The 72,089-nt window shown below is 36.6% G+C and overlaps 1 protein-coding gene across 1 annotated transcript; it reads left to right on the top strand.

The window, feature by feature from the left end:
* The first annotated feature begins 36,288 nt into the window (after window positions 1-36,288).
* LOC131069568 (uncharacterized) lies at window positions 36,289-48,044 on the top strand. The gene is made up of 2 exons (XM_058005069.2): window positions 36,289-36,352; window positions 47,110-48,044. The coding sequence occupies exons 1-2, from the start codon at window positions 36,289-36,291 to the stop codon at window positions 48,042-48,044; spliced, it is 999 nt and encodes a 332-aa protein (XP_057861052.2).
* The last annotated feature ends 24,045 nt before the right edge of the window (window positions 48,045-72,089 follow it).

The following is a 72,089-nucleotide window of genomic DNA, read 5'->3' as shown; positions in this document are numbered from 1 at the left end:
CACCTTGAGAAGTTGCAATTGCCAAAATCTTTGTCGAGGAACCAACATGAACTGCTGGTGTAGACTCAATTCCCTTTACCTTATCTTCTTTAGCATCGGTGGCTTCACCGCTTGGTGCAGTGTCAATTACTGTCGGTGGAGTATTATCCACAATATTCATAATATCTTGTGCATTGCCTTGCTCAAAAGTATTTTGTGCCAGTATAGACTATACACTTTCCTTTTCTGACAGTTGTGTCTATATATCTATAGTTACTACAGGTTTAGTCAAAATTGGAGTTGAACTTCCCAAAATACCTTTCCCTTTTGATTTATCTAGAATGGTGGAAGTTGTTGCCTTAACAAATTCTTCATGAGATGTAAGAAAATTTGGATTCATTTGGAAGAATTTGGTCCAACCCTTACTGGTCTCATTTATCACTTCATTAACTATGCCCATCATTAGGCTTATTTGTCGGGGTTTACTACTGAATATTGTTTTGTTTGCAACATCTATGCATCTTTTCATTTCCTCATTGTTTATAGCACCACACATTTCCAAAAGTTCTACTTCCTTAATTTCTCTATCCCTCTTGATTGCATCAAGTCTTCTAGCACCTAATTTATTGTACAATGATAGAGGATTTTCCTTCAAAATTTCTACTAAGGCTTTCTTATATATATACATGTATAACAAAATTGCCTCTTCAATATCATTTTGCTCATCATCCTCTAAATTTTCATAGTAAGTGGATACATTTTTCAATATTCCATCCTTTGTAATTTTATCAATTAATTCAACACAAGTCTTTGTGGTCTTACCAGATTCAGTATCATCACTTGTCTTCTTTTTTCTTGTTGTTGTCAGAGTAGATGTAACCGGTTTTCTCTTTTGTATTAGCTTCCTTGCTGAAGGTGGTAGTGCAGTAGGTTTAGTTTCCTTTCTAACAAGTCTCCTCCTATGCTCCACCTTCTTTTGCTCTACCGGTGGCTTATCTACTTTCTTCCTTTGTGCCCTTCTGAAAGCTATAGGTTCATTGTCCTTAGGGTTAGAATTGGAAGTGATGTTAGAAATGTAAGCTTCAGGCTTCTTTACTTCTATAGTACTAGCCACTGTCGGTTCTGCTACCGGTTTGGATACAGAACCCAGTTGAGTGTCTATCTTATGAATTACATCCTTTACATATGTAGGCATCTTTTCTATGTTCTTCTCTCTTCTCTTCCTATTGAAGCCAGTTTTGACTTCAAGGGCCTTCTCTTTTGTCATGCCAAAATGCTCTATTTTGTCATCCAATCGGGCATCTAGCAGTATTTTTGCATAGAGGTGCAGAATGTTATCATCCACCTCATATCCAAACTCTGTAACCCATATGGTCCTTGGTTCAACTGGTACCCTAATAATTTCATTAGTTTTCACCATAAAACATATATTAGTGGAGTACTTTTCCACAATGTTCTTTGATATTCTCTCCCTCTGCCTCATGTTTTCTTGGAATGTTTTGAAATAACCCCAAATTTTCTCCTCTATCAGTACCAAGACTGGTGATTGCTTCCTTGATCTGCATACCTACTGGTATGCCATGATCCCAACACTTCTTCCCTAGACCAGGTAGCTCATTTCGAAAGTAAATCAATAAATAAACAATCAAGTTTTCATATCTGAAAGTTCCTTTCTTAACTCCCTTGATCTTTCCAAGGTTCAACATCAATTCAATCCTCAACCATTCACATAAATCATATTTTGCATTATTCCTCAGCATCTAATATGCAACATGAATGCAAGAACTAGCAACATAATTCAATCGATTAGATTGAGTTACCTTATAACCTATTATCATGCTTACAAATTTTATATCAGTATCGTGATTGTGTTGATCCTCATTGATCTGCTATCAGGAGTTGCATCGGTGAGTTTCTCAACCTCAGTGTTGGAAATTTCTTACCAAGTTCTTGTCTGACTTTGGGTAAGTTGGTGACTGCTTGAATAGCCTCCTTGGTGATCATGTAAGACTGATCTAGCCAAATGAACTCGTTGTGAACCCTACTCAGAATGTATCTGATGACCTCATCTTTGAATTCTAATATGTATAGATTACCAATTAACCCTAGATCTTCAATTGCTAGATCCTCTATATAATGGATTGATACATGCTTTTGATTTCCTCTGTGCCTAGATCCTCCAAGGGAATAATCAATATTTGCAATGAATTTGCCAACCCCTAAGGCCTATGCTTCAATTACCGGTGGAATTTCATATTGGTGCAAGAATGCTCTGTTATACCAGTGGAGTTACTGGTGTAGATCCATCTCCACTTGGATCTTCAAACTTTCTAACCCATCTCTTGGTGTGATCTTGTTGTATTTCATCTACCTTCTTCTTTCCTTTCTCATTATCTTTATCATTGCTAATCGGTTGAGTCTTGCTTCTACAATACTTAGCAATATGACCTATTATGTTGCATGTATAACATGTAACATTGTTCTTTTGAATTTCTTTGACATATCCGATGTCATTCCTTGACCTACAATGATTAGCAAAATGTGCAAAATTTCCACATGCATGACATTTAACATTCATTCAGCAATCTTCAGATCTATGACCATATTTCTTACAATTTGTGCATTGACCGAGAACATAATTATAGTTTTGATTTGCTTTATTTCTACATTGTTTAGCCATATGCCCAAATTTATTGCAAACAAAACATCTACCATTTAATTTATAAGCATTAGATTGCCTTACCAGTTTCCTCTATTCTAATGAGTTCAGCATGCTGGTTGTCTGATCTTCATTTGCAGTACCAGAGCTTTCACCTTGTACAAACCCAAGTCCTCTAGAATCATCAATCTGCCTTTGTCTTTTCAATAAGTCATTCAACTACGCAACACTAATTCTAAATTTTTCTTTATACTCACTTACAGTAGTTAGATCATCTCTCAGAGTAGTTATTTATCTTTCAAGTTCTTGTTCATTGTTCCGAGAGTGTACCAAATCAGTTCTCAACAGATTATTCTCATGAGTCAATCTACCACATTCATTAAATTTGTTCTTCAGAGATATAACAAGATTATCTTCCTTCTTCTTTCTATCCTCAATATCTTTTGATAACCTCATAGTCAGGTCTTACATTTCATTCTTCATGAGAATATTTGCTTGACTTAGTTTCTGACATTGTTCCTTAAGTTTATTCTTCTCCTCATCATCCGGGTTTTGCAAAAGTTCCTTTCTCTTGGCTTGAGCTGATGATAACCTTTCTTGCAAGATAAGAATGAATTCATTTGCAAAATTTAATACATCTTGCAATTTTAAATTCCTCATCCTTTCAGCATCATAATCCTCAAGAGGCATCTCAAGTTGCTTTTCCATAGCCATGTTCAAAGATTCTGGTTTTAGTATCTTCCTCAAGCTATTAAACTTCTTCTAGCATACCAAGCTCTGATACCAATTGTTGGGATCCAAGAACACTGAGAGGGGGGGGGGTGAATCGGTGTTTTGCTAGTAAGATAAGATTTTATCCTTTTATACCATACACATATAAACCGGTAAACAAATAAACATATAACTTGAAGAAAATAAACCATCCAAATAAATGAACACCACAACATAAAAAATTTATACGTAGAAAAAATCAAAGAGGAAAAACCATGGTGGGATTTGTGACCCACAATATCAGTTCATTGGCCATATGAAAGGATAAATTACATATAATGGGGGCCTGCACATGCAGGAAGGCACACTGCCTAGAGCATACTGCTCATTACTAAAGAGTCTCACTGACTACAAGCTTCTGTTGAGTTAAAACACTGAAAATGAACTCACAAAATGCATCTGCTATGCCAAATAGAGTTCTGGTTCTAGCTCTACTCTATACTGGTTCATAAACCCTAAACACTACTACCAATATCTCTTCTCCTCCAAGAATTCTTTCCAAACTATCTACAGATCATTGCATGATATAACATTCCCATACAAATGATCTACATACACATACTTCACATTATATAGTTCGGCTATATACTCCTATGTCACACCTTTTTACACATTGCAAAATGGCCTAGCAAATTGACCTATATACCCATTACAAATAATATGCCTTATGTTGGCTTGCAATGCATTACAAAATATATTCAATGTCAGCCTCGATAATAATTACAAACTAATTTTCTAAATAAAACTTCCTTTATGTCGGCTTCCTTGAAGTACTGATGTCGGTGTCAGTGCCGATATAATCCTAGATACTCTTACGTCGATGTCTACTGGTATATGCCTCCTAATATCAGTATATGACTTCCATCTGATCTTGTTGCCATCAATGAAAACAAAATGAATTCAATGAGTGTCAATTTCCAGCAATAGAGAGATCACAGGATATATAACAAAATGATGTACTGAAAGAGCTTCGAGAACTTTTGAGCAAATGCAATTAATAAATTATAGAACCAAACTTGACGAAATTTTAGCGTCTTCCTTGCTCATGCACAATGAAAGTCTTGGGACAGGTTATGAATGTCCATAAAAAGGGGAAAACACATGAATTTTGTTTTATATCGAAGAAGCATTCTTAAGAAAGATTGGAATAGCTATTTACACTTGATTTATGTGATTCTTTCAAATTGTAATATCAAAAATCGCAACTTATGAAATTCAACATGACAAATGGTGCTTTCCTCTACATCATCAGAGGTCAGGTACCGCCATCTTTGTCCTCTTGTCCATTGAGACCGCCTTGTCAGATTCAAACTGGAATTTTACTGACTCTGTTGGCATGTCACCTTTGGGACTACAGCATGGCGCGGAGACGTTCGTGTGGCGTGCTAGCATCCCATGAATCTGATAGTCTATGGGTGGTCATTTGAGCATTACACCTACACCCGGAAGGAATCGTAATGCTCATGCATGCGACCACCGACATTGGGTTTCCTTTCAGAGCCTTTATGTATCATGTTTGAAGGCATTTGAAGGGATTCTTTTGGGCAAGTTGATTTTTTTGATCAGTTGAAGCTCTTGTCAATCTCTTTGAACAACATTCATGATTTCTCTTGTGAAGACTACCATTGTTGCAGCTCTACGAATAGCTCATGATACCATTTTCATAGGTAACTTGAAAAGGGGAGTTTACTCATCCTTTTCTCCTTCTATTTTACATATTATCATGAACCTTATCTTGCATCATTTTCCAATTCTCTTTATCATTTATTTTTCCCATGGATTTTATCTGGGTTGTCTGTGGTAGTGGAAACACCAAAACGGGGGTCTGACTCAGGTAGGCTCCAAAAAAACAACCCCCAACATTTTCCTTTGCTTGTGTGTAGGTTGTCAATCGTGGGAAATAAATCACTTTATAGGAAACTTCAATCGTGGACTGACCGTGAGTTTTTTTATTTTTTTCCTTTCTATTTCGTCATAGTCATTTTTGTATTTTGCAACTATTAGCTTAGTTTATTGGTTTTATATGTTTCATCATATCGTCCATGCATTAGGAGTTTTCTACGTGGATTTTGTAGCTTGTTCTTACAGGATGATGACATGTCATGTTGGTGTCCCAGACTTGCGCGCTCGTCCTCAGGACATAGGAGTCATCTGATAGCCCCGGATTGCGAGAAGTTCCTCTAGTATGTCATTTTATCCCCTAGCTCATCTTAGCACCAGTTCGAGTGAGGTATTAGAGGGTGGATTTATTCTCTTGGATTTATCATCCTTGAGGTAGCAATTTTCCTTCATTACATTTTGATGAAGCCGATGTGAATCAACATTTCTTTTTGCATTGTGTGTTCATCATTCAAATCATTGTATACATCTCATCTACAAAAAAAAAAAAAAAAGAAACATAATTTGCATCTTTGATTGAACGTTTGCATAACCCTCTTCATCTTTCTGAGTATTATACTTTACCAAAATGCAAAGCACTTCATTTTCCTGTAGTGTAGTCTCAATGTTGGAAGACTTGTCTATGAGCTTTACGAACCAAACCGCCATAGGAGTTGTAGTCAGGAGGTCATCCAAATAGAGTTTTCCTCTTCACCATTATAGTCCTCCTTTGCTCAACATGATGTTTAATGATCACCATCTTGACCCAAATGATTTCTTAGCTTCTCATCTCTTTAAGTCCATTTTGATAGGGGGCACCTCTCCAACTAGTTCGCAATCCAAATCTCAGAGTAATTATCTGAGAAATTTGACTCCATCTTCCCCTCTTGTTTTTTATCATGTCTCTACTCTCACTGTTGATTTTGAGCAAATTAACATGCTTGAGTAGAATCTGAGAGACTGTGGGCTTCCTAAATTAGGAGAATGTCCTCTTCTAGGGTGGAAATATTGTGAACACTCTGAGAGACATGTTGATCTCAGACAGGAGAGGCCTTGAGATGTTGAGGGTATTATTTATGATTGTCAGGAATCATGTACCTTTAGCTGGTGCCTCTCCTCGAGATGGCTAGTCTAATGTTTGTTGCTCTTAGCTTGGTGTGGCCATGCCTAGTTCGATAGTACACATGGTTTATTTCAGGCTTGCTATCCCTAGTATCACTGCTTCATCTACCCCCTTGGGCTATACGGGTATGTCTAGTGGCTCAAACTTTTCCACCATTGCAACTTAGATGTCTACGATTAGCACTATCACTACATCTGTTGTTGGCACTGGTCCTTCCAGAGGTTTCGGTGGAGGTGGTCACATATCTGGTCCACCTCCATCTCCTACGCCTAGCAATCTAGTCTTGAACACCATCTTACAAAACATGGGGTAGTTGTAGTTGTAGTTGTAACTCACGAACCTAGCTTCACCTCTAGTTAGTCATCCATGCCTACATATTATAGGAAAGGTACCCTCGCCATTACCATCCTGAACACTATCCTACCTACTGCAGTTAATTCATTAAAATTAATTAGGTTTATTGGTGATGGGTACCGTAATGTGCACACTAATTATTTCTTGACCATGTGCAATGACTATCATAGCCTAGACCTTTTGTTGCTTAAACTATTCTCATGGTCCCTTAAGGGTACCAAATTAAAATGATATAGCTCTTTTCCAGATCATTCTATTTGCACCTTTGATCATCTTATGGAACTTTTCCTTAGACGGTTTGAGGATAACATTAGCAGCAGGGTCACTATTGTTGACCTTGTTCATTGTAAATAAATGCCAAATAAAGGGTCATAGATTTTATCTCAACATATTAATCAATTTCCACCAAAATCCCCTTTGCTCTATTAGATAGGAATCTGCAACCAACATTGAGGGAGAAGCTATCTTTCAATCGATATCAAAACTTGGCTAAGATGTGTTTTATGCTTACAGACTACTAGCACACCATGTCACAGTTCAGAGATTCTACTTCGAACCCTCACGGTGGGTCCTTTGCAGCCACGTCCATGGAAAGGTCTAGGAAGAATAAGGTAGAAGCTAATGTCATGGGTGTCCCTCTAATAGCTATTGGACACAGCTTGCAAAAAAATAGGGTCTTCATGAAATTGAATGACTCTTATTTGAGCATAATGCAGTGATTGTTGAAAGACAATCTAATCACCCTTCCTAAGATTAGACTGTTGTGTGATAGCAGACCCTATCCGCTTTGGTTCGATGGATCCAAATTTTGCCATTACCATCATATGCCTAGTCATGACATTGAGCGATGTTATCATCTTTGACACATTGTCCAAGTCCATATTGACAGTGGTTGAATCAAAGTTTATGCACGAAAACATAAGTCAAACAAGTTTGTTGACAAAACCAATAATGACTTGCAAATTTGTACCAATCTCTTTCCCTCGCATTCAACAAATTTCATCTTTGCATCTTGAATCCTTCTTTGGATGATGGTACATTCGTGAAAGTGGTCACCATCACTCCCATTTGCTTGCCTCCTAGCCAGAAGGGTAAGGTGTCTGACATATCTTTATCATTCACCCCTCTGGCTACTCTGTATTGTGGAGAGCCTACTCCTATATACATCCCTGCCAAGTTGAATGGTCAAACTATCACAAGTGTGATGGTTGACCCATAATACAGAGTTGATGTCATTACAAAGGAGATTATATTCATAAACGGTTGGCATGGGCCTGCGTACAATGAGTGCCAAGTGACCCTGAGGACACATGATGGATTCTTTATTTCTCCTTTGGGTAGCATCACCTTGAAGGCCCTCATAGGACCCAAGGTGCTATCTTCTACATTAGTGATCATTCATGAGTCAGACCTATACCGCACTAAGCTAGGCATTCCCTGGCTGATTTCCATAGAGGTGGTCCCTTCAGTAATTCACAAATGTCTCAAGTTTCCCCATCAGGATTTGGTGCATGTCATCCAGGACACTAGATAACGACCCCTAGTAGCCAATGGGGATTTTTTGTTAGATAATTTCTAGCCTACTTTGGCTAGGCCCATGCTTTCCTATGGTGATTTAATGTACCATGCATACTATCAATATAAGACAAGGGAATCGACCCTTAAATTAGGTAATCCTAGCTATTCATTGCCTCTTCTTGCATTGACCTTTAATACATCTATTCCAGTCTTGGAGTGGGTGGTTCTTCATGTCTCCTTATCATCAGGGGCTAAGGCTAACCTAGCTCCCTAGAATAGACTTTCACGTTTTCCTAGGACAACATAGCTTCCTATGGTATCTTCTACTCCTATGACTACATGTAGTGTTAACAAGGGAAAGGCACCTATGTTGTCAAAGTCTATGACCTGACCTCCCTTCGAACTCCCGGTCATGGATTATATCCCTCGACCCTCTCGTTGTGATAAAGGGAAGAATTCCTTCCAAGTTCATTTGTCACTACTTGCTTCCACTTCCCAGCCCATATCGGCACCCTCTATTCCTCTAATCGCTGCTTGAGAAAAGTGAGGTAGGGCGACCATTGTTGGGAATGTGGTGCCTATCCTAGATGCACCTCTTGTTTCATCAGTTGGGCCTTCTCCTATCGCTAACATAGTTTTAGAGACCTCTCTTTTGGAGCATGATGATCCTGAATCCTCTAGATCCTTAGTTGGTGGTGCTCACCTCCATCATAATCAACATCCATGTGAGTGTAAATTATTTCGATGGGCCATGGATCGATAGTGTGATTCCACTCTGTAGCTCACTAGTGCCTCTTCGACACTCGGTCTTGTTGTCTCAAAACCTATTTATTTGAATATGTCTATTTCTACAACCTCTTCGGTTTTTAATCCTGCCGCTTCAAGACCCATTGATAAACCTACTCCTAAACAGTTGTGTTGGAATTGTGTTGTCATTGATGTCACTAGTATGGAATGACTACCAGTATGAGTGATGTATGTACAACACTGTCAAGGAGGAGTACAGGTTGAGATATCTTTGATATCATCTTATATTGTAGGACACTAGTAAGGTAAGGATGAATGACCACTGGAGTCACTGGTACACAAGTTAGTGCCTAACTTGTGTGGATGGAATGGTAAGGTGACTAGTGTACAAGCTAGATGGCCAAGGTGTTTCAGCTGTTGTTTTTCATGAAGAGGTAGAATGATACCTATATCACATCAACACTAGAAGAGAAAAATGAATAGGTCACTGGTATGTGGTAAGGTTGCAGAATAGCAAGACTCCCACTAGATAAAGATGCAGTCATCAAGAAAAGGCAAGACTAAGAAATGCAAATAGAGGAATGTGGTCTAACTAAAGATGGAGTCTAATAAAGGTTGATGACATAGTATCATCAAGAGTGTTTACCAATATGTAAGTCCACTGGTAATATGGACAAAGTGCAGATGCAAAAGACTCTCCATTTGATGAAGATGTGCATAAGGTAGGTTAGCAAGAGTGTTGACTTACTGAGAAGTCCACCTGAAGAGAAGAAGAGTGCAAGGTTGATGACAGACCGATTTGAGGGTTTAACTGGCAGGGTTAGTAAACTAGCAGAAAAGAGGAACCAGTAGAGTGTTTGGTCAGTGATCCTATCTGGACCAACATGGAGAACTAGACCGGTAGTTGGTCAAAATTAATACCACATGGAGTCAAGGTGGTGAACTTGTATATAGCGGTAGATGGAGTGTGCACCGACAAGGTAGTTGCAGAGTTGGTCGACATTAATGGTAGATCTCGTAAATCATGGGATGTGTTGTAGAGCCGTTGTAGAGGTTTGTGGTTCAAGGTCTGGAGGAAAACTAAGAGATAGATTAGAATGATTAAGGAGATCGAGGCAGATGAAGGAAACCACAAGACCAATCTTGGTGTTTGACCAAGAAATCAACTGACAAGCTAAAAAGCAGATTGCCAAAGATAGAAGGCATGATCAAGAAGGCAAGACAATGGTGGTGATGAGGAAACAACTATCTAGGTGATCAGATCAAGCAAGATCTGATTAGATTTGGTTTGCTTTGAGGTAAGTGTGGAAACCCTAACTACTCAAAGTTTGAATTCATTTTTCCCAGGAAAACCAGTCTATAAATATGCAAACCAAAAACAGAGATGGTTGTTGCTAGATGAGAGAGTAGAGATGTTGCATAGAAGAAGAGACTATTACTTATTCATGTGAGAGAAAATAGGTCAAGTACTTGACAAATATCTAAGAAGAGACTGAGTGTGAGAGAGAACTAGGTTGAAGTGTTCAACCGATAGCAGTACAGAACTAGTAGTGGTTATACCGGTAGAGCAAAAGTGAAGAGGGTTGCAAAAAAGGCAAATAGTGGACCGACAGAGTGTAGTACCAGAGAAGAGCAGAGTAGTGAGGAGGAGATCCAACAGAGCAGAAGGAGAGTAGAGGTAAACTGGTAGAGTTTACCAACAACGAAGAAGCAGATGATAGCAGGAGGAGAAGTATACTAGTGTAGTAGAGAAGGTATCTCATTGGCAGAGTAAGGTATATGAAATGGTTACAAGATTCACTTGTAACAAGACAACTACTTTTGTAATTGATGTTTTCATTGTGATCACTAAGTTGTAGCTTGGTGCAGGGGTTGTAGCCCATAAACAAGTTAGGGGTTGGTGCCCTAAATCAGGGGTTGTAGCTCCTTGGGTTGGTGCCCTAAACATTGTAACGGAGTTTTGATTGTGAGGCTAGATTGGAGTAGTAGACTCTAGCAGCATTGCTAACCAAGGTTTTTCCCATCTTGGGTTTTCCTCATATATGTTGGTGTCATGTGATGTCCCCTTGTGTGATTTCATTTGTGATTGGTATCCCCCCTAACTGATAAGTCTGTTTAGAGTTAAATCCCATAACCAGTATACACACATAAGATAGATAAAGGGAAAAGTTTGAGAACCACTAATTCACCCCTCTCTCAGTGGTGCATTGTGTCTAACAATTGGTATCAAAGCGTAGGTTCCTAGTCATACGAGTTTTCTCTAGCTTGGGTAGATTCTGGCTTAAGGACACAATGGTTTGTTTAGTATCAATCCTTGCTCCTGTGTTTTATGGTTCAAACTATTCTACTTGGAGCTATAGAATGGAAATATTCCCATCCTCTCTAGGATTTGATGTATGGATGTCAGTTGTCAATGGTCTTCCTAGGAATGTAAGTCCTCCCACCAGATCTAAAGAAGAAAGAAGATGCTTGTGCAATGAAGACGCCATGAAGGCCATATTCAGTGGGCTCACCGGTGATGTCTCCTCATAGGTGGACAAATTCAAAATAGTTAAAAGTCTATGGGATAGACTAAAGAAGCTTTACGGAAATGAATCATGCACCACTGAATCAGCTTGTGAGAGTGAGAAGAACAATGTTGAAGATACATGTGAAGATGACATAGGTAGTTCAGATTGTTGCTAGAGCATTGGTGATGTGGAGCTTCATCTCTTCATGGTCCATGAGATTGGCATTGAGAGTCTCACATCAAAAGGGGATAATGTCGATAGATCCCACTGATATGATGTGTTTGACAACAACACTAAAAAGGAAGGAGAAGGAGAAGAAAAGGTAAATAGATCTAGCCAACAACATTTATTTGAAAATGATGATGAGGAAGAAGAAGATACAGAAGTAGATCTTGAGTGTGAATTGGTAAATTCTCTAGAAGATCTTCAAAATGTTAGAAATGACTTTAAAATCTACAAAAGATCTGTTCATGAGGATTACAGCCAGTTGAGAACCTACCTTGAAGTATCAGACCAAAACGTTGGTTTATTGACCACTCAACTAGAAGAGACAAAAAGATTGACTGATGATTTGAAGTCAGTCTTGGACTCCAAGGAAAGTGAAATGGAGAATCTAAGAAATTAATACAACCTATTCAATAATGCCACTATAGTAGAGTAGAACCGGCTAACAAAATGCCTTGAGGAATCTGAGAAATGCATCTCAGAGTTGAAGTCTCAGGCAAAGAACACCAAGGTGTGCCAGTGTGAAGATCTAGCATCTAGGCTAGAAGTTAAAGATAAAGAATATCGGAAGCTGCTTGGAGGAATGGAGTTTCTCCAAAATGACCTTGAGAAGTGTCAGGATGAGCTCAAGGTAAGAATCTAGTTTGATGGCAGCAGTGTTGCCTTGGATAAAATGCTGAAGAATCAAAAGCATGCCAAGGATATAGAAGGATTAGGAAGTGGTGTCGGTGAATGCTCCACCAGTAAGAATGTCCCCCACAATGACATTTAGTTTGTCTCCTCAAATGAAGAAAATGGGGAATAGACCTTCACAGTCAGAAATGCTCCCCGAAATAAGGTTGACCTAAGAACAACTGGTGAAGACTTGCCAACAAGAATGAAGATCGGTGCTGCAAGAAGGAGGAACAATGCAGATCCCAAAGGTAAAGGGAAGATGGGAGAAGATAGCTTCACCGAAAGTAGGAAAATGAGGAAACAACAAAGAAGACCTCCTACCAGCAGAGGACAAAGTAATTTTCTACCACTCACAGGGTTAATCAAGTGTGGGAAAATAAGAGAGTAGATGGAAGAGTTACACAGAATGGACAACCAAGGATCCATTCTCAAAGAAGAAGAAATGGGGATGCTAAACCAGTAAGATCTCCTCATGCATGGGAAAATAAATTTGTAAGTCATATGCCATCCTTTACCATTTACTAATTTGCATGTAATGCTTATGGCAATAGGGCAGAGGAATGTAGAAAGAGATCTAGAAAGAATAATATAGGATCTCATGGACATCATGCATATGAGAAAAATGTATCCAAGAGTAGATACTGTAAAGCGGAAAATCGCGATCGAACCCTAGTTGCTCTCCCGTCTTCCAACTCCGAGGAGAGAGAAGGGAGGTTCACTCTAGGGTTGATGGTTTTCACTTAGGGGAGAGACTTTACATTCAAAAGAGGGGTTGAAACCCACAAGATCCAATCCCACGCAATGCAAGATTGGATGCTACATGAGTTTCAAGGGTTATGACAGCAAGGCTACCCTCTTTTGTAAAGAATGTGCATAGAAGAATTAAGCTAGGAATGCATAGAAAGTGACAAAGATTCGATAATAAACTGAGATAGGGATATAGGATGAAGCTGCGGACCTGGAATTAGCAGTAAAATGTCGATACGGCGCTGTCCTGCAAATTTGAGCAAAAGTTGTCAGGACGATGGCGCCTGAGCGCCACGGTCCTCCGAAAAATCCGCGAAACAAAGGGGGATCTGTTCGTCTCTGCACAAGGATTCCAGATCTTCAATTTCAGCTGCATACCTGCAACCTACACACAGAAAAGCGAAGATGATTGGGCGGTTAGGGATTACGGGTTTGCCTTTAGGTCAAACCCTGGTTTTGGAATTAACCAATAAATGAGCAATGCTGTAAATGTAAATGTCTATAATGTAAAACAAGTACTAATACCTTGTTATAAGGATGTTTGTATCCTTATGTGCGAAGGTATAGATGTTGTATGTTGTATGTTGTAGTAGTATGTTGTAAGTGATCTCCTCTTCAATGGTTGAATCCTTGTCTTGAATGCAACACTTAGCCTTGAATGGAGACTTGAAATGATCAATTGCTTGAAGGAATGCGTGAATGCTTGAATGCTTGAGTATAGTTTCCACGCTTGTACACTTATGTCCTTCTCTCTTTTAAATGGGAGAGGAAAATGTAGTTTATATACTTGTCAATTAGGGCTGATAGACTGATTTTCCCGACCTTAGGCCGACCAGGAAAGATAATTTTCCAATTTGCAAACATAAAGACCCGAAGTCCAAAAGAGACCGGGCCCAAAATAGGACCCAGGGACCAGGGCGTTGGGCGCTCTGGTCCCACCTCCCGGGACAGCAGGGTGCAAAGGAGGTTCAGGCCAGGGTGCAAGAAAATGCAGTTTTCAGTGTCATAATCAGGTTTTGGGGTCTCCATTCAGGTTGTGTGTTGCGTCGCCATCGTGAAGACCGAAATGCAGTCGAAATTGCAAGTGTCACAATTTTAGGACGCTACATTTAGCCCCCACTTTAGTGCGAGTATAAGCGTACGCTGATACTTCCAGTAAAGTACAAGGAAACAACATTGAAAAACTTTCACCACGTCAAGGAGGCGAGATACACCAAGCCCCCAGTGGACTAAGGATCTTACGACTTCGATTGACAAAGTAAAAGGGAAAATCACGAGGGAGAACCATGACTGTCAGTAGTAAGGTTCCCTCACTATGAGTCATGCAAGAGAAATACCGAAAATTTTCAAGGCAAAGCTAAGTTCTCCAAGAAATTTTCATGTATCCTGAAGGGATAGACAGGGTGTATGCCCCCCTACATTAAAGCGATCGCACACGCCTCAACGGGGGTGATTGCTTTAAGGTAGTGATACATATAAGAAATGAGAAAGGAAAGGAGCACGTTATCGCAAGGATTTAGCCCCCAACTGTGAGATAAACCCAAGGATAATAGACACAAAACACAAAGCACGAGGTTACTTCGCTTTCGTCGGGGTCATTATGCTGTATGATAATTCATGTATATCATATGTATGTATGCATAATTGTTCTTCATTCCCCAATCAAGGAAGGTCACCTAAAAGAAGGGAACACATGTGTCTTTTGACTCAACATGAGAGAGACCAAAAGAGATCTCAATGCTTTGCATCGTCCTCAAGTAGACAACACCAAGGACAACAAATAGAAGAATGAGAATAACACATAGAAGAAGTGACAAAAGAGAGGAGGAGAGAATCTGCTATGCTAATGTAACTAGTCTAGCATGTCATCTACCCCCCGATCTTGCTGATCAATGTTTCGAGAAGGCAGGGAACACGCTAGAGGAGGAACATCCAACACAGCAGATGGAGCTATCACAAGATCCAAACAAGGGCTATGTTCATGTTCCAAGCCATGTTGTTTTTGTCTAGGAGCTAGGATAAGTGCTTTAGAAAATTCATTAGATAAATGGTTATCAATATCAACAAGTTCATATTCACTATTAGAATGAACAAGAGTAACATTTGCATCATGAATAACATTTTCATCTATATCATCATCAAGATTTATAAAGATAGGGTCTTTAACTCGCACAGGATCAAGACCATCATGCATCTTATGTTTTGGAGATTTTGGAGAAAATGGAATAATGCTTGTTGAAGGTGTTTTTGGAGATTGCAAAGCTTGAGAAGCAGCTGCTTGAGCTCTAAGACGACGCTTTCGTCGACGTTCGCGTGTAGAACAATTTCGTCTAGTCTTAGTAGGAAGTTGAGAAGATTGAGGAGGAGGAATGTTCTCATCCTTATCACTTGGGTGTTTAGGTTGTGGTCTCTTAGGCTGGACAATAGGAGAAGAGGAAGGTCTCTTCTCTCCATAAGAGGAAGGAGGAGGAACTACTCCATATAAGGGAGGAATATTTGGTTTAGGAAGGAGACCAAGTCCATCATGATGAGGAGGAATAGGTCTACTTTTAGGAAGTTTATTAATCATAGGCATAGTCACATCCATAGGGATGGGTTGGGAATCTTCTTGAGGAAAGACATTAGTTTTATCTTTCAAAGGAAGAACTTCCTTCTCAAGAATGATAGGGATATCAAGTTTAGGTGTTCTAGGTTCACTTAGAGATAGGATCATATCTGTTTTCCACTTTTGATAAGATTTGAAAAGATGATCACTTCGCGGAGGAAGAGATTGGAATTGTTTAGGCCAAAAGTAATCAATAGGAACGCTAGAAGTTCTTTCAGCTGGTTTAAAGAGACTATGATTGATAGTAACAACTTCACCATTATGGGGAAATTTCAAACACTTGTGAATAGAAGAAGCAATAGCTTTCATGGAAGACAGCCAAGGATAGCCAAGCTTCACACGAAATTGTTCGGAAGATGGAATAATAGCAAAGTTCACATCAAGGGATTTGTTATGGACCTCAATAGGCAATGTAATAGAACCAATTGCAGGAGAAGAAAATGCATCAAATAGTTTCACAATCACATCTATTTTGTCATATATCACTTGATTCAATTGCAAAGTAAAAAGAAATTCTTCAGTAATAACATTAACCATGCATGAAGGATCAATAAGCACTCCACGGCAAGGTGTATTCTTGACTTTTGCAACTATGTATAAAGGACCATCAGGTGCCCTAATGGTTTCATTGGAATCAAATGTGATGGAAGGTTCTTTAGGGTTTTCTTGCTGCTCTACAAAGTTAATCACATTTGGAGTCATAGACACAAGACCATCAGATGAAAGAGAGGAATCATTAGTCTCAATCGCATTAGAGGTATGAGAAGGTAATGGATCAGTGAAAATCTGAAGATTTTGATTAGGAGGAGCTACAGATGTATTGCGTTTATCATTCACTCCAGAAACAGAAATAGTATTATTATCAATCAAATCTTGAATTTTACCCTTTAAAGAAAAACATTTTTCAGTATCATGCCTAGGCTGACGATGAAATTGACAAAAAGCTTTGTTATCAAAATAAGGTGAAGTAATCTTTGCAGGATCAATTTGCCTTATAGGAGGAAGAGTAAACACATTTTGTTCCAATAACTTATTCATAATACTATGGAATGATTCATTCAAAGGAGTATACTTTCTTTCTTTCTTGAAAAATTTAGAAATAGGAGGCACACCTGATGCTGCATTCACATTATTGTTGATGATGTTTTCATTGAATTTGATGGAATCTCTGTTCAGTTTAAACTTCCCAAATGGTTGTTGACTGCTATCACCCTTATCACTTGGAGCCATAGGATGTGATTGTTCCATTTGACTCACAGTCAGTTGATAATTGTGAAGAGTTGCACACAACTGTTGGAAAGAAGTAAACTCAGAAAACAGAAGTTTGTCTCGAATATCTTTTTGTAAATTAGAAATAAAGATTCTTTGAATATCATTGTCAGGCACTGGAAAAGAAATTTGAGCATACAAATGCTTATATCTACCCATGAAATCAGTCACTTTTTCTTTAACACCTTGTTTACAATGCATTAAATCAATCAAAGTAACTTTAGGGCTTATATTGTTTTGAAATTGTTGAATGAAAGCATTTGCAAGTTGTTCGAAAGAAGTAATAGAATAGGAAGGCAATGAGCAATACCATTGTAGGGCTTTGTCTCTTAATGTTCTAGTAAACAGTTTTGCAAGCAACCTTTGGTCATAAGCAAAATCGGTACATATTGTTTGAAAGGTCTTAACATGTGTTAGAGGATCACCCTTACCATTATAAAGCTCCAAATGTGGGATTTCAACATGTTTAGGGGGGATAGCTCGAACAATGTCAAGAGAAAGTGGGCTCGCAACATCAAATGTGGGCACACTAAACTTAGATTGATTCATAGAGGCAATTTGTTGCTGTAAAGAAGAGACAGTTTGTGCAAGATTGTTAATGGTCGCTTCAGTCGAAGAGTTCATATTAGATGTATTAGATTGAGATGGAGGTGTTATGTTATTGAAAGAAGGTAAAGAGTAAGGTGGTGGGACCCTATGATAATTAGTCATAGGAGATGATTGGACAGGAGGAACACTACAAGGAGGAATGGAATGATTGAATGAATTGCCCCCTTGCGTCATGTTCATTTGTGGAGATATAATAGGGACACTCATTGAAGGAATGAATGAAGAAGTTGGATTAGATGAAGGAAGAGGGTTAATTGAAGAGGAAGGATTGCCCCCATGACTGGTGATCATAGGAGGAATGTCTTGTGTAGAAGTAGCCATTATGTTTGATGTAAAGGTAGGTATGCTAGCAATAGAAGTCATCAAAGGAATAGAATGATTGACTTGAGTAGAAGGTTGTGTATAACCCAAATTTTCAGCACAACTCTTCATAGGCATCACATTCGAATCCACAATGTGTGCAATACCACGCAAAATATCAATTCCATTCTTATCACTTTGAAGCATACGTTTTAGACCCTCAATTAAAGGAAGAGCTTGACTATCGGGGTATTCTTGAGACATCCATTGTCGAAAATCGTCAAATTGGTTATCCAATTTTGAAAGTTGTTCTTCAGAAACCTCATGGAGAGCTTCTTCATCATTAGGAGGATTAGAGGAATTACCCATGTCCTCGTTAAAAAGGCTATTCAAATTAGGTTCCATCTCCTTAGTAGTTAAACCTCGGAAAGACTTAATTCTACGGCTTCGTCTAACGGGAATAGTGTAAGTAGGGCTTATTGTTGTAAAACTCATGCACTAGAGAGAGAGAGAAAGTTTTGAATTTAAAGGTAGCAATTTTCAGTAAAATCAGCCAATCTTCCAGATTTAAGCTGTTAAATACAATCTAGACAATCTTCCGAAATTTTAGAAAAAATGTCAGGGACCGTGGCGCTCCGGAGTGCACACGGTCTCGACAACTTTTTTCGAAATTTGCAGGGATGAAAGTTATGATGATGATTTTTACGATCTGTAGATAGGCCAAATTAAAGTTGCAATCTCGAAATTGAACCCTACCAAGATTGTCGAAAAATGCAAAAATTTGAATTTTGAAAAAGAGAGGGAAACTGAAATTTTGAATTTTATGATTTTAGAGGGAATGCCAAGAGCAATGCAAATTTTGAAATTTGAAAATTGACTCAATTTCACGCAAAATTCAAGTTTGAAAGCGGAAATTAAAGTTGTTGTAATTAAGCACTTAATTTCAAAAGTCACAAATTGTAAGAATTTGAATAAAGCACTGAAATTTCGAATGAATGCAAACACACTTTTCAGATTTAGGACAGTAAGAACACAATTTTGACACAAAATTTCAATTTCGATGATTTTTGAATGATTAGAAGCGTTAATCCAAGCAATCCCTAGACCAACTTTGACTTTAATTTTGAAAGTGGTAGATTTGATAAAATCAGCCAAAATTTTGGATTTTAGCAAGAAAATACAGTAAGATCTAGCTCCCGAAATTTCGGAAAAAATGTCGGGGACGATGGCGCTCGGAGTGCACACGGTCCTCGCAACTTTTTTCCAAATTTTCAGGGATGAAAGATATTGTGATTTTATTGCGGAATCCAAAGTTACAGTTGATTTGGAAATGTTTTGATTAGTGAAATTGTCGGACAAAGGTTGAATCAAGAGGGTTTTAAAAATTAGGGTTTTGACACTTAACCACTTAATTTTCAAAATTAAAGCATAGATATGAATTGATAATTTGTAATAGAAGGATAGATCTGAAAAAAGCATTAACATTTAGACATTTCACAAGCTTAATTACTAAAAAGAAAATTTAGGGTTTTTATGCAATTAACCTCTAAAATTTTGCAAAAGATCAAACATGGAAATGTAATCAAGGAATCCAATTTTCAGATCTAACTATGAATAATCAGAAAGGATGTTCACATCGGGTTCACCAAAATGTAAAGCAGAAAATCGTGATCGAACCCTAGTTGCTCTCCCCTCTTCCAACTCCGAGGAGAGAGAAGGGAGGTTCACTCTAGGGTTGATGGTTTTCACTTAGGGGAGAGACTTTACATTCAAAAGAGGGGTTGAAACCCACAAGATCCAATCCCACGCAATGCAAGATTGGATGCTACATGAGTTTCAAGGGTTATGACAGCAAGGCTACCCTCTTTTGTAAAGAATGTGCATAGAAGAATTAAGCTAGGAATGCATAGAAAGTGAGAAAGATTCGCTTATAAACTGAGATAGGGATATAGGATGAAGCTGCGGACCTGGAATTAGTAGTAAAATGTCGATACGGCACTGTCCTGCAAATTTGAGCAAAAGTTGTCGGGACGATGGCGCCCGAGCGCCACGGTGCTCCGAAAAATCCGCGAAACAAAGGGGGATCTGTTCGTCTCTGCACAAGGATTCTAGATCTTCAATTTCAGTTGCGTACCTACAACCTACACACAGAAAAGCAAAGATGATTGGGGGGTTAGGGATTACGGGTTTGCCTTTAGGTCAAACCCCGGTTTTGGAATTAACCAAGAAATGAGCAATGCTGTAAATGTAAATGTCTATAATGTAAAACAAGTACTAATACCTTGTTATAAGGATGTTTGTATCCTTATGTGTGAAGGTATAGATGTTGTATGTTGTATGTTGTAGTAGTATGTTGTAAGTGATCTCCTCTTCAATGGTTGAATCCTTGTCTTGAATGCAACACTTAGCCTTGAATGGAGACTTGAAATGATCAATTGCTTGAAGGAATGCTTGAATGCTTGAGTATAGTTTCCACGCTTGTACACCTATGTCCTTCTCTCTTTTAAATGGGAGAGGAAAATGTAGTTTATATACTTATCAATTAGGGCTGATAGACTGATTTTCCCGACCTTAGGCCGACTAGGAAAGATAATTTTCCAATTTGCAAACATAAAGACCCGAAGTCCAAAAGAGACCGGGCCCAAAATAGGACCCAGGGACCAGGGCGCTGGGCGCCATGGTCCTGGGGACTAGGGCACTGGGCGCCCTCGTCCTGAAGGACCAGGGCGCTGGACGCTCTGGTCCCACCTCCCGGGACAGCAGGGTGCAAAGGAGGTTCAGGCCAGGGTGCAAGAAAATGCAGTTTTTAGTGTCATAATCAAGTTTCGGGGTCTCCATTCAGGTTGCGTGTTGCGTCGCCATCGTGAAGACCGAAATGCAGTCAAAATTGCAAGTGTCACAATTTTAGGATGCTACAGATACATGCATGTCCCCTCTCCCGGTTATGCAAATGTTGTTTTTCATAACTACAATGGTTTTGGCCATAGAGAGTTTGAGTGCAGGAAGAGGAACTTGTAGTCATATGGTGGCTGATATAACTATACTCTGTGGAAAGGTGAATTCAGAGCATATGGAAGTCAGAGACCTGCATGGAACATAAGGAGAATTATCTCTATAGGAGCAAGAGGTCCACTAGTTCCAGTTGCTAAACACAACAACATGACTAGGAGAAGATGGTCAAACCGATATGTTAAGAGATTCCCCAATCATGAAGTTGGGATGGATGTTGTGTGCTACTATAGCACTACTTTTGGATGTGATGGAGAATTAAGAAATGGAAGGACTCATCAGCAAAAGAAGGAAAGATCTCTCCCAAGCCTGAAAATGGGAAGATGAATGAGACCAGGCAGGTATGGAGGAAGAAGACCATGGACCGGCACTATGCATCTATGCACAGGTGATATCTCATAAGGCCTAAAGGAGATGCAGGATCTTAGGGGGAGTAATACACTGAACTTATCATTCACCTCCTCGGTGATGAAGGCAACATGTAAGAACATGTTTCTATTGGTATGAAGGAAGAAAGTGAGAAGATAAATGTGTGTAGAGACTGACTTGACTACACACCCACAAATCAGAAGTCGAATCACTACTATTGTATCAATGTATGACAAGATGACAATTGGAATCAGATACACAGTGACACAGAATGCCAGGAGTCACAGGAAGGTGCTCTGGTAGTGATAGTGGATCAATACAGGAAATTGATATGTGCAAGATGTTACTAACATAAATACTAACAAGTACTTGTAGGTTATGTAAGACAATGAAGTTGGAGATCATTACAATAGCCCCAGTAGCATGGAATGTGGAGTTTGTGTCTCAGGTGGTATTAGAAAAGACTTGAATGACATATGTTGGCCTAGTTGTTGACCATGCAGGAATGTATATTTATGGGCTAACTAGTTAGATTTATGGCATGGTGATGTCATTGTATGGCATTTTGTGGTTTCAGGATCATGTCATAAGTTGTGGTGGATTTAATGGAACTAAAAGATCATCAAATGATCACATAGATACAACTGAACTGGCATATGGAGAAGATTGGAGCTCCTGGTATTAGACCTGATTGGAGTTGAGAACCTGAGATGTATGAATCAGGGGGATTTCAAGTGCTCATGATGCAGAGTTGGCATGCTTGAACTTGAAAGTGAAAGTGCACTGATTGACCAAAACAATAGATGATAGAAGTTATAGTAGGAATACGCTAGAGAATTTCATTGTAAGGGGTATCTAAATGTCATTTGGTTGGTTGTATTCATAGTACAATCACATTCGATTCCTACTTGTCAGTTGGTAGGTTGTATTGGTAGTACAATTAGATTTGATTCCTAAAGAAATTTGGGATCAAATAGGAAGAGATGCAGGTTGTCCAACAGGTGAGTAGTGTTCACTGGCACATCCCTCTGCAATTGAGTCTTTTAACAAATGGTATAGAATTTTCATGCTCAATTGGTGTCAGTTGATGGTTGAGTCCTCCATCTCAAGTGTTGTGACTTGAGAAAATGTAACAAAATACAACAATTGGTAATCAGAGAAAGAGAGACATCAGGTAAAGACAAAGGGAGAGAAATAGTTATGTCAGTGCCTGCCAAATACAAGGAGGAATGATATCCTGATATCCTGATAGTGCCCTTTTCCATTGTTGTCAAAGGGGGAGAAGGATTCTATAGTATACAACATATTACATGTGTTGAGAATCCATGGATTAGAGAAAGGGGGAGAAGGAGTATGTAGTATTCTGGATACTACATGATTTGACATCAATGCCAAAGGGGGAGATTATTGCCATTGTATTGTCATTGGTTTCACCGGTATGGAATAATTACCGATATGAGTGATGTATATGAAACACTGTCAAGGAGGAGTACAGGTTGAGATATCTTTGATATCATCTTGTGTTGTGGGACATCGGTAAGGTAAGAATGAATGACCACTAGAGTCACCGATACACAAGTTAGTGCCTGACTTGTGTGGATGGAATGGTAAGGTGATCGGTGTACAAGTTGGATGGCCAAGGTTCTTTAGCTGTTGTTTCTGATGAAGAGGCAGAATGTTACCTAAATCACATCAATACCAGAAGAGAAGAATGAACAAGTCACCGATATGCGGTAAGGTTGTAGAACAATAGGACTCCCACCGGATGAAGATGCAAACTTCAAGAGAAGGCAAGCCTGAGCAGATGCAAACAGAGCAATGTGGTCTAATTGAAGATGGATTCTAATAAAGGTTGATGATATAGTGTCATCAAGAGTGTTTACCAGTATGTAAGTCCACCGATAATATGGACAAGGTGCAAATGTAGAAGACTCCCCATTTGATGAAGATGTGCATAAGGCAGGTTAGCAAGAGTGATGACTGATTGAGTAGTCCACTTGAAGACAAGCAGAGTGCAAAGTTGATGACAAACCAGTTTGAGGGTTTAATCAACAGGGTTAGTAAACTGGTAGAAAAGAGGAATAGGTAGAGTGTTTGGTCAGTGATCCTATTTGGACCGACATGGAGAACCAAGTTGGCAGTTGGTTGATATGAATACCACATGGAGTCAAGGTGGTGAATTTGTATGTAGCGGTAGATGGAGTGTGCACCGATGAGGTAGTTACAGAGTTGGTCGACATTAATGGTAGATCCTATAAATCATGGGATGTGTTGTAGAGCCATTGTAGAGGTTTGCAGCTCGAGGTCTAGATGACAACTAAGAGAAAACTTAGAATGATTGAGGAGATCAAGGCAGATGAAGGAAACCGCAAGATCAATCTTGGTGTTTGAGAAAGAAATCAGCTGACAATGTAAAAAATAGATTTCCAAAGATAGAAGGTGTGATCAAGAAGGTAAGATGATGGTGGTGATGAGGAAACAACTGTTTGGGCGATCAGATCGGGCAAGATCTAATTCAATTTGGTTTTCCTCAAGGTAAGTGAGAAAACCCTAACTACTCAAATTTTGAATTGTTTTTTGGTGGGAAAACTAGTCTATAAATATGCAAGCCAAAAATAGAGATGGTTGTCATTGGATGAAAGAGAAGAGTTGCTACATAGAACAAGAGAGTGTTACTTCTGCATGTGAGAGAAAATTAGTCAAGTACTCAATGAATATCTAAGAAGAGAATGAGTGTGAGAGAGAACTAGGTTGAAGTGTTCAACCGATAGCAGTGCAGAACCGGTAGTGGTTATACTGGCAGAGCAGAAGTGAAGAGAACTAGGTTGAAGTGTTCAACCGGTAGCAGTGCAGAACCGATAGTGGTTATACTGGCAGAGCAGAAGTGAAGAGAGCTACAGAGAAGGCAGATAGTGGAACAACAGAGTGTAGTACCATTGAAGAACAGAGTAGTGAGGAGGAGATCCAAGAGAGCAGAAGGAGAGTAGAGGTGAACCGGTATAGTTTACCAGCAATGAAGCAGTAGATGATAGTAGCGGGAGAATTGTACTAGTGTAGCAAAGAAGGTATCTCACTGACAAATTAAGGTATATGAAATGGTTACAATATTCACTTGTAACAAGACAACTACTATTGTAATTGATGTTTTCATTATGATCACTGGGTTGTAGCTTGGTGCAGTGGTTGTAGCTCCTTTGGATTGTAGCCCATAAATAAGCTAGGGGTTGGTGCTCCTTGGGTTGGTGCCCTAAATTAGGGGTTGGTTCTCCTTCGGTTGGTGCCCTAAATTAGGGGTTCTAACTCCTTGGATTGGTGCCCTAAACATTGTAACAAAGTTTTGATTGTGAGGCCGGATTGGAGCAGTAGACTCTAGCAACATTGCTCACCAAGGTTTTTCCCATCTTGGGTTTTTGTCGTATATGTTGGTGCCATGTGATGTCCCCTTGTGTGATTGTATTTATTATTGGTCTCCCCACTAATTGGTAAGTCTGTTCTGAGTTAAATCCAATAACTGGTATACACACATAGGATAGCTAAAGGGAAAAGTTTGAGAACCACTGATTCACCCCCTCTTAGGGGTACATTATGTCTAACAGGTTGAAGGTTTTCATTGCTCCTTCTTTAGAGGGGTGCCTCATCACTTCTTTGCTAGGAATACCTCCATTTTCCTGGCCTTTTGATATGTTGCATGTGTAGGTGATGTCTAGCGCAGCACTATCTGCTCGACTATCTTGCAACCATTCCAGCATCAAAGATTTCCTGGAGTCCTTTAGCCCACTACGGTGGATAGGAGACATATTTCTACTATCTGACCCAAACACAAGCTTTAATAGGGCCTCATTCTAGAGTTTCTACTATGCATGCTTCAGTGCTTGCGGGTTTGCTTGTTTCTATGTGTTTGATTGAGAAGTCCCTTCCTTCTCTTGAGTTTGTCACTGCCCCTCTTCCAAAGGCTAGAAGTCCTGTTGTGATTTCATCTTCTCCGAGTGAGTCACTTGCTTCCTCTACGGAAGTTTGCATGTTCGAATACTTGGAGTGCTGGGATAATGTGCAAATATGTGTTTGGATTGACTGAGTTATGTGTTGTCATTGATGTCAACATATTCCTTTGTATGTTCCAATGTTGCAGTTAGATTAAGTGAGTTGGTTTGGTCAGTGTGTTGTAGTTGAGTTGTTGCGGACTAAAGGGTTTTGAGATAAGCATCTCTAGTTGATTCAAATTAAGCTTCAGTGGTTCACATGGAAATTTGATCGATTTATGTGATCTGGTATTGTGGTTGGTTTTGCAATTATTCGGTGTTCATCTGTGTTCTAGATTTTTCTCATTGTAATATTTTGTTTGCGGATTTGGCTTTTTGTATATTCTAATGTTATGGTCAGATTAAGTGAGTTGGTTTGGCTAGTGTGTTGCAGTTGAGTTACTATAGGTTAAAGGGTTTTAAGATAAGTATCTCTAGCTGATCCAGCTTAAGTTTCAGTGGTTTGCATGGAGATTTGATCAAGTTATGAGATCCACTATTGCAGTTGGTTTTGCAATTGTTCAATGTTTCAATCAATGTTCTGGATTTTGCTCATTACAATATTTTGGTTTGCAAATTTTGAAATGTTTGGGATGTTCTGGCATGTCCTTAATTTAAATAGTTCATGATTTGGAATTCTGCAAGTGAATCTTTCAATTTGACAGTCATTGCAGTTAGTGTTCTTGAAGCTACGTATAATGGTGATGATGATTCTAGTAAGTGGTGTTGGTGCGGTTGTTTCTGTGGTATTTATTTACACTTATAGATGTTTCTAGATCATTTCCTATTTGTGTTGGAGCTCCACATTGATCATTTTGCGTGTTACTGATAATTTCCTTCATCTGGTGGTGTTCTTCATTTTCTTGGCTGACATGATGATTGTAGCATGTTGTGGATGTTCGAGGCATAATTATTGGAGGTGTTTCATGTTTGAGGTGTTTATTTAGGTCCATACTATATCTTAGCTAATATTGTTTTTCTCTATATGTAATATTGTAGTGTGTATGGTTATATTTTGTAATTTGTGGTGTGTGTTGAGCCAACCTTGAAAGATAGGTTGATGATATGTATAAATAAATGTAATACTCATGTGAGAGAGGTATCTTTGTGTGAATAATACTTTGATCTTTTAGAAGCAGTGAATAAGTGTGAAGAAGTGTGAAAGAGAAGAATATGTGCCTAACCGGGACTATAACCAGACATTAGGAGATGCTATTTTCTGAGTATGATGTTTTGGATGTAACCCGAATGTGTTTGTAAGATAGTGAGTCTTCCCTGGGTTGTAGATCTTTGTTGTTTTTTGAGCAATGAGCTCTAGACAGTGTGCCTAAATGCATGTGCATTCCCAATTGTAATATTTCATATATTTCTAATAGGGTATCACCATATTGTGGGTAGCTTCCCACCATGGTTTTTCCCTTGACCGGGTTTTCCATGTCAAAAATTTGATGTTATGTGTGTTATTGACGTGGTGTTGATTTATGCTTTCACTCTTAATTATCAAATTTGAAATTGCGTTTAAGTTAACTAAAGTTTTTGAGAAAATAGATTCACCCCCCCCCCCTCTTAGTTTTCTACCTTGTTGCCAACATGGAGGACATTCTGACCTTGTCTATGATCTTAATGCAATCATTGACCCTTACCTCCTCTCACTCTATTGACGCAGACATTGTTGTTACTCCATCTCTTTCCCTCGGTGCTGGTGAAGCTTTTTTGGTGGTCCCTCTCTGAGCTAGTCCTCCTTCTCCCTATGATCTAGATTGGGAGGACGATGATCTCCTACGAGATGACCTTTAGGGTGTTCATCTCTCACCTCATTCTTTCTGTGTGTGTCCACTTGACTATGTTCCCTCATGCTTGCTTTATATGTTTTTTTCCTCCTGGAGGACCTAGTTACTTAATAGGTACCTGGATATGGGAGGTTGACATTCTTTCTCTGTTGTTCTCTCTCAGAGGACCCGAGTTACTCTGAAGGTGCTCGGATATGGGATTTTTTTATCGTATATCTTCTTCTACTTGTCTCTCTATTTCTTCTATCTGTCATATCTTGTTTTTTCACTATTTGAGGATAATGCAAAGCGTTGGGGGAATCTTTAGCCTTCTTCCATGTTGACCCAATTTTTTAATTTATTTTTGTCTTCACGTGCTCTTCTTCAGATCTGAGAACTTTGGCGCTATGAAGATATACCCATCTCGTAGTTGTACTGCATATCTCTTCCCACTGTTATGGGTTTGGATGCCAAACTATCAGATTCCCTTGTCATCTTGCCTTTCATTTCTAATGTTATGGACATATTTGTGTCACCAGCTAATGGTGGCATTCCACGAAAACATCTCATTATGTTCAAGTGCCAAAACTTTTCTTCTCCTTAGAATGACATGCATTTCATGCATATCATTCTAATGGGGGCCATCATATCTATATTTCTGCATAATCTACTTTTGTCATTCAATCTTTTGCATTATAATTTCTTGTTGATCATTTTTTCATGCTCGCCTAGATGGCGGCCAAACCATTTGATTTGTCTTTTTTGTTTTCCTTGGTAGGGGCCAATCTATTACTTACCAAATCTATCTTTGATCGCCCAATCACGTGGCTATCAAGCGTATCGCTAACCATGCTAGGAAAATCTATGTAATGCCCCATCAAAACACCCTAAAGGAAACAACTACAAACACTCAAAGAGAGTGCAATTTTTTTTTTAAACATTAATGAACTTTAAGATGCATTAAGCTAAACATTACAATAACATTTACACAAGTGGAAGACTTAACTCAAATTCCTAAAGGGTTCTCAATGAAGATTACTTCATTAATCCAATGAACATCAAGGTGTATTAATCCAATTAACAATGAGATTGATTAAACCTACTCATGATAGAAGGATTGCCACATGAACATAGAAATTAAATTTCATAAGAGATTAAACTAAGCATCATTGAATATATAAAATTGTCATTAGTTTCAATACATCACTAGAGATACATTCATCATAATCCATATTTCTGCATTTAATTTCTAATTTCATACATACAGTTGAGATTAATATAACCGAAATTACATTATACATTTTAACTATGCTACCATTCATACATCCAAAATTAAAAGGATCCAGATGAACACATACACCATTAAACACCAATTGATATCAGAGTTCACCCCTAATGGGCTACATCTCTAGTCTACTTCAAATGTAAGACCATTCTAATAAATAAAAGATGAAAAATACATAAAGTTACCTCAATTACATTTTCCCATCCAGGTAGACAAAAGTAAATAATACATATGACCGCATAGGGTCCAAGAGATACATGAATAATCTAAGAAGAGCAAAGCATCCACCCGAAACATGGAATGATATGAATTCCAAGAGAAAGATCTAGAGCACCTGCAAAGATAATCCATCACAAGAAGGCACGAACAATAAACCCCATGGAAAGTGGCACTACCACCCGACCATGTGGCCCAAAAAGGAACCACTCTCCATGCTAGGAGATAGTACTAAGGCTCTCAAGCAAGCTACAACAAAGCATCACATGGCCTCACATGTACATCGGGTACCAACACAAGACATAAGCATACAACACATGCCTCTTGCAAGAGTGTTCCAAGAAAAGCCAACACCTGACTATACACTAGTGAACATAAGGGAAGAGTGTCATTGAAAATCTGGCATGGACTCTTGCAGGCCTCCATAGACCCCAGGCCCCCATCTTGGGTTACCCTGGTATCCTCTCGGACGTGACCCCCACTCGAAAACCACTTTTTCTTATGACACTACACAAACTCCAAAAAACCCCAAGGAAAAACACAAAAGCCAACCAACATAAGGAGCTCAAAAAGAAAACTAAAGAACAATATAATAAAATAAACCCTCTACCAGGATTTAACCAATTGGAGGTGCGGAACGAATAATTGGTCTATCCACAAAACAAGACCAAACCCACTATAAGACAAGGACAATCACAACCAACACTTAACCAATTCAACTTGCACAATAAACTTGCATTCAACAACATGCCATCATGACACGAGAATGACTAAACCAAATCAACACCAAAATTTCACCATTCCAAGTAAACACTCAAATAAATCTACTTGTACTCTAAATTCCATCCATATTGAGGAATTATAGCATTCACTCAAAATATAATTAAACACTAATGTCCTCTACTTGCAATTTTCAAGAACTAACTCTTTCATGAAAAGAACACCACAATATGGAATAATGCATGAAGACAATCTAAGAAAACATACGTTCAAATAAACCATCGTTTAAAGACAATATAACATCATTTCATTTAAAGTCAATTTGGCTATCACAAATATCATTTAAATTCGAATTTCAAGTTAATGAAAGTAGTATTCAAAATACATTTGAAAACTAAACATAAATATAAACTTCATTTGCACAAAAATAATTTACTATTGTAACCAATCAAATTTACTCATTTAATTTCTATCACTGAACCCAAATTCCATAGTTCATATAAATAGACACATATATATTATACTAAATACTAATCTGACATTTCATTTTAAAACCGAATTTCCTCTAATCACCATATTCCAATTAAAAATTAAAAATTTGAAAATTTACAAATTACCAATAAAAAAATTACAATTATATATATATATATATGTCACTTAAATGAAAAAAAATTATTTAATTCCCAATTAAATTTATTTTCATTTCCTACTTTCAAATTCCCAAACTAACATAATATTTAATCCTCTAATTATAAAATAAAATTATATAAATATTTCATTGAAATGAAATTATTCTTTATTCCCAATTAAATCTATTTTTTATTTCTCATTATCAAAATCCCCAAATTTATTTAAGAATTTACTTAAACCACTTAAAAAACCCAAATATATAAATATATATATATATATATATATATATATATATATATATATATATATATATATGTATATATATATATATATATATATATATATATATATATATATATATATATATATGTATACATATACATACATATATACATACATACACACACACACATATATATATATGTATGTATGTATGTATGTATGTATATTACATACATATATACATACATACATACATACATACATACATATATATATATGTATGTATGTATATACATACATACATACATACATACATATATATATATATATATACATACATACATATATATATATATATCAAATAACGTTTATTACATTAAATATTATTTAACAACATTTATTTTAAATCATGTTTTAAGCCCACATGCGCTGGGCCACCACGTGGGTTATGTGTTCCCCATTTATGGGGGACAATGTTGCTTTATGGGCAGTGCTCCCCATACATTGGAGACCACACTCCCCATTGTGGTGAGTGGGTTGAGCCTCGTGCTCCCCACTTACCACAATTAAACTAGCTTACATATATTTGATTTTAATCAAATATATATATAATACACCGAGAGATATCCTTCTAGAGGCGCCTATTAGAGTTCGGGGTACATGATAAAAATAGGCACCTCGAGAAGGATATCTCTCGGCGTATTATATATATATTTGATTAAAATCAAATATATGTAAGCTAGTAGCAGTCAGTCAGTCACGATGCAACATGGGAAACAATAAAAAAATTAAAATAGAACTATATAATTTTATATTATTAATGTTTGTCGCAATAATATGTAATATTATTATTGCAATTATTATTATTTTCTATTTTTTTTTGGAATAATATTATAATATATTATTATTAATTTATATTGTTTTGATTATTATGGTATTATTTTTATAATTTATTGAAAATAATATTCATAATATATATTTGAAATATTTAAAATGTATTATATTATTATTTTAAATTATTGTTAGTTATAATATTATTTTTTATAGATTTATTACTAAAGTATAATACTATTATATTCTTATTTTGAAACTGTAATATTGTTTTATAGTTATTAAGTGTATAATATCAGGGTCAGGGTTTAAATCTTGGTTAGAGGTAGGATTAGGATTATGGTTATAGATAAGATTATGATCATGATAGAATAATAATTATGATAAGATATAGGTGAAAATTACAGTTAGGGTTAAGGCTAATATCATAGTTAGGTTTATGCTTAGGATTAGGGTTAGGATTGGGGTTAATCTTACTGATTGTAATTAGGGTTAAGGTTAAAGACTATAATCATTAATTATAAATAAAATTAAGGTTAGGGTTAGAATTATAATTAGGATAAGAGTTAGGGTTAGGGTTAAGATTGCAATCAAAGATAGTACATGATGATAGCTATAAGAGTTAGGGTTTGGGTTAGGATTAGGGTTGGGGCTAGAATAGGGTTAGGGTCAGGGTTAGAATTATAATTAAGGTTAGGGTTAGGGTTAGAATTATAATTAGCGTTATGGTTAAAGATTATAATTAGTGATTATAATAAAAATTAGGGTTAGGGTTAGGTTTAGGGTTAAAATTAGGGTTAGGGTTAGGGTTATAATTATAATTAGGTAGTGTTATAATTATGATTATGGCTAGGGTTATAGTTAGGATTATAAGGTTATATACAATTAATAATTAGATATAAGGTTAGGTTAAAGATTATAATTAATAATTAGATATAAAGTTAGGTTTTAGGGATAACGTCAAGCATAGGTTGGATTTACAATCAAGGTTACTTTAGGGTTATAGTTGAGGTTCAAATTAGGGTTTAAATAGTAATTATGGTTAAGGTTAATTTTAAGTTTAGGTTATTATAAGGGTTCAGTTATAGTTAGCGCTAGAGTTTAAGTATGGTTAGAATTAGGGTTGTTATTCAAGTACATTATGGCTAGGGTTAAATTAGTAGAACATTTCAATTAGGATAAGGGTTTGGGCTAGATTAGGGTTATGATTAGAGTTCAATTAGGGTTAGGGTTAAGTTTAGGGCTAGGATTTGATTATGGTTAGTATAATGGTTAAGATTATAATTATTATTAGGGTTAATTATGCCGAGAGGCATCCTATACAATGTCAGCACATCTGTGAAACAAAAAAGAAAGGGAAAAGAAAGGGCAATTACAGTCTAGCATATAGAATTTGAAGAGTCTTGCCATCTTGTGTGAATAATAATAATGGTTATATCCATTAATTGCAATCATAGTGAAAGGCCAGCGATTTCATTTGTAACCACAGTAGAGTCATGCTATCGAAAGGCCATTTGTAACCGTAGCAGAGTCATGCTACCGAAAGGGCATCTGTTTCAGGCTTTTGTAGCTGTGGTGGTAGTGGAAAACCATTCATTTCAACTTTTGTAACTGTAATGCGATGAAATACAATCAGTTTCCTCTTCACTATCAGTCTTTTTAAATTATATTTCATTCTCTTTTCCAGTCATTTGTTTTGAAGATATCTGGCATTCCTTTTTAGTAGTGATTTGCTTCCAAAATATTTGTTTGCAAAGATTGAAACACAGATTATAGTCCATATTTGGGCATCTTGCTAAAGAAGAGTACGTTATTGGTAAGCTAGCTTTACAAAAAAAAAAAAAATTAAATTCAGTTTTCCTTTATTGTAGAGGAATTAATGAATGTATTTTCTTGCAATTTTCAGTGCATCATATTCTGGGCTTTTTGCTCTTCTACATTTTCTTTGTAGAATATTTGTTGTAGACACCTTACAGTTTTGCCAAAATCAAGTATGCATCGTTTCTAGAATAACCTGTTTGCTCATGCATTCTTGGATGATCATAACGAAATCAAGGAAACACGCTATTTTTATTTCTTTCACAATCATTAATTGTTGTACAAATAATAACACTGCAATACTAGTCTTAATCATTTCATTTATCCCTTGATCGTTACACCTTTTGCATCTTTATTCATTGAACATTACATTGACACATTATTCTTATATTTTATCCTTGTCATCTGTTTTATTCTCCCTACTCTTTAAGTTGTTTGATTTCAAAATTGATTCATATATACATGTTACAGATTAGTGACTAATTAAAAGTCTATTGTACAACCAACAGAAGAATCCCTGGTAAAAGAATAACTATTAGATGAATCGAAGGCCTCTTTAGGGAGAAAGATAAAAAAATTGATTCAGCGAGAAATCAAATTTTCATAGAAATGTAAACCGTTGAATTCTGGGGGCAAAAGCACTTTGCTACTCTTTCTTGATGCCCTCTTTTCATCTGCACTTATTTCCTTTGATTCTCCCTTGTAATGCTGTCCAATTTCCAAACCCTGCAAATTAGAAACATAATTCTATCAAAAAATAGGAAAATAATCAAATTGAAAAAGAAAACAATAAAATCAATAGTAAGGTATAGCTGTTACTTGTGGATGGAAGCCGCAGTAAGCTCCCACAGCCGTAGGTGTAGCTGTTGCAGCTGCCATCATAGGCATTGTGAATGTTGCCATTTTGTGTTCTTTTTTCACAAACGACATAAATTTAAATACTTGTCATCTGTTTTATTCTCCCTACTCTTTAAACTGTAGAGATTAAGTAGAATATATCAACTCTTTATGCTTAAGATCTTAGGTAACATTTAATATATCAACAGTACAATATATCCTACAACTGTTAATCTACCAATACAATATAGAAACAAAAAATATGGGATTGTCTATACTCCAAATGAAAAAAATCTGATAGTTTGCTGCATAATCTAAATACGTTCTTTATGTAAAGAGTGATGACATATATATTTCATAATTGATCCAAAAACTGTCAAAGCACCATCAAGTTTACGAAGCTCTCACCCTCTTCCTTTTCTACAGTACGCTTGTTGTTTCAAATCATTCATGATTGTTGGAGAACATGATTGGATTTAAATTCTCTCTTTCCTCAAACCCATCGCGTAGATCTTCATCTAGAATCCAACTAGTTTTGTTGTGCATTTCAGAAGTAGGAAAAGTTAAAATTTCAATTCGAAAATTTTAAAAAGGCTTATGTTAAGAGTGTTATAATTTGGATTGATTTTAGATTGATACAACCAATTTTCCAAAATTGTTACCTTAGAATATAGCAGATTTATTACCATAGAATATAGCAGATTTAATATATTTATTTTAATAAATTACAATAAAACTTAAAATTTGGTCCCAGAATTCAAATACTGTTAGGGTTAATGTTTTCATTTTCTTCCATTTCATTTTTATTTAAAAGAGTCTTAATTAATTGAAAAACTAGAAATAGCCAAAGAAAGATCTATGAAAAACTAGAAATTATATTAAAAAACAAAAACTAGAAATTATTTGAACACTACTTTTTCATCTCCTTAAATTTAGATAACTATTTGAATTGCCAAACATAAAATAGTTGAGCAAAATGAAAATACATTGCATTCACTTCAAGTCAAAATATAGCATGCATGTTGTAAAATCTTCTTTTTACACAATCGTAGGTTCTTATGACAAATTTTGTGGGCTAATATAGGTAACCAAAGAGAGCTCTATTTTAAATTGCAAAATTTTTGTAGGTTGATTTAATAGTGACACATTAATGTTTTTAGAAATGTTTAATAGTGACATATTAATGTTTTTGGAAATGTTTTTTCTTAAATGTTTTTAGCAAATATTTAAAAAAAATATTGTCTAAAATTTAGAGGGGAAATTAGTAAACAATTTATGCACAACATAGGTACATATAAATTTCATAGGAGAAAAAATAGGGATTTTGTTAAGTTTATGTAAACAAATAAATGTATTACATATATTATTTAATGGTTGATTTTTGTTAAAAAATTATTCAATTAGTGTTTTTTTTTTACTAATTATAAATTTTACAATTTTATCACAGAGCCAAGTTTTTTCTTCATTTTTTCACATAAGAGGAGTCTTTCAACTTTCAGGTTGGTTAATTTTTAAACTATAGTAATTATATATAAAATAAGAAATTATATATATATATATATATATATATATATATAACTAGAAAGTTTATTTTTATTTGGAAGGCAATGCCGCCAAATACATGTTATTGCAATTCAGGATTTTTTATCTTGTGGAAGGCAATGCCGCCATATAGTTGTAAATGCAATTTTAGAAATAAATATATAATAATCTCTTTTTTTTAACAATTGGAATATGAAAATAGAGATGAAACAAATGGGAATAGAAACAGTCGTCAATGTACATCTCAACAAGTCTCTCATTCTGAAAGACAAGAAAGGCATCAAGTTAATCCCCAATCAAATGAGAGATATAATCATCTATTTGTAAGAAATATTGAGTTCAATATTCAAAATGAAAATTCAGGATCAATAGAACATGTACTAGAAACACCACAACATGGAAGTCAAACAGAAATGAATGTGGTTGTACAAAGTACTATACAAAACATACCCAACCCAAATGGTATGCTTCAATCAGATTTTAGAAGATTCCAAATGCAGTTTTGAATTCAATTAGATGGATTTAGAACTCCAAAGATGTGTTATATTTGTCAAGAATCTTATCTTGGAATCAAAGTATATCGCAACTCTGAAGGACCTGTATGCAACCGATGTCGACAAGAGAGAGGAAATCATAGATTTTTATCGTCAAATAATATGGATCCTGGCCCTCAACCAGAAGAACTTTCAAAATTGACACAAGTAGAAGAGATGTTGATTGCACATATCAACCCAATACTATAGGTTACACATGCAACTGGTGGTCAATTTAAATATAAAGGACACACGATTAGCTTTCCACAAAATCTAGAACAAATTTCTCAAATTTTGCCACATACAATAGAGCATTTACCAATCATTATTGTCCGAAAAAGGGATCAACATGGCACAAATTATAACTTTACAGTCAATAGGGATCATGTGTACAAAGCAGTTAAATACAAAATAGAGCATGACAAGTTTTATGCAAATATTAGAATTGATGAAAATGCTCTCAATGATTTGCCAAGAAATTTTGATAAAAATATTTTCAATAAATTGAAAACAGTGCACATGGAGTTTGATTCTGATGCAAATGAAGTCATATTTGTGGGTCTAGTCATTGAGTTCGATGAAGGTAATATAATAGAACACACAACATTAATGGCTTCAAAACCACCTAATGCCCAAAGAGAAATGGAATTAATCCATGGATGGGTTAATAGACCTAATGCAAATTCAACAACATTGATTGAATGGTTAGGTATTAGTACATCTAATATTAATGAGTATATCACATCAAGATTACTTGATATGGCATTCCCAACATTGTTTCCTGATGGTAGATGTGACTGGCTAGAACCACGATTGAGGCGAGTGCATTTGCATGAATATGTTAAACATCTATTGCAATATAGGGATCATTGCTTTGGCCAACATCCAAGATTTAGGTATTTTATGATGAACATGATTATGAGACACCGTGCACAAAATTCATCTACAGTGTTTGCAAAAAGAAGTTTTCAAGATATGCCAATCACCATAAATTAGTTGCGTCAGCATATGCAAAACATGCCACACAATAATCTAGCTGATAGGTTGATGCGGTTTGGAACATCATTGAGGGGTACAAGGTCATATTGGGCTAAATGTCGTGTAGAGTTGACAAATATGCTTCATCAAATTGGCTCTCCTACAATATTCTTCACATTAAGTGCAACTGATATGTATTGGCTAGATTTGCATGCACTAATGCCAGGAGCAACAACAGCAACTCCACGTGAAGCTGAAAATTGGAGAAGAAAAAATGTAATAAACTATGCTCATATAGTCACACATTACATGCACTTAAGACATTCATTATTCAAAAAAGAAATTTTAGAAAAATGAATGAATGTTAAAGATTATTGGTCAAGATATGAATGGCAACATAGGGGGTCACCACATGTGCATGGATTCATATGGATCAATGGAGCACCCAATATGGACAACATTGACTGGTCAAATGAGGAGGAAAGAAAAAGTATTGAGAGATATTTTCATTCCATTATCCATGCATGGAATCCTAGAGAAGATTCCCATCAAAGAAATATTCAGGCATGTTTATATAGTCATTTCAACATATATATCTAATATTAATGACATGCTATATAGTTTATCATATAAGTAATTGTAAAGCGGAAAATCGTGATCGAACCCTAGTTGCTCTCCCCTCTTCCAACTCCAAGGAGAGAGAAGGGAGATTCGCTAGGGTTGATGGTTTTCACTTAGGGGAGAGACTTTACATTCAAAAGAGGGGTTGAAACCCACAAGATCCAATCCCACGCAATGCAAGATTGGATGCTAAATGAGTTTCAAAGGTTATGACAGCAAGGCTACCCTCTTTTGTAAAGAATGTGCATAGAAGAATTAAGCTAGGAATGCATAGGAAGTGACAAAGATTCGCTTATAAACTGAGATAGGGATATAGGATGAAGCTGCGGACCTGGAATTAGCAGTAAACTGTCGATACGGCGCTGTCCTGCAAATTTGAGCAAAAGTTGTCGGGACAATGGCACTCGGCGCCACGGTCCTCCGAAAAATCCACGAAACAAAGGGGGATCTATTCGTCTCTGCACAAGGATTCCAGATCTTCAATTTCAGCTGCGTACCTGCAACCTACACACAGAAAAGCGAAGACGATTGGGGGGTTAGGGATTAGGGGTTTGCCTTTAGGTCAAACCCCGGTTTTGGAATTAACCAAGAAATGAGCAAGTGCTGTAAATGTAAATGTATGTAATGTAAAACAAGTACTAATACCTTGTTGTAAGGATGTGTGTATCCTTATGTGCGAAGGTATAGATGTTGTTGTCTGTTGTATGTTGTATGTTGTATGTAGCATGTAGTATGTGATCTCCTCTTCAATGGTTGAATCCTTGTCTTGAATGCAACACTTAGCCTTGAATGGAGACTTGAAATGATCAATTGCTTGAAGGAATGCTTGAATGCTTGAATGCTTGAGTATAATTTCCATGCCTTTTCCATCATATCGAATGAAAGAGGAAAATGTAGTTTATATACTTGTCATTTAGGGCTGATAGACTGATTTTCCCGACCTTAGGCCGACCAGGAAAGATAATTTTCCAATTTGCAAACATAAAGACCCGAAGTCCAAAAGAGACCAGGCCCAAAATAGGACCCAGGGACCAAGGCACTAGGCGCCATGGTCCTGGGGGACCAGGGCACTGGGCGCTCTGGTCGCACCTCCCGGGACAGCAGGGTGCAAAGGAGGTTCAGGCCAGGGTGCAAGAAAATGCAGTTTTCAGTGTCATAATCAGGTTTCGGGGTCTCCATTTAGGTTGCGTTTTGCGCCGCCATCGTGAAGACCCAAATGCGGTCGAAATTGCAAGTGTCGCAATTTTAGGACGCTACATTTAGCCCCCACTTTAGCGGGAGTATAAGCGTACGCTCATACTTCCGGTAAAGTACAAGGAAACAACATTGAAAGACTTTCACCACGTCAAGGAGGCAAGATACACCAAGCCCCCAGTGGACTAAGGATCTTACGACTTCGATTGACAAAGTAAAAGGGAAGATCACGAGGGAGAACCATGACTATCAGTAGTAAGGTTCCCTCACTATGAGTCATGCAAGAAAGATATCAAAAATTTTCAAGGCAAAGCGGAGTTCTCCAAGAAATTTTCATGTATCCTGAAGGGATAGACAGGGTGTATGCCCCCCTACATTAAAGCGATCGCACACGCCTCAACGGGGGTGATTGTTTTAACGTAGTGATACACATAAGAAATGAGAAAGGAAAGGAGCACATTATCGCAAGGATTTAGCCCCCAAGTGTGAGATAAGCCCAAGGATAATAGACACAAAACACAAAGCACGAGGTGACTTCGCTTTCCTCGAGATCAGTATGCTGTATGATAATTCATGTATATCATATGTATGTATGCATAATTGTTCTTCATTCCCCAATTAAGGAAGGTCACCTAGAAGAAGGGAACACATGTGTCTTTTGAGTCAACATGAGAGAGATCGAGAGATCTCAATGCTTTGCATCATCCTCAAGTAGACAACACTAAGGATGACAAATAGAAGAATGAGAATAACATATAGAAGAAGTAACAAAAGAGAGGAGGAGAGAATCTGCTATGCTAATGTAACTAGTCTAGCACGTCATCTACCCCCCGATCTTGCTGATCAATGTTTCGGGAAGGCAGGGAACACGCTAGAGGAGGAACATCCAACAAAGTAGATGGAGCTATCACAAGATCCAAACAAGGGCTATGTTCATGTTCCAAGCCACGTTGTTCTTGTCTAGGAGCTAGGATAAGTGCTTTAAAAAATTCGTTAGATAAATGGTTATCAATATCAACAAGTTCATATTCACTATCAGAAGCAAGAGAAGTAAGATTTTCATCATGAATAATATTTTCATCTATAGCATCATCAAGATTTATAAAAATAGGGTCTTTAATTCGCACAGGATCAAGACCATCATGCATCTTATGTTTTGGAGATTTTGGAGAAAATGGAATAATGCTTGTTGAAGGTGTTTTTGGAGATTGCAAAGTTTGAGAAGTGGCTGCTTGAGCCGTAAGATGACGGTTTCGTCGGCGTTCACGTGCAGAACGATTATGTCTAGTCTTAGTAGGAAGTGGATAAGATTGAGGAGGAGGAATGTTCTCATCCTTATCACTTGGGTGTTTAGGTTGTGGTCTCTTAGGCTGGATAATAGGAGAAGAGGAAGGTCTCTTCTCTCTATAGAAGGAAGGAGGAGGAACTGCTCCATATAAAGGAGGAATTTTTGGTTTAGGAAGAAGACCAAGTCCATCATGACGAGGAGGTATAGGTCTACTCTTAGGAGGTTTATCAGACATAGACATAGTCACATCCATAGGGATGGGTTGGGAATCTTCTTGGGGAAAGACATTAGTTTTATCTTTCAAAGGAAGAACTTCCTTCTCAAGAATGATAGGAATATCAAGTTTAGGTGTTCTAGTTTCTCTTAGAGATAGGATCATATCTGTTTTCCACTTTTGATAAGATTTGAAAAGATGATCACTTCGCGAAGGAAGAAATTGGAATTGTTTAGGCCAAAAGTAATCAATAGGAACGCTAGAAGTTCTTTCAGCTGGTTTAAAGAGACTATGATTGACAGTAACAACTTCACCATTATGGGGAAATTTCAAACACTTGTGAATAGGAGAAGCAATAGCTTTCATGGAAGATAGCCAAGGATAGCCTAGCTTCACACGAAATTGTTCGGAAGATGGAATAATAGCAAAGTTCACATCAAGGGATTTGTTATGGACCTCAATAGGCAATGTAATAGAACCAATTGCAGGAGAAGAAAATGCATCAAATAGTTTCACAATCACATCTATTTTGTCATATATCACTTGATTCAATTGCAAAGTAAAAAGAAATTCTTCAGTAATAACATTAACCATGCACGAAGGATCAATAAGCACTCCACGGCAAGGTGTATTCTTGACTTTTGCAACTATGTATAAAGGACCATCAGGTGCCCTAATGGTTTCACTAGAATCAAATGTGATGGAAGGTTCTTTAGGGTTTTCTTGCTGCTCTACAAAGTTAATCACATTCGAAGCCATAGACACAAGACCAGCAGATGAGAGAGAGGAATCATTAGCCTCAATCGCATTAGAAGTATGGGAAGGTAATGGATCAGTGAAAATCTGAAGATTTTGGTTAGGAGGAGCTACAGATGTGTTGCCTTTATCATTCACTCCAGAAACAGAAATAGTATTATTATCAATCAAATCTTGAATTTTACCCTTTAAAGAAAAACATTTTTCAGTATCATGCCCAGGCTGACGATGAAATTGACAAAAAGCTTTGTTATCAAAATAAGGTGAAGTAATCTTTGCAGGATCAATTTGTCTTATAGGAGGAAGAGTAAGCACATTTTGTTGCAATAACATATTCATAATACTATGCAATGATTCATTCAAAGGAGTATACTTTCTTTCTTTCTTGAAAAATTTAGAAATAGGAGGCACACCTGATGCTGCATTCACATTGTTGTTGATGATGTTTTCATTGAATTTGATGGAATCTCTGTTCGGTTTAAACTTTCCAAATGGTTGTTGACTGCTATCACCCTTATCACTCAGAGCCATAGGATGTGATTGTTCCGTTTGACTCACAGTCAGTTGATAATTGTGAAGAGTTGCACACAACTGTTGGAAAGAAGTAAACTCAGAAAACAGAAGTTTGTCTCGGATATCTTTTTGTAAATTAGAAATAAATATTCTTTCAATATCATTGTCAGGCACTGGAAAAGAAATTTGAGCATACAAATGCTTATATCTACCAATGAAATCAGTCACTTTTTCTTTAACACCTTGTTTACAATGCATTAAATCAATCAAAGTAACTTTAGGACTTATAATGTTTTGAAATTGTTGAATGAAAGAATTTGCAAGTTTTTCGAAAGAAGTAATAGAATAGGAAGGCAATGAGCAATACCATTGTCGGGCTTTGTCTCTTAATGTTCTAGTAAACAATTTTGCAAGCAACCTTTGGTCATAAGCAAAATCGGTACATATTGTTTGAAAAGTCTTAACATGTGTTAGAGGATCACCTTTACCATTATAAAGCTCCAAATGCGGGATTTCAACATGTTTAGGGGGAATAGCTCGAACAATGTCAAGAGAAAGTGGGCTCGCAACATCAAATGTGGGCACACTAAACTTAGATTGATTCATAGAGGCAATTTGTTGCTGTAAAGAAGAGACAATTTGTGCAAGATTGTTAATGGTCGCTTCAGTCCAAGAGTGCATATTAGATGTGTTAGATTGAGATGGAGGTGTTATGTTATTGAAAGAAGGTAGAGAGTAAGGTGGTGGGACCCTATGATAATTAGTCATAGGAGATGATTGGATAGGAGGAACACTACAAGGAGGAATGGAATGATTGAATGAATTGCCCCCTTGCATCATGTTCATTTGCGGAGATGTAATAGGAACACTCATTGAAGGAATGAATGAAGAAGTCGGATTAATTGAAGAGGAAGGATTGCCCCCATGACTGGTGATCACAGGAGGAATGTCTTGTGTAGAAGTACCCATTATGTTTGATGTAAAGGTAGGTATGCTAGCAATAGAAGTCATCAAAGGAATATAATGATTGACTTGTGTAGGAGGTTGTGTATAACCTAAAGATTCGGCACAACTCTTCATAGGCATCACATTCGAATCCACGATGTGTGCAATACCACGCAAAATATCAATTCCATTCTTATCACTTTGAAGCATACGTTTTAGACCCTCAATTAAAGGAAGAGCTTGACTATCGGGGTATTCTTGAGACATCCATTGTCGAAAATCGTCAAATTGGTTATCCAATTTCGAAAGTTGTTCTTCAGAAACCTCATGGAGAGCTTCTTCATCATTAGGAGGATTAGAGGAATTACCCATGTCCTCGTTAAAAAGGCTATTCAAATTAGGTTCCATCTCCTAAGTAGTTAAACCTCGGAAAGATTTAATTCTACGGCTTCATCTAACGGGAATAGTGTAAGTAGGGCTTATTGTTGTAAAACTCATGCACTAGAGAAAGAGAGAAAGTTTTGAATTTAGAGGTAGCAATTTTTAGTAAAATCAGCCAATCTTCTGGATTTAAGCTGTTAAATGCAATCACGACAGTCTCTCGAAATTTCGGAAAAAATGTTCGGGACCGTGGCGCTCGGAGTGCAACACGGTCCTTGCAACTTTTTTTGAAATTTGTAGCGATGAAAGGTATGATGATTTTAAAGCTAATCTGAAAAAATTGAGTGATTTTACGATCTGTAGATAGGCCAAATTAAAGTTGCAAATTCAAAATTGAACCCTATCAAGATTGTCGAAAAATGCAAAATTTGAATTTTGAAAAAGAGAGGGAAACTGAAATTTTGAATTTTATGATTTTAGAGGGAATGTTAAGAGCAATGCAAATTTTGAAATTCAAAAGTTGACTCAATTTCACGCAAAATTCAATTTTGAAAGCGGAAATCAAAGTTGTTGTAATTAAGCACTTAATTTCAAAAGTCACAAATTGCAAGAATTTGAATAAAGCACTGAAATTTCGAATGAATGCAAACACACTTTTCATATTTAGGACAGTAAGAAAACAATTTTGACACAAAATTTCAATTTCGATGATTTTTGAATGATTAGAAGCGTTAATCCAAGCAATCACAAGACCAACTTTGACTGTAATTTTGAAAGTGTTAGATTTGATAAAATCAGCCAAAATTCTGGATTTTAGCAGGAAAATACAGTAAGATTTCGCTCCCGAAATTTCGGAAAAAATGTCGGCGACGATGGCGCTCGGAGTGCACACGGTCCTCGCAACTATTTTCCAAATTTTCAGGGATGAAAGATATTGTGATTTTATTGCGGAAGCCAAAGTTACAGCTGATTTGGAAATGTTTTGATCAGTGAAATTGTCGGACAAAGGTTGAATCAAGAGGGTTTCAAAAATTAGGGTTTTAACACTTAACCACTTAATTTTCAAAATTAAAGCACAAATATGAATTGATAATTTGTAATAGAAGGGTAGATCTGAAACAAGCATTAACATTTAGACATTTCACAAGCTTAATTAGTAGAAAGAAAATTTAGGGTTTTTATGCAATTAACCTCTAAAATTTTGCAAAAGATCAACATGGAAATGTAATCAAGGAATCCAATTTTCAGATCTAACCATGAATAATCAGAAAGGATGTTCACGTTGGGTTCACCAAAATGTAAAGCGGAAAATCGCGATCGAACCCTGGTTGCTCTCCCCTCTTCCAACTCCAAGGAGAGAGAAGGGAGATTCGCTAGGGTTGATGGTTTTCACTTAGGGGAGAGACTTTACATTCAAAAGAGGGGTTGAAACCCACAAGATCCAATCCCACGCAATGCAAGACTGGATGCTAAATGAGTTTCAAGGGTTATGACAACAAGGCTACCCTCTTTTGTAAAGAATGTGCATAGAAGAATTAAGCTAGGAATGCATAGGAAGTGACAAAGATTCGCTTATAAACTGAGATAGGGATATAGGATGAAGCTACGGACCTGGAATTAGCAGTAAACTGTCGATACGGCGCTGTCCTGCAAATTTGAGCAAAAGTTGTCAGGACGATGGCACCCGGTGCCATGGTCCTCCGAAAAATCCGCGAAACAAAGGGGGATATGTTCGTCTCTGCATAAGGATTCCAGATCTTCAATTTCAGCCGCATACCTGCAACCTACACACATAAAAGCGAAGACGATTGGGGGGTTAGGGATTAGGGGTTTGCCTTTAGGTCAAACCCCGGTTTTGGAATTAACCAAGAAATGAGCAAGTGCTGTAAATGTAAATGTATGTAATGTAAAACAAGTACTAATACCTTGTTGTAAGGATGTGTGTATCCTTATGTGCGAAGGTATAGATGTTGTTGTCTGTTGTATGTTGTATGTTGTATGTAGCATGTAGTATGTGATCTCCTCTTCAATGGTTGAATCCTTGTCTTGAATGCAACACTTAGCCTTCAATGGAGACTTGAAATGATCAATTGCTTGAAGGAATGCTTGAATGCTTGAATGCTTGAGTATAATTTCCACGCTTTTTCCATCATATCGAATGAAAGAGGAAAATGTAGTTTATATACTTGTCATTTAGGGCTGATAGACTGATTTTCCCGACCTTAGGCCGACCAGGAAAGATAATTTTCCAATTTGCAAACATAAAGACCCGAAGTCCAAAAGAGACCGGGCCCAAAATAGGACCCAGGGACGAAGGCGCTGGGCACCATGGTCCTGAAGGACCAGGGCGCTGGGCGCTCTGGTCCCACCTCCTAGGACAGCAGGGTGCAAAGGAGGTTCAGGCCAGGGTGCAAGAAAATGCAGTTTTCAGTGTCATAATCAGGTTTCGGGGTCTCCATTCAGGTTGCATGTAGCGTCGCCATCGTGAAGACCCAAATGCGGTCAAAATTGCAGGTGTCACAATTTTAGGACGCTACAGTAATATATTAAATTTTTCTATTATCAATTGTAGCGATTCCAAAATTTTGTTTAGCATCCATGTCTCAAAAATATGACACAACTTGCAGAGATGGATATTGAACATGACTATGAAGAGATACTAAACTGTGTAGAATGACACACGATCTACAAAGAAGGTGCATACCTATGAAAAAAAGGGGGAAGGATGGTTTGCAGGTAATTTTTTATTATCAAATAGTATCAGTATATCAATATATAACGACTACTTAGACAAATAAATGAAATAATTAACTCACATTAATATTGATTATAGGTGCAATGCTCCTTGGCCATTGAATTTGAGGGGATCTAGATTATATCAAGACATAGAAATAGGTGAAAAAAAAATTGAACCGGCAAGAAATGATGACAAAGTGAATTCACATAACTGCCACATACTGCAATTGTGGAGAGCAAATATAGATTGGCAACCTGTTCTTTCCAAGCATGCAGTAATCAAATACATTGCAAAGTTTGTAGCAAAAGCCGAGAAAAGCTCAGAAACATATCAACAGATGTTGATACGTATTTCAAACATGGAAAACCCTAATGACTTAGCTGCATGAGCATATAGAAGGCTTCTAACAGAGATAATTATAGAAAGAGACATTGGAGCTCAAGAAACATGTCACATGTTATTAGAACTTTCGTTGATGGAGAGCAGTAGAAGATTTGTTAATCTAAATGTGTCACGTGAAGTTTTCAAACCTGTAACAGTAAATAATGAGGAGAATGATAATGAACAAACAAAATCTTTCATTGATGGATATAAAACAAGGCCTATTTCTATGGAAGGTGTCGCATTGATTGATGTAGCCAAATCATGGATATACAATCCTAGAAGAAGAGGTGACAACAAATGGGGGACAAGACAAAGAGCTGCTATTGTTAGAGTTTTTCCATGATTTTTAAACATTCTTTCACGTGATTTAGATAAATGGATTGACTTCTGTTTATCAGAGTTATTACTCTACAAACCATTCCCTAACATTGAAAGAGATATTGGTCATGACAATGACTCCATAAAAGCAAAATGGGAGTCATTTAATTATAATCCTTGGCATGTGGAAAGAATAATAACTATACAAAATGTTGAAGCTACCAGTGATTCTGAAAATGAAGAAAATGGAACTATTCAGCAAAATACTATAGAGCATGAATAGGAGATTATATCTAGACTTCATCAAGGTCAAGATATGCAACATTCTGAAGTAGATATGTTGGGAAAAAGGGACATTGATAGAAATACAGATTGGTCTAACGAATATGAAGGTGAAGAGTACACAGTTAGAGCAATCAATTTCATAAACAACATGAAGGAGCATGGATGTCTCATCTATGATGATATACCACAATGCATCAACTACAGAACCCTCAATGATAAACAACAAAAGGCAGTCAACATAATTATGACACATTATTATAGAAATCGAGAAGGGATGCCTTTGTTCATGATAATTCAAGGAACAATAGGAACAGGAAAATCATATCTGATTGGTGCCATTAGTCAATCTTTTCAAAATGCAACAATGCCATGTCATTCTCCCCTTCTATTACTTGCACCAATAGGAGTTGTAGCCTTCAATATAGGAGCCTCTACAGTTCATTGAAAACTAAAAATTCCAATAAGAGATTTTTCTAAACTAGAAGGAACAAGGCTTACAATTTTTCAAGAAATGTCACATTTCAAATACATTTTGATTGGTGAAATGAGCTTCATTGGTCAAAACATGTTGGAGAATATAGATTCTTGACTGAGACAAGCATTCCCACAAAGTGCAGACATGAGCTTTGCGGGTATATTTCAAGTATTACTAATAAACTCATATGTATTAGATTGATATAATATTTGTATATAGTTTAACAATAATTTTTATTGATTATCTTCTAGGTATATCGATGATTTTGGTTGGAGATTTGGGCCAGTTACCTCTTGTGAATGATAGACCAGCATATGATAGCAATAGAAGGGCAAAGTTATTATGGGAAGAATTCAAAACTATGATTACTTTAGATAAAGTATTCAGACAAGATGGAGAAAACATTCAACAACAGAGGTTTCATCAACTTTTGACAAATCTAAGAGATGCAAACCCAAAAATTGATGACTGGAAGTTGCTGATGATGAGAACCCCTATTACCTTAGATGTTGCAAGGAACAATTATTTTGATAATGTTGTCCACTTTTTCTCTACAAATGAAAATGTTCATAATCACAATAAGAGAATGCTATATTCATTGAACCATCCCGTTGCACATAGTCTTGCAATAAGAGCAAGAAGTGTTAATACAATAGAGGATTGTTCAAATGATGAACTTGATCTAGAGTTGTTGATCAATAAGAATTCAAGGGTGATGCTGACTTCAAATCTTTGGATACAAGTAGGTCTTGTAAATGGAGTTCTAGGGTATATTCAAAAAATAGTTTACAAACCAGGAAGTGCTCCTCCTGAACCACTTACATATGTGTTGGTTGAATTTGATAGTTATTCTGGAATGCCATTTGAAGATCATCATCCAAATATAATTCCAATAACACCAATACAAAGGGGTGGAACACTTCAATTACCATTAAGATTGGCATGGGCATTGACAATACATAAGTCTCAAGGATTGACTCTCTCAAAAGCTACAATTGATATAGGATCAAGAGAAAGAATAGGATTGACATTTGTCATAGTATCTCATGTGAAGTCTCTAGAAGGTCTTAGAATAATGCCACCATTCACATATGATCATTATGAAAAAATGAAAAATGGCAAACAACTTTCCAAGCGAAAAGCTGAAGAAAATAGACTCAAATTTTTAGAAGATAATTTGATGTAATATATTTTTCTTCAAATTTGCTTCAATTAGAAGTTTTATAGTAATTTATAAAAATGTTAAGACTACAAACTTAATTATTGTTAATGAATTAATAAAATACTATATTTTTGTTAAGATGTATTAAACTCATATTTGAGCATGCTTATTTCTTACAATGTTAATGGTTTACTATTGTATTTGCAAAATTTTGTACTTTACTATGTTTACTACTATGACCCATTGTTAGTTGCATTACAAGTCATCATTTGTAGTTGAAAATGGTACAACTTAATTTTTACAATGTTATTTCTTGTTATATATCTATAATTTTCAAAACTTGAACTATGTGAATAAATTTTTTTTACTAACAATACTATTTTATTTAGGTTTAAATTGATGAATAGTTGACATCATAGTGAATTTAAATTAAATATCAAACTTAATATGTTATATGCATAGCCTTCCCTTATATAGCTTTTACTATCATATTTTTTTTAACTTAATTTTCTTAGTGATAATTCATCAGAAAAATGGAGGTGAGTGTAGGAATGAAGGTGGAGGTGTGTAGTGAAGACGAGGGATTTAGAGGAGATTAGTTTGAAGGAACTATCATTGCATTTGGAAATGACGGTCATGAGAACCATACATTCTTTTTTCAATATGATAGATTCATTACAGATGATTTGAATGGAGAGCCACTGGTGGAGGAGGTATATTTGGAAAATATGATACCCATTCCACCATACAAGAAAATGCCCATCGACTGCTCACCTGGCTTTACAGTAGAAGCACTTGACACTGATTGTTGGTGGAGGGGTATTATTCTGAATAAATTTATATCACCTTTTGATGGGAAGGAGCTCTTCCAAATCTACTTTCTTAATACTTGTACTATGAAAGCATATCCTAAGTCCGACCTACGCCCTACTCAAGAGTGGATTGAAGGTCAATGGACACAATTGCAATGGGACCTTCAACAAATATTTTTATAATGAGACCTTAAGAAAATCATAAATAAGAGTCTACAAAATTTTATAACTATTATAAATGTAACCAATTTTGGATTGAGTAATAAAAAATTAAAATTTTGGATTGAGTAATAAAAAATTAAAATTTAGGATTGTAAACTCTATTTTTTATTTATTCTCTTATTATATACATATAAAAAAAAGAAGTAAAAGTTCAAGTGAATCTAATAAGCATAAATTAATTCTATTAAAATGGGGAAAACATTTAACACATTATATTCAAATTTTCTTTACTGTCTATTGAATGTTTTATTGAACTATTTTTGAATTTGCTTCAATGCTTATTAAATGTTTTAATAAATTATGTTCAAATTTTCTCCAATTAATCTTAAATACTTTACTATATCAAATCCAAGATTGCTTCAATGACTATTATTGTTATGATTGTAGTCAATTTTGGATTGAATAATAAAAATTAAAATTTTTGATTGTAAACTTTGTTTTTTAATGAATTATGTTCGAATTTTCTTTAATGCCTATGAAATGTTTTAATAAATTATGTTCAATTTTTCCTCAATTACTATTACATACTTTACTATGACTATTAAGTGTTTGATGGTTTATTTTATGCATATTTTTTATTACTAAATGTTAATATTTTTTAATATTATGTTGTAACTATTTATGGATATTTTCATTCTCATAATTTTAAAATACTAACTTCCATTTTATGTTATCTATATTTAGCAAATAATCAAAACATGGATGTTTCTGAAAATGCATCAGAAGTTGTTGTTGCAAGCCCAAATGTATCTGTGAATTCAAATGAATTCATTGAGAGCCATATGGACAAATGTGCAAGAACAATTTTGGATTACTGCAACAAAATTGTCAAAGAATATGAAAACACAGCCTTAATGATAGATTATGTTGAAGAATTGGAAATATTGCAAATGGAAGATGTTGCAACAAAAGTTAAGGAAGTTTCTACAATAGCATCAAAATTTCCAGATTCTTTAAAAGAAGTATATCACGATCATTATGAGAACAAGGGCCAGAATACCATCCTCATCGTTGAAGAATTTGTTATGTATTTACATCATTACAATGAAGTGTTATTCATTTAGGTACTTCTTGGTCGATCTTTAATACTTCTTAACTATTGAAGTTTTGTGTAGTTGTTAAATAATGGCCCAACTGGGCACTATGTGCTATTAGGGAATGTGCAAAAACCAATGGACAATTATTGAGCCTACTAAATTTTGTAACTATTATGATTGTAGTCAATTTTGGATTGAGTAATAAAAATTAAAATTTTGGATTGTAAATTCTGATTCTTAATGAATTATGTTTAAATTCACTTTAATTCCTATGAAATTTTTTAATAAATTATGTTCAAATTTTCTTCAATTACTATTACATACTTTACTATGACTATTAAGTGTTCGATAGTCTATTTTATGCATTTTCTCCACCAATAAATTTATTTTTCAAATGATTCAAAAATTGTTGTACTGATAAGGCTCATGTATATAATAATAATAATTGTCACAATATATAACAATTTCATTTTTAATATTAATTATTTAATATTTTGTAAATCTTTACAATTTTTACACATTTTAACTAATGCTAAAATCAAAATTCAAATGGCTTGAAAGTTGTTGTAATAATGCTAATATAAATCAAATAAATATAATGTTTGATTTTTATCCACTCACATTATAGAAATTTCTGTAATCAAAACCTTAATATTAATCATTATCATAATCAAAACCTCAATATTATTCATAATTAATAATTATAATCTTTAACCCTAAACCTAACTATATATCTAATACAAAACCTAACCCTAACCCTAATTATAATTCTAACCTTGACCCTAACCCTTTTCTATCCCCCAACCAAATCCTAACCCAAACCCTAACTCTTATAGCTATCATTATGTACTATCTTTGACTGCAATATTAACCCTAATCATAATCCTAATCCTAATGATAATTCTAACCCTAACACTAACCCTAATTTTATTTATAATTAATAATTATGATCACTAATATTAACCCTAATCCTAAGCCCAACACTAACTATAACCCTAATGCTTGACACAATTATATCACTAGCTTACATATATTTGTCTCTCACCGTATGCATCTCTTAGATTTGTCAAAAGTTGATGAAACCTTTGTTGTTGAATGTTTTCTCCATCTTGTGTGAATACTTTATCTAAAGTAATAACAGTTTTTAATTCTTCCCATAATAACTTTGTCATTCTATTGCTATCATATGCTAGTCTATCATTCACAGGAGGTAACTGGCCCAAATCTCCAACCAAAATCATCAATATACCTAGAAGATAATCAATAAAAATTATTGTTAGACTATGTACAAATACTATATCAATCTAATACATATGAGTTTATTAGTAATATTTGAAATATACCTACAAAGCTCAGTCTACACTTTGTGGGAATGCTTGTCTAAGTCAAGAATCTATATTCTCCACCATGTTTTGACCAATGAAGCTCATTTCATCAGTCAAAATGTATTTGATATGTGACATTTCTTCTTGAAAACTTGTAAGCCTTGTTCCTTCTAGTTCAGAAAAATCTCTTATTGGAATTTTTAGTTTTGAATGAACTGTAGAGGCTCCTATATTGAAGGTTGCAACTCCTGTTGGTGCAAGTAATAGAAGGGGAGAATGACATGGCATTGTTTCATTTTGAAAAGATTGACTAATGGCACCAATCAAATATGATTTTCCTATTCCTGTTGTTCCTTGAATTATCATGAACAAAGGCATCCCTTCCTAATTGCTATAATAATGTGTCATAATTATGTTGACTGCCTTTTGTTGTTTATCACTGAGGGTTGTGTAGTTGATGCATTGTGGTATATCATCATAGATGAGACATCCATGCTCCTTCATGTTGCTTATGAAATTGATTGCTCCAACTGTGTACTCTTCACCTTGATATTCATTAGACCAATTTGTATTTCTATCAATGTCCCTTCTTCCCAAAATATCTATTTTAGAATATTGCATATGTTGACCTTGATGAAGTCTAGATATAATCTCCCATTCATGCTCTATGGTATTTTGCTGAATAGTTCCATTTTCTTCATTTTTAGAATCACTGGTAGCTTCAACATTTTGTATAGTTATTATTCTTTCCACATGCCAAGGATTATAATTAAATGACTCCCATTTTGCTTTTATGGAGTCATTGTTATGACCAATATCTCTTTCAACGTTACGAAATGGTTTGTAGAGTAATAACTCTGATAAATAGAAGTCAATCCATTTATCTGAATCACATGAAGGAATGTTTAAAAATCATGGAAAAACTCTAACAATAGCAGCTCTTTGTCTTGGCCCCCATTTGTTGTCACCTCTTCTTCTAGGATTGTATATCCATGATTTGGCTGCATCAATCAATGTGACACCTTCCATAGAAATAGGCCTTGTTTTATATCCATCAATGAAAGATTTTGTTTGTTCATTATCATTCTCCTCATTATTTACTGTTACAAGTTTGAAAACTTCACGTGACACATTTAGATTAACAAATTTTCTACTGCTCTCCATCAATGGAAGTTCTAATAACATGTGACATGTTTCTTGAGCTCCAATGTCTCTTTCTATAATTGTCTCTGTTAGAAGCCTTCTATATGCTCGTGCAACTAAGTCATTAGGGTTTTCCATGTTTGAAATATGCATCAACATCTGCTGATATGTTTCTAAGCTTTTCTTGATTTTTGCTACATACTTTGCAATGTATTTGATTATTGCATGCTTGGAAAGAGCAGGTTGCCAATCTATATTTGCTCTCCACAATTGCAGTATGTGGTGGTTATGTGAATTCACTCTATCATCATTTCTTGCCGGTTCAAAAAACATTTCACCTGTTTCTATGTCTTGATATAATATAGATCCCCTCAAATTCAATGGCCAAGGCGAATTGTACCTATAATCAATATTAATGTGAGTTAAGTATTTCATTTATTTGTTTAAGTAGTCATTATATATTGATATATAGATATTATTGGATAATAAAAAATTACCTGCAAACCATCCTTCTCCCTTTTTTTCGTAGGCATGCACCTTCTTTGCAGACCATGTGTCATTCTACACAGTTTAGTATCTCTTTATAGTCATGTTCAATATCCATCTCTGCAAGTTGTGTCATATTTTTAAGACATGGATGCTGAACAAAATTTTGGAATGCCTACAATTGATAATAGAAAAATTTAATATATTACTTATATGATAAACTATATAGCATGTCATTAATATTAGATATATATGTTGAAATGACTATATAAACATGCCTGAATATTTCTTTGATGGGAATCTTCTCTAGGATTCCATGCATGGATAATGGAATGAAAATATCTCTCAACACTTTTTCTTTCCTCCTCATTTGACCAGTCAATGTTGTCCATATTGGGTTCTCCATTGACCCATATGAATCCATGCACATGTGGTGACCCCCTATGTTACCATTCATATCTTGACCAATAATCTTTAACATTCATTCCTTTTTCTAGAATTTAGTTTCTGAATAATGAATGTCTTAAGTGCATGTAATGTGTGACTCTATGAGGATAGTTTATTACATTTTTTCATCTCTAATTTTGAGCTTCACGTGGAGTTGTTGGTGTTGCTCTTGGCATTAGCACATGCAAATCTGGCCAATACAAATCAGTTGCACTTAATGTGAAGAATATTGTAGGAGAGCCAACTTGATGAAGCATATCTGTCAACTCTACACGACATTTAGCCCAATATGACCTTGTACCCCAAAATGATGTTCCAAACTGCATCAACCTATCAGCCAGATTATTGTGTGGCATGTTTTTCATATGCTGTCGCAACTCATTGATGGTGATTGGCATATCTTGAAAACTTCTTTTTGCAAACATTGCAGATGAATTTTGTGCATGGTGTCTCATAATCATGTTCATCATAAAATACCTAAATCTTGGATGTTGGCCAAAGTGATGATCCCTATATCACAATAGATGTTTCACATATTCATGGAAATTCACTCACCTCAATCGTGGTTCTAGCCAATCACATCTACCATTAGGAAACAATGTTGGGAATGCCATATCAAGTAATCCTGATGTGACATATTCATTAATAGGAGATGTACCAATACCTGGCCATTCAATCAATGCTATTGAATTTGCATTAGGGTTATTAACCCATGCATGGATTAATTCCATTTCTCTTTGGGCATTAGGTGGTCTTGAAGCCATTGATGTTGTGTGTTCTATTATATTACCTTCATCGAACTCCATGACTGGACCCACAAATATGACTTCATTTGCATCAGAATCAAACTCCATGTGCACTATTTTCAATTTATTGAAAATATTTTTATCAGAATTTCTTGGCAAATCATTGAGAGCATTTTCATCAATTCTAACATTTGCATAAAACTTGTCATGCTCTACTTTGTATTTAAGTGCTTTGCACGCACGATCCCTATTGACTATAAAGTTATAATTTGTGCCATGTTGATCCCTTCTTCGAACAATAATGATTGGTAAATGATCTATTGTATGTGGCAAAATTTGAGAAATTTGTTCTACATTTTGTGGAAAGCTAATCGTGTGTCCTTTATATTTAAATTGACCACCAGTTGCATGTGTAACCTATAGTATTGGGTTGATACGTGCAATCAACATCTCTTCTACTTGTGTCAATTTTGAAAGTTCTTCTAGTTGAGGGCCAGGATCCATATTATTTGAAGATGAAAATCTATGATTTCCTCTCTCTTGTCGACATCAGTTGCATATAGGTCCTTCAGAGTTATGATATACTTTGATTCCAAGATAAGATTCTTGATAAGTATAACACATCTTTGGAGTTCTAAATTCATCTAATTGAATTTGAAACTGCATTAGGAATCTTCTAAAATCTTATTGAAGCATACCATTTGGGTTGGCTATGTTTTTGTATAGTACTTTGTACTACCACATTCATTTCTGCTTGACTTCCATGTTGTGGTGTTTCTGGTACATGTTCTATTGATCCTGAATTTTCATTTTGAATATTAAACTCAATATTTCTTACAAATGGATGATTATATCTCTCATTTGATTGGGGATTAACTTGATGCCTTTCTTGTCTTTTAGAATGAGAGACTTGTTGAGATGTACATTGATGACTATTTCTATTCCCATTTGTCTCATCTCTATTTTCATATTCCAATTGTTCTGTTGTTACTTGTGCCCTTCTCCTAGCATATCTTTGTCTATCACCTTCATTGCATATTCTTCTTTGTTCTTCTCTTTGAACATCTATCATTTGTTCTTGTTGTCATCTGCGATACTCTCTTTGATATTCTCTTCTTTGTTCCTCTGATTCAAAATTTAGTCTTGGTCGCACCATAGCTGGTATTGATAAAATTGAAGCTAAAAAACTAAATAAAATTGTTTCACTTATCATTTAACACTTTTTGATCATCAAGATCCCTCAAAGGGGCAAGATGAGAGCATACAATAAAAGAGAAAAGGTCGTCAAATATAATGCTAATGGTTCTAATGAGAAGGTGCACAACTAAAAGAATTATTTATTTATTTCACTTTGATGTTATATTAATGAAATTTCAATCATATTCATGTAGTGGCATCAACTTGTAGATAAGAAGTTCAAAACATTACACTATTATATATTTATTTCTAAAATTGTATTTACAACTATATGGTGGCATTGCCTTCTATAGGAGAAATAAAAAACATTCTAAATTTCTATATACATTTGAAATAACATGTTTGCATTCATCTAGGAGCATTTCCTTGCAAAGAAGAATAAATATTTTACTTATGCATATTGCTTCTAGATAATAAATAAAATTTCTAAAACAAAAATTAATATGTATTTGGCAGCATTGCCCTCCAAGTAAGAATTTAAATAGTAAAAATTGAAATGAAAAAACAAAATAGAGTTGCTTCCCTTATTATCTAACACTTGATGATCATCAAGATCCATCAAAGGGCAAGATGAGAGCATACAGTGAGAGACAAAAGGTTGACAATTAACTAAGAAATATATTTATTTACTTCATTATATATTAACTAAATTTCCATCACATTCATGAAGTTCCATCACCTTGTAGATAAGAAGTTAAAAAAAATAGATTATTATATATTTATTTCTAAAATTGCATTTACAACTATATGGTGGCATTGCCTTCCACAAGATAAACAAAAAAATCTTGAATTGCAATAACATGTATTTGGCAGCATTGCCTTCCAAATAAAAATAAACTTTCTAGTTATATATATATATAAAATTTCTAATTATATATATCTTTACTATAGTTTAAAAATTAACCAACCTGAAAGTTGAAAGACTCCTCTTGTGTGAAAAAATGAAGAAAAAACTTGGCTCTGTGATAAAATTGTAAAATTTATAATTAGTAAAAAAAAGCACTAATTGGGATAATATGATCTAATGTAAAGAAATAAATAAAAAGAAGAATGACATGATGGCACTCACGCGGGGCTGCGCAGGAGGTCGAGCTAGGGTTTCACGGCCCTAACTACAGGTAGTGCTGGTGTGGGTTCGCGCGAGGGGGGGGGGGGGGGGGAAGTGCTAGGATTTGGGGGAAGATGGAGGAGGAAGGAGGTGCGAGGGATCGGTGGTGGCTGTGGGGGTGGTCGTCAGGAGGTGGGAGGGTTGTGCGGGGGTGGGGTTCTGCTATTATGGCCGAAGCTTTCCCGGGGGCTTGGGGTTTGAGGTGGGCCTCTCCTTGGTGGTGTGGGTGAGGGGAGTGGTCTTGGGTGCTGAGCCCCATGGGGAGACCTTGGGGTGTGGGCCCTCAGCTGTATCCTTGGTTTTTTTAATTTTTGTGTGCCCAATGGTGACGTTGGGTGGGGAAGCCTTGCAGACAATTCCAACTATGGATTTCCATGTTGCGGTGGGTTCAAAACCCCCTTTTCAGAATGTAAAGACGTTTAACAATAACCTATTCTTTTCTGATTTGGGCTCCGGGAGTGTTGGTAGCTCACGCATGGGGAAAATTAATGGTTGCCTAGAGAGATGAAGTGAGAGGCCGAAGTTGATTATCCCTCCGAAGATCATAGCTAATGACATTGAATACTTTTGAAATCACTCGCTATACTGCAAGTTCTTGGGAATGAGGGTTTCATTGCAGTTTTTGAAAAATTGGGCGCAACGGACATGGACACCAGAAGGGGAAATGGAGATTATGCTGCTGGCAAATAACCATTTCATGGTTGTGTTCAACTGCATGGAGGATCGCAATAGGGTCTTTGAAGGAGGTCCGTATTTTTATAACCAGGTGGGATTATACATCAAACCTTGGCATGCGAGGTTTAATCCTTCAAAGGAGCTCCCAAATAGAGTTTTGATGTGGGTTCAGTTACCATGTCTTCCAGTGGAATGCTGTCTAGAGGATGTGCTACAGATGCTCTCAGTTCTGCTTGGGAGACCAATGGGATCCTCATCACAAACTCTGGGGAGAAAGGTAATGACCTATGCACGTATCTATGTTGAAATAGATCTTAGTAAACCCTTGCCAGATGCTATAGATATGTGTGTAGGATCTTATTCATGGGTTCAACAGCTAGATTACGAGACTTTACCATTTCATTGTCGTCTGTGTCATGAGTATGGTCATCTACAGCATAAGTGCCCTAGATACAAACCGGTAGTGAGACAACCTCAGTAGTCAGAACCGACCCTTGATAGGGCTGAGAAAGGGAAACTTGTCATGTCTGGTGTTGTAGAGGGTGCTGATGGTTTTGTCCCAGTTAAGACAAAGAATAGGAATAGAGGACAAAGGAGACCCTTACAAGAGAGATAGGAGGAGGATACCTTTAACAGATTTAAGGCCCTGGATGACCTAAGCCATCAAGAAGTTAACCCAGGGTTTACCCCACTAGATCAGGATGCATCAGGAGGGGTGCTCGAAAATGTGATGGAGGAATCTTCCCAGGCCTTGCTAGTGGTTGGAAGCCAGCAGATGGAGATGGAATAGACAGAAGGGGCTTAGTTGGGCTTGGCTCTTGTTATTGAGGGGAACTTAGCTGAGGGGGAGGGTTCTCCAATAGCTTCAAAATTGGAACTGGTTGGGGCTAAAAGTAATAAGTCAGCCATTCACCTGGGTCTACATCAGAGAGATATTAAGAAAAGTGCTTCAAAGAAGAGCTCAAAGGTTGGTAGAAAGAAGGATCTAGAGAAGATCAAATTGATGGGTGAGAATTTGGTTGAGTCAGGGTCAGTGAAGACTTTGGACTCGCACTTTTCCAACCCACCTAAATGATTGTGCTCTCATGGAATGTAAGGGGCTTGAACAATGGCCCTAGACAAAAAGTTGTTCAGGATATGATTAGGAATCACTCACCTAATGTCCTTTTCTTGCAAGAAACTAAACTTACTATGGATAGTATGATGGGTCTCGTACCAAAGTTGTGGGGGCAAGGTGAGTGTCAGTGTGTTGGGGCAGCTAGTTCCTCGGGAGGGGTGGCCTATCTATGGAACCCTTTAAGGTTCCGCCCTATCTAGTGGGTTGCTTCCAGATCCTCTTTAACCAGGGTGCTAGCTAGTCTTGAGACTAGGGAATTCATCTTGTTTTTGAATATCTATGCTCCTACTGATTTTTAGGGTAAGCAAAGCTTATGGTCACATGTGTCAGGTATGCATAGGTTGGCCCCTCTTTATCCTTGGATTATGGCAGGAGACTTCAATGCCATCCTGGAGTTAAGTGAAAAGAAGGGGGGCATAATGTGGTTGGAACCTTCTTCTTTCCTTTTCCAGGATAGTATTTCCTTGTTGTACCTTGTTGACGTCAAGCCTAGCAATGGTTTGTTCACTTGGAACAACAGGAGGGTGGGAGAGAATTAGATTGCTAAACGATTGGATAATTTTCTAGTTTCCTATTTTTGGATCAGCAGGGGGTGGTCCACAAGTTCTGAGATTCTTGAGTGGAGAGGGTCGGATCACTGGCCCATCAAGCTGGTTTCATCTTCGGCTTGGGTTGCCCATTCGCCTTTATTCAAATTCCAACTTATGTGGCTTCGAGACCCATCGTTGTAGGTTCTTTTTGTGGACTGGTGGAGGAAAGGGAGACTAGCCTTTGGCACTGCCATGTACTGTTTTGCCAAGCAGCTACAATTTGTTAAGCTTTAGCTTAAATAGTGGAACTGTCAAGGTTTCGAGAACATTTTTCGTGAGAAGAAAGCTGCTCAAGTTGCACTGAATGAGATCACCAGTAAAATTAGGAAGCATGGGTTGTCTAAGGAACTGCTTCGAGAGGAAGACAAGGCTATCAAGGTGGTTGAGGAATGGGAGCTTCAGGAAGAAATATATTGGAAGCAAAGAGCTCATATTGACTAGGTGAAGGAGGGGGACAAGAACACTGCTTTCTTCTTCAACTCAGTGAAAGCAAGAAGACATGGAATTTCCATTCCTGTACTAGTTAATGACAGAGGTGAGCAGTGCTTATCCTTGCAGGAGATGTCAAGGGAGTCTCTCTTGTTTTTCTAGTCCCTCTTTAGGGAGGACTCTCAAGGGGAAATAGTGGAGGAGAATCAGGTTCTAGATTGTATCCCTTCTCTTGTCTCGAGGGAGATGAATGAGCAGCTTTTGTGTCCTATTTTACTGGAAGAACTTGAGAGGATTGTCTTCCACATGAGGAAAGGAAAGGCTCCTAGACTGGATGGGTTCTTGGTTGAGTTCTTTCAAGAGTTGTGGGATATAATTAAGCTGGATTTATTGGAAGTAGTCCAGGAGTCCTAGAGGAATAAATAGATGCTTAGGGCATTGAATGCGACATTCATTTCCCTAATCCCCAAGTGCGAAGGGGCTGATCAGTTAGGCTAGTTCCACCTGATCTCCCTCTGCAATATGATTTATAAGATCATCTCTAAGCTAATAGCGGATAGATTGAAGAAGTGTTTGGGGATGGTTATTTTTGAGGAGCAAAGTGGGTTTGTGGAAGGGTGCCAAATTCTGGATGGGGTGGTCATCGCTACAGAGACCATTCATTCTATGGAAACATCCATGGAAAAAGCTATGTTTATCAAGCTGGATATGGCTAAGCCGTACAATAGAGTTCGGTGGTCCTTCCTTCAAAAGATCCTTAGGGCTTTTGGTTTTGTGGATGAATGGATCCAGTGGGTGTTGAGTTGTGTTACGTCCACCTCTTTCTCTATACTTATCAATGGAGACCATACTGAGTTGTTTGGTGCTTCTAGGGGTCTCTGCCAGGGAGATCCTCTCTCCCCTTATTTATTCATTCTTCTTGTTGAGGGTCTGGGGAGGCTGATTAAGTATAATGTGGGTCGGGGTTCTATTTAGGGTTGGAGATGGGGGAATGACTTGTAGCCGTAGTCTCACCTATAGTTTATGGATGATACAGCCCTGATGGGGCTTGCTCGGATCAATGAAGCTTCAAATCTGCGTAAGGTCCTAGATGTTTATCTTGCAGCATCTGGCCAGATGATCAATGAGGATAAATCTTCCATCCTCTTTTTTAACACTCCTAAGTCTATTCAAAGCAGGATTGGTCTTATCTTGAGATTCCAAGTCAGCTTCCTGCGCCTGACATATTTGGGTATTCCTATTTCTCCTGGCAACCCCCCTAGGGAGTCATGGCAGGGGATCTTGGACAAATTCCACTCCAAGGTTGAACATTGGACTCATAGATGGTTATCCTTTGTGGGGGGGTTCTTCTGATTTAGTCGGTGGTTCAGGCTTTGCCGACCTATCGATGTATGCTTTAGGTGGCTCCTAAGTGGTTCTTGAAGGGTTTGGACTCTCTGGATAGGAAATTCTTATGGGTTGGTAATCTCACCTCCTCCAAATGGATTCTGGTCAATTGGGACCTAGTGTGTAGGCCGAAGAAGGTTCGGGGGCTCAGGTTAAGGCAGTCTATTCTTTTTGGGGAAGCACTTGCTACTAAATTGTACTGGAGGTGGTGTGTTAAGAAAGACCATGGCTGGGCCAGGATTTTGGCCAACAAATATATACAGAGGATCCCGATGGAGGAAATCCCCAGATATCCTCTTGAAGGAAAGGGCTCATCGATCTGGTACACTCTCAAGAGAGGGGCTTCTCTCATTAAGATAGGGTTGTTCTGGATCTGTAGAAGGGGGGAAGAGGTTCTTTCTGGAATGATTCATGGGATGGATACCCTCCCATTCTTGATCAGTTTCCTAATCTTGGAAACCTGGGCCAGAGGTTCTTGGAAGCTGGATGGTCAAGGGTGAGTGACTTTAAGGCTATCTATAGGTGTGGTCGGTTGGAATTGGAGTGATGGAAGATTCCTAATGAATGGCCGGTGGTTGGGATGAAGGAAGAGTATGCTAAGTTGTAGGGCATTTTGGCGAATAGACACTGCAGCTCCTTGAAGGGTAGGGATGGGCTGGCTTGGTCTCCAAATCCTAAAGGTGTTTTTTCTGTGGCTAGTGGTTACTGGGAATTATTGAGTCAAAGACTGGAGGGAGGAGAAGTGAACTAGTGCAAATAGGTGTGGAATAAGGCTTCTTGGCCGAAGTGTAACTACTTTTCCTGGACTTTGGATTGGAATAGATGTCTAACTTGGGACAATATCCACAAGTGGGGATTCTCGGGGCCTTCTATTTGTGTTTTATGTGGTAATGGAGAGGAAGATTTCTCACACCTTTTTTTTAGGTGCCCATTCTCTATGCTGATCTGGCACTATTGGTGGGGGGTGTGGAAGCATCCTTGTGTCCATGTAGATTCTCTGGTGGAGTTTTGGAGCAGTTTGGGTAGACCTCCTATTTCATCCTCCTTCCTCTAGAAGGTCCAGTATATTGGGCCCATTTTCATTCTGTGGCAGATTTAGCTTGAAAGGAATAGGAGGATCTTTCGGGAGGCCAAACTGTTTGTTCAACAAGTTTGGAATAGGATCATTGTTATGATTTAGAAAATAGTGGAAGTTAAATGTGAGGTGAATTTCCCATTGGGTAGAGATGAGGCAGATGTTGTGAGTAGGCTTGGCTTGTAGGAGTTGTCTCCTGACTCTGCTTGTGTCAGGAAAGGTAGACAGGCTACAAGGAAGGTGCAAAGGTTTGGAAGGTGGACACCCCCTCAGGATGAGTATATCAAGATCAACATTGACGACTCATCTAGGGGCAACCCAGGCCCTGCTGGTGTTGGGGGTGTTGGCAAGAACAGTAGGGGGAAGGTTGTTTTCCTCTTTTCAGTGCATAAAGGGTATCAGTCTAATAATCTTATGGAGGGTTTTGCAATTCTTTATGCACTTGAGTGGGCTTTGGCAAGGGGTTTTAGGAAGGTGATTTGTGAATTGGATTCACAGATTGTTGTTAACTTGTTATCTGATCAGAAGGTGAGTGGGATACAGTGGCAGTTGGTAGGGATTGTTCAGCAGATTCTTCAAATTAGCTCTTTAATGGAGCAGGTGTCCTTCATCCATATTCCCCATGAATGGAATGGTGTGGCGGACTGTTTGGCCAAGTGGGCATCAGAGCATGATAATGAGTGGAAAGTGGAAGGCTGGGAGCATCTCTCTGGGGATTACTATCAGGAATTGCAGATGATTCTCACTAAGGACATGGGTGGCCTTAAAGCTAGTTGATTTGTGATTGGGTTGGTTGTCCTTCTCAGGGGCCTCTGGGCTCTGATTCTTTTTGTAATGCTTGATTCTGATTCTCAATAAAGTTTTTACCCTTTTGCCAAAAACAAAACACTAATTGAATAATTTTTTAACAAAAATCAACCATTAAATAATATATGTAATACATTTTATTTTTACATAAACTTAACAAAATCCCTATTTTTTCTCCTAAAAAATTTATATGTACCTATGTTGTGCATAAATTGTTTACTAATTTCCCCTCTAAATTTTAGACAATATTTTTTATAAATATTCGCTAAAAAACATTTAAGAAAAAACATTTCTAAAAACATTAATATGTCACTATTAAACATTTCTAAAAACATTAATATGTCACTATTAAATCAGCCTTCAAAAATTTCTGCAATTTAAAATAGAGCTATCTTTGGTTACCTATATTAGCCCACAAAATTTGTCATAGGAACCTACGATTATGTAAAAAGAAGATTTTACAACATGCATGTTATATTTTGACTTGAAGTGAATGTAATGTATTTTCAATTTGCTCAACTATTTTACGTTTGGCAATTCAAATAGTTATCTAAATTTAAGGAGATGAAAAAGTAATGTTCAAATAATTTCTAGTTTTTGTTTTTTTTATATAATTTTTGGTTTTTCATAGATCTTTCTTTGGCTATTTCTGGTTTTTCAATTAATTAAGACTCTTTTAAATAAAAATGAAATGGAAGAAAATGAAAACATTAACCCTAACGGTATTTGAATTCTAGGACCAAATTTTAGGTTTTATTATAATTTATTAAAACAACTATATTAAATCTGCTATATTCTATGGTAATAAATCTACTATATTCTATGGTAACAATTTTGGAAAATTGGTTGTATCAATCTAAAATCAATCCAAATTATAACACTCTTAACATAAGCCTTTTAAAAAAATTTGAATTGAAATTTTAGCTTTTCCTACTTTTGAAATGCACAACAAAAATGGTTGGATTCCAAATGAAGATCTACGCGATGGTTTTGAGGAAAGAGAGAATTTAAATCAAATCATGTTCTCCAACAATGATGAATGATTTGAAATAGCATGCATACAGTAGAAAAAGAAGAGGGTGAGAGCTTCGTAAACTTGATGGTGCTTTGACAGTTTTTGGATCAATTATGAAATATATATGTCATCACTCTTTACATAAAGAATGTATTTAGATTATGCAGCAAACTATCAGATTTTTTTCATTGGGAGGATAAACAATCCCATATTTTTTGTTTCTATATTGTATTGGTAGATTAAGTGTTGTAGGATATATTGTACTATTGATATATTAAATGTTACCTAAGATCTTAAGCATAAAGAGTTGATATATTCTACTTAATCTCTATAGTTTAAAGAGTAGGGAGAATAAAACAGATGACAAGTATTTAACTTTATGTCGTTTGTGTTCTATCTTTATTCTTCCTTCTCTTTTCTTTATTCTCAAAATGTGTCAATGTAATGATCAATTATTCTGCCCTTTGGTGGTCTGTAAATTGAGGGAAAAAAGAACACAAAATGGCAACATTCGCAATGCCTATGATGGCGGCTGCAACAGCTGCATGTGTGGCTGTTGGAGCTTACTACCGCTTCCATCCATAGGTAACAACTATACCTTATTATTGATTTTATTGTTTTCTTTTTTAATTTGATTATTTTCCTGTTTTCTGACAGAATTATGTTTTTGATTTGCAGGGTTTGGAAATTGGACAGCGTTACAAGGGAGAATCAAAGGAAATAAGTGCAGATGAAAAGACGGCATCAAGAAAGAGCAGTGAACTGGTTTTTGCCCTGGAATTCGATGGTTTACATTGCTATGAAAATTTGATTTCTTGCTGAATCAATTTTTTTATCTTTCTCCCTAAAGAGGCCTTCAATTCATCTAATAGTTATTCTTTTACCAATGATTCTTCTGTTGGTTGTACAACAGAATTTTAATCAATCACTGATCTATAACATGTATATATGAATCAATTTTGAAATTAAACAGCTTAAAGAGCAGGGAGAATAAAACAGATGACAAGGATAAACTATAAGAATAATGTGTCAATGTAATGATCAATGAATAAAGATGCAAAAGGTGTAACGATCAAGGGATAAATGAAATGATTAAGACTAGTATTGCAGCGTTATTATTTGTACAACAACTAATGATTGTGAAAGAAATAAAAATAGAGTGTTTCCTTGATTTCATTATGATCATCCAAGAACGCATGAGCAAACAGGGTATTCTAGAAATGATGCATACCTGATTTTGGCAAAACTGTAAGGTGTCTGCAACAAATATTCTACAGAGAAAATGTAGAAGAGCAAAAAGCCTAGAATATGATGCACTGAAAATTGCAAGAAAATACATTTGTTAATTCCTCTACAATAAAGGAAAACTGAATTTAAAACAATTTTATTTGTAAAGCCAGATTACCAATAACGTACTCTTCTTCAGCAAGATGCCCAAATATGGACTATAACTTGTATTTCAATCTTTGCAAACAAATATTTTGGAAGCAAATCACTGCTAAAAAGGAATGCCAGATATCTTCAAAACAAATGACTGGAAAAGAGAATGAAATATCATTTTAAAAGACCGCAATTACAAAAGTTGAAATGAATGGTTTTTCACCGCCACGACAGCTACAAAAGCCTGAAATGGATGCCCTTTCGGTAGCATGACTCTGCTATGGTTACAAAAGGCCTTTCAGTAGCATGACTCTATTGTGATTACAAATGAAATCGCTGGCCTTTCACTATGATTGCAATTAATGGATATAACCATTATTATTATTCACACAAGATGGCAAGACTCTTCGAATTCCATATGCTAGACTGTAACTACCCTTTCTTTTTTGTTTCACGGATGTACTGACATTGTATACGATGCCTCTCAGCATAACAAGATGACAAGACTCTTCAAATTCCATATGCTAGACTGTAACTGCCCTTTCTTTTTTGTTTCATGGATGTGCTAACATTGTATAGGACACCTCTCAGCGTAATTATTAAATATATTTTGACTAATATAATATTTTTATATTATATTTTTTTTTAACAATTTTTTGAGATTCATTTCTAGAAACATGAATAACAACAACCTCATTTTTTATTTTTTTTATTTTTAATTAATTTATTTATTTATTTATTTTTGTAAAACAAACCCCCAAATACAAAGACTTTATAGAAAATTTTAAGAGTCAATTAAACAGAGGGAATGCATAATTTTTTAAAACAAAATAAATGTCAAACAATTAAAATTTGGGGCTAATTTTTCCAACATAACCTTATGAAATTTAACAATTTTTTTTACATTTTTCCAACTCAATCCTACCATAAGAAATCTAATTTTCATTCTATAATCAAATTGAAAACTTTAATTAATATTTTTTTTAAAGAATTTAAGACCCTATGAGATTTTCTAAAATCAAAACAAAAAAAACAAAACAACTAACCTATTAATGTTAATGCCACTACTTGCTAATATCTAATCGTTGCTCTTTTTCAGGATGGAAGGTGGGCAGTTGCAGGATTCAAATTTGTGCGAGAATTCTAGATTGGCATCGAGACAGCATGGGGAAGATGATTCAGAGATTTCTACAGAAGGAGAAGGTTCAGATGGTAAGGACCCTGATGATCTCGTGAACTTGGGGAACCCAGGGGGAGGATCAACACCACGTGAAGAGCAGTTAGCACTAGAGAGTGGGAAAGGGCAAGTTCAAACTTCAAAAATAGAAGACGGCAACTCAGAAGGAGCCCAAGGATAGCAAATGACTTGCATTTCAGAGAACATGGTGGAAGGTAAAGATCATCCGGAAAAGGTTCTTTTGTTAACGGACCCTAAAGGGGGACCCAATGGATAGATACATAAGTGGTCCTCGTTGTTTGGGGTCAAGCACAAAGGTAAGTCCTCATCACCTCCTGTTAAAAACTCATCGAATGTGTCTTAGGGAAAGTTTCCTATCGTTGTTCCTGACCAGATCATTGATCAAAACATCACTAGAATGGAAAACACTTTGATTGGTTATTTCTTTAGATCTAGACCTAACATAGAAATAGTTCATGGATTTGTAAAATGAAAGTTGAACCTGAAAGGTCAAGTAGATGTGGTAGCAATGAACAAAGGTTGTCTATCCTTCTCCTTTGTAGATGTGGTAGCAATGAACAAAGGCTGTCTATGCTTCTCCCTTTCTTGTGATGAGGATAGAAGAAACATTCTTTGTAGTGGGTCTTGGGCAATAGGCAAATATATCAAGTACATCTAGAAGTGGTACCCTAATGTAGCGAAAGGAAAGAATTTTTTGGCCCAAGTTCGGGTGTGGGACAAACTCCCTCGGCTCCTAATGGAAGTCTAGGAGGAAGATGTTTTTGCAGGAATTGCCAATACCTTTGGGGAGCTAATCGCCATTGATCAGATCATGGCTTCTAGAAGAAGGCTGATCTATGCAAGGATCTGTGTTGGAGTTGGACCTGACATGAACTTGCCAGAGGAAATAGAGATAGAATCAAAACTGGGGAAGTGGAAGCAGAACATTATTTATGAAACAATCCCCTTCACCTATTATCATTGTAAAAAAGTGAGACACTGGGCAAAAAAATGTCCATCTAAAGAGGATAAACCTCATACCCAAACTAAGGTTTGGAAAAAAGTGGACAAGCCACTAAAATTTTAGGATTCCAATGACCCTAATCAGGAGAAGCAGTCCCAAATGGTAAGGGTGGAGGAAGAAATCACTAGTGAAGTGGGTAATGAACCAAAGATTCAGATGTTGGAACAAGGTGTTGTACACAAAGAAAAAGACAACACTCAGCAAGAGGATTAGAAAGAGGACAAGACAAAGGTAGAGAAAATAGATAAACATCCCACAAATAATAAAGAGAAAGGAGATAACTTCAACCTTGTCTCAAAATCTCAAGATCAAGATAAAGAGATAGACTAGTTCCAAGAAGCCCAACCTGATACCATTTTGGGCCAAGGGCTATCGAAAATCTCATTAACCACCCCAATAAAGGGAAAGTTGGCTAATTTAGAGGAACAAGATCCAAAATGGGGAGATGAAGAGGACATAAAAAAGGCATTGGGGAAGAATGAATCAAAGCAGGGGGATGAAGAAGTTGTAGAAGAGAAAAGAAAGAACAAGCAAAAGAAAAAGAGTAACAATAACCCAGTAAATAGCACACTGACTAGAAACACCAGAAGCAGGCTTGGTGATGTGGGAGCGCAACACACTTCTCCAAGAAGACACTCAAATGCCAAAAAAAGAACATTGGAAACAAGCAGGAATTTAGCAGATGGTACCCAAAGAACCATCTTTGAGGCAGGTATTTCTAAAAATCCATGAAAATCATCTCCTGGAATATTAGGGGACTTAATAGTCCTCATAAACATAATTTAGTTAGAAATATGATTAGAGATAGAAACCCTGAAATTTTTTTGATTCAAGAAACTAGGATGGTGAAAGATAAAGTTGAAAGTTTGAATATTTTCAAAAATGGAGGAGTCAGTGGAGGTAGTTCAGAAGGTGCCTTGAGAGGAATTGTTACATTCTAGAGCAAAAACAATTTAGAAGGAGAGGTGTTAATTCAGGACAACAACCTGGCCTGTATTAGATTTAAGCACATTAAGAATTGCACTACATGGGTCCTAACAAATGTTTATGCTCCTAACACTAAGACTGGCCATAGCAAGATGTGGAGATATCTCACTGGGCTGAGAAGAAGATTTGCTGAGGATAGCTAGATAATTATGAGAGATTTAAACACTACCCTGAAGGAAAATGAGAAAAAGGGAGGGAGTCATGCTAATTTGGATAGCAGATTGGACCTAATGGACTTTATAAACAATAATGCCATTCATGATCTAGAGTTGCAAGGAGTCAAATACACCTAGACTAATCAAAGAAGTTGTGAGAATTTGATTCAGGTCAGACTGGATAGAGCTCTACTTTCCTTAGATTGGTTTAATCTTCATGAATGTTCTTTATCATCTCACATAAGGGTAGGATTAGATCATTACCCTATAAGCCTAACAGCTGAAGTAAAAAATAGAAGGAGACATTTCCCTTATAAATTTGAAAAAATGTGGACTAGACACCCGGATCTGGCAAGTAAGATTAAGGACTAGTGGCAGGTCAGTATTGAAGGTAATGCCATGTATTAAGTGGTCAAAAAGCTGAAGAATGTTAAAGATAATGTCAAGAAGTGGAATAAGGACTACTTTGGGAACATCTTTACCTCAAAATAATTGACCTTCTTAGAACTCAAGGAGATCTAGGATGAGATACAACACACTGGTTATACCTATATGTCTAGAAATATTGAAGATGCTATTCTGGTGAGATACCGTGAAATAATAGCTAAAGAGGAAACCTACTGGAAACAAAGATCGAGAAATGTCTGGTTAAAGGAGGGGCATAGGAACACTAAATACTTCCATATGTCCACTCTTAGACATAAGGCTATAAATAGAATTGTACAAATTAAAGTGAATGGCAGATGTGTTGAAGATGATGATTCCATGAGCAAGACTACAATGGATTTTTTCTCTAATCTACTTGCTAAGGATCAAAATCTGAATAAACAGGCCCAAAGAGAACTTCTTGACAATATACCTACCACTCTGGGGGAAGAGCACAATGACCGTTTAACTGTCATTCCCTCCCATGATGAAATTCTAACAGCTATTAAGTCCTTTGAGGGTAGCAAAGCCCCAGGTCCGGATGGCTTTCCCATGTTCTTCTTCCAAATGTACTGGCATATTATTGGAGATGATGTTACAAGAGCTATGAAAGAGGTTTTTGGTGCTAGAAATTTTTTGGAAGAAGTTAATGGTACTTTTATAGCTCTTATACCCAAAAAGATGGGGGCTGATTCAATGGATCTTTTCAGACCTATAAGCTTATGCAACTCTCTCTACAAGATTATCTCTGAGGTCCTTACTTCTAGAATTCTCAAATTGCTTCCTTCCATTATCTCATCTCAGCAAAGTGGTTTTGTCTCGGGGAGGCAAATTTTGGACTCTATCATCTTTGTTCATGAAAATATCCACTCTCTGGCCTTTTCTAAAAATGAAGGTTTTTTCCTGAAGCTTGACCTCTCTAAAACCTATGATAGAGTGGATTGGGATTTTATGTTGGATGTTCTTTCATCTTTTGGTTTTAATCCTAGGAGTGTTGGACTTATCAGACAACTTATTTCTTCGGCGACTTTCTCTGTACTAATGAATGGCTCCCCTTCTCCCTTCTTTAAAGCCTCAAGAGGTCTCAGGCAAGGGGACCCCGTATCTCCAGTGATCTTTATCATCATGGTGGAATGTTTGGGGAGATGTATTGGAAAGATGGTTGAGAAAAGGGAGTTTTGTGGTTTGAAACCTTCTTCGCTAGATCAAATATGCTCTCATCAATAGTTTGTTGATGATTCTATAATAATGGGAAAAGCCACTGTGAAGGACGCTAGAAGACTAAAAAAAGATTTGGATATCTATGGAGAGACTACTGGTTAGCTTATAAACTAGTCTAAAAGCTTTGTTTATTTTATCAACACCTTGGAGAGAAGGAGGATTAAAATTAGTAACATTGTGGGTGGCCAAATTGGTAGCTTGCTTGCCTCCTATTTGGGGCTCCCTTTAGGTCAGGATCCTCTGGATACCTTTTGGGGAGCCTTGGTGGATAAATTCCATAAAAAGCTATCTGGATGGAAGGGAGCTCTACTTATTCAAGCAGGTAAAGTTCAGATGCTAAAAACCACTCTTCAAAGTATCCCTCTCTATGCCATCAATCTGTTCAGGATTCCTACTAAGTATGCTGAGGCCATTGAAAAAATACAAAGATCCTTTTTATGGACAAGGGTTGAGGAGAAGAAGAGAATGAACTTAATTGCTTGGGAGAAGGTCTGTAAGCCAATGAATAAAGGTGGTCTGGGCCTTAGAAGAATAAGAGACATAAATGAATACCTTATGGCTAAGCAGATTTGGAGAGGATATAGAAACCAAGGAGAGTGGAAAAAAATATGGGACAACAAATATAAAAGCCAATGTCCAAATCTTCAAAGTTTCCTCAAAGCAAAGATTATCCCAATTGGATCCAATATTTGGAAAAATATCTCTAGGACTAGAGACTTAATTATCAAAGCTACAAAATGGAAGTTGGGGAAAGGCAATCTTATTCAGTTCTAGCAGGATCCTTGGCTTATGGAGACCCCTTTAAATGAAAACCTTGAGTGGAACAGATATCAAAACCAATGCAAAGAAAGATTTGGAACCAAGGTGGAGGATTATTGGAAAGATGGATAGTGGAAAGACTTATCTCAAGTGGATTAGTCTTTGCGTAGTTTGAACAAAGTCATGAACTCAATGGCGAGGATTGAAGAAGAAGACCAATTAATTTAGAAACTCACTACTAGTGGTACTTCTACAGTGGCATCTCTTTATCATCAACAATATAATAACATGGAAATTCCTTGCTGGGCTAAAGCATGGGTGAAAGGCCTTACCCCCAAGATCAACATTTTCTTTTGGATAGCCCTCCAAGACAAAATTCTAACAATAGAGAATATAAGAAAAAGAGGTATCAACATACCATGTTTCTGTACACTCTATAAGAAAAATGAGGAGACAATAAATCATATGCTCTTTCATTGCCCCTTCTCAGCTAATGTTTGGGGAAGTTATCTGGATCAATTCAATATCAATTGGAGCATCCCCAACTCGATTCAGGAGATTTTCAAGTCATGGCATCATCCTTCAAAAAATAGAACTACTACCTTGCTATGGAGAATTGATTTACCACACATGTGCTGGGGTATATGGAAAGAGAGAAATGATAGGATTTTCAAAGAAAAGTACACTAAGGCTAACATTGTGTTTGAAAAAATAAGAAGAAGCATAGTGGAAAATATGAATATTATAGGTGGTATTGATAATCCTAACACTAAGGAGGATCAACTTGTCTATAAAAAATGGAGATGAAAAGCTCAAGAGAATATCCAGAGTAACCCTAGAGAGGGAGTGACATGGACCAGCCCACCTAGGGGATGGATGAAAATCAATTTTGATGGGGCCTCTAAGGGAAACCCGGGGGTTGCAAGATGTGGAGTGGTCCTAAGGGATGAATGGGGAATATATAAAATCATAAAATGTATTCCTATAGGAAAACAGACCAAACATGTTGCCGAAGCCATGGCAGCTTATCATGGGATTATCCTTGCCAAAGAACCCGAATGCACTAAAGTTTAGTGTGAAGGAGACTCCTTAAACATTATCAACTATTTAAATATGAAATTCCCGCTGTCATGGTCGATTAGTAATTCTATTAAAGAAACAAGGGAAATCAACAAAGAGTTTGAAATGTGTGTTTTTACACATGTTTATAGGGAGGCCAACTCTTGTGCTAATTGGGCAGCCAACCTGGCTTGCCAATCGGAAAACCTCATCACTAATTATGGTGAAAAGGAGATTGCAAGTGAAATGAAATCCTTACTCAAT

Source organism: Cryptomeria japonica, chromosome 3, assembly GCF_030272615.1.
Source record: "Cryptomeria japonica chromosome 3, Sugi_1.0, whole genome shotgun sequence".
Classification (NCBI taxonomy): Eukaryota; Viridiplantae; Streptophyta; class Pinopsida; order Cupressales; family Cupressaceae; genus Cryptomeria; species Cryptomeria japonica.
This window is presented reverse-complemented; position numbering and strand designations above follow the sequence as displayed.

Bases quoted from the DNA above. Each gene is read 5' to 3' on its own strand.
- LOC131069568 (XM_058005069.2), top strand. From the start codon at position 36,289: ATGGAGTTTGATTCTGATGCAAATGAAGTCATATTTGTGGGTCTAGTC. The intron at 36,353-47,109 runs GTAATATAATAG...ATTATCTTCTAG, and splicing joins AGTCATTGAGTTCGATGAAG to GTATATCGATGATTTTGGTT.